Source organism: Phoenix dactylifera, chromosome 8 (genome assembly GCF_009389715.1).
Source record: "Phoenix dactylifera cultivar Barhee BC4 chromosome 8, palm_55x_up_171113_PBpolish2nd_filt_p, whole genome shotgun sequence".
Classification (NCBI taxonomy): Eukaryota; Viridiplantae; Streptophyta; class Magnoliopsida; order Arecales; family Arecaceae; genus Phoenix; species Phoenix dactylifera.
Window position 1 is genome coordinate 17,362,902 of NC_052399.1, and position 56,882 is coordinate 17,419,783.

Below are 56,882 nucleotides of genomic sequence, written 5' to 3' on the forward strand. Positions count from 1 at the left end.
CAATATGTCGTGCACCGCATGCGCACCACATGGCTATAGACCATGCTAATCATGTCATCTCATCCCTGCGAGCCTTATTCAACCTGCATCTATCTCGGTGATTAGCCTACAGAAATGAAATGATGTGATTTTACGTGGTGCATAGTTACATAGGATAAAATTTCTCATCTAAATGACTGATGAGAGAGGCAATTGTAGCACAGCTGCTCCGAATAATGAGAATATTATCCACATAAATTAACAAAATAGTGATATCATTAGCTGTATGAATGATGAAGAGTAAGGTGTCGGACTTGGACCCAATAAACCATGTGCATGCTTGCTACATAGCCTTTAAAACTAAAGCCGAGGAGCCAGGTTGACTCCTTAGAAGAATGAGATTTACAAACATAGTGAGGCCGCAATGGCTCACCAGAGCCCAGTGGTTCGGATGGGTTTGGGTTCTTTTCCAAAATAAAATGCCCATGAGGGGTTCTTTTCGTCGCTAATTAATGATGCAAATTAGTGTCGCTAATATTCAACCAACGACGCTTATTTACGTCATTTGTTTATCTTTTAACGACGCTTTAAAGTGTCGTTAACTTTAAAATATGGTGATGCTTTATAGCATCATAGGTATGAACTATTTTTTTTTAAAAAATTAAAAATCTATACACAAATATATACACCAAATATATACAACAAAAGTCATATAATAACACATGTATTATATATAAAAATAGTTAATATTTATATTGTCAAATATGATTATATATATATTGTCAAACATGACTGAATGTTTATTACAACTAAATGTATTTTAGAAAACATAAAAATATACACATAAAACTCCTAAAAAAATGTCTAAGGGCTATTAGTGGTCCATAGCAGCATCATCATCGTCTCTATGATTGTTGGAAGTATTAGAAATATATAAAGAAAAGATAAAAAATTTAAAAATTGAGAATATGAAAATTACAGTCTTATAAATCATTAAGGTCATACAAAAATATATATGATAATTATGTAAAATATTCGAATAAATATAGTTATTTACTTGAGGAGGGATAAAACTCTACAATAAGGATGCAATTTGGTTGAGCTGAGCCCTCAAAGATTGTATCTCTATCTAATGGCTTTGCCTCATCTCCTTCATCTCTGCCTCCAACCTACGAACGTCTATAGTGCTATTATTGTGTTTAGCATTCTGGGTATATCTGCTCACTGCAGACAACTGAGTGGGGGTAAATACTCTTACTAGAAATGGTGAAAAAATTCTCATTGTAGCTATGGAATATATAGCTAAGAATTCTCTTTTCATTAATCATTATGTATAATGCTCTTTGCGAAACTTTTAAAGATATTACCATGATTGGTTATCAAATCATTGAATTAATCATTAATAAATGATTTATTTTCAAACTAAAATAAAAGATCGATACCTCGGGAGGCACTAATACCATCTACTCGAGCAACAATGGCAAATCAAATACAACAAAATCGAGTGAAGAAGGAGGAGCTCGAGAGAGAGGCAGATGAGGAAAAGAAAACTTTTAAGAAACGGCAGTGGAGGAAGCTGGCGAAAAAGGAGAAGCTCGGCAGAGAGGTAGAGGAGAAGAAGTAATCTAGCACTGTGTTATTTGTGGCTTCCGACGATGTTTTCAAGCTTCATAACATAAAGATGCTTTGCAAAAAAGTGTAGGAAAAATGTCGTATCTCATTGCCGACCCTTTTAAGTGTCCTCATACTTCCAATAAAAAGCATTGGCAAATTTTGGCATGGTTACACTTCTAGGCAAATTTGCGTTGGAATTCTTACTTCCTCCTGTAGTGCCTACATCTCCCTCTACCTCCTCGTCTCGGGCGAGGTCACCAATCTCCGGTTCGGACCCAAAAGCCTCTGCTGCTCCTCCCCGGGCCGGCCTTCCCTTCCTCTTGTCCATCCTCGTCGCCACTGTCCAGGCATCCTCCAGGCCCCGATCTGCATCCAGAAGAACCATGACCTTCGGAGGTCCAATGATGCGAACTCGAGGGTAATTAATTACTGTTGTGGGGAGGGGAGGGGGCCTTGAATTTAGTCCCACATCGGCTTGTAGTGGAAAGGTTCCATGCCTTAAATGGGGGGTGGAAATCCTTTCCTCTCGAGGCGCCTTTTGAAGGGCAAACCCGTGAGGGCACCAGTCTCCCCCCGTCAGCGCTGGACGCGCGGGCCGGAGCGCCCAAAGCGGACAATACCTCGGGAGGAACGTGGTCCTCTTTCTCTGCTAGCTTAATGTGGGCTATGCTGTTGCGCGAGGCTCCGGCTAAAGCGCCGTCCCCGCAACAGATGGCGCGCCAGGTAGGGGCGTCTTCTCCCTCCATTGACTACCCTTCAGGACTGTGGGGGCCCCCGGCGTTAAAAATCGGCAAGGAACCTTCCCACTGGGGGGGCTATGTTGTGGAGAGGGGAGGGGGCCTTGAATTTAGTCCCACATCGGCTAGTAGCGGAAAGGTTTCATGCCTTAAATGGGGGGGTGGAAATCCTTTCCTCTCGAGGCGCCTTTTGAAGGGCAAACCCGTGAGGGCACCAGTCTCCTCCCGTCAGCACTGGACGCGCGGGCCGGAGCGCCCAAAGCGGATAATACCTCGGGAGGAACGTGGTCCTCTTTCTCTGCTAGCTTAATGTGGGCTATGCTGTTGCGCGAGGCTCCGGCTAAAGCGCCGTCCCCGCAACAATTACCTTCCTTGATGTGGCTGCAACTTCCTTGAGAAGATCTCGTCGATATCGATAGAGCACCAGTGGCATGAATTGTTCGCCCAAACAAAGAGGTTTGCTGTGGTTGTCCTGTGGATCCCTGTCGTCTTGGTCTATCTGATGGACATCCAAATATGGTACTCATTCATCTTCTCCTCACTTGTGGAAGCTCTGGTGGGGCTATTCTCTCGCCTAGGTGAGATTCAAAGTGTGCAGCAGCTGAGCCTAAGGCACCAGTTCTTTTGCAAGGGCAATGTAGTTCAATTTGATGATAGAGGATTAGTTGTTCAATGTTCCCACCCCCTGAGACGTTTGGGTCTTCAACAAGCTCGTGGAGATGCGACCACCCTCTAGAGGTGGTGCAGATGCAGGGCGTGGGGGACTTTGTTTTTCTACTTTAATAAGATAGATGGATCATACATGTCTGATACGAATACATTCAATAAAGTCTAAAAATAAAATATCACTCAATACGGTTTAGAATAGTTAAAGTGTTGGTCCACATAACCTCTCTAGAGTGCTCCGCCACAAATGAGAAAGCCCAGTTCACCATACTATTTGCTTCGCCGTAGACATGCCTGCCACACATCTCCTCACACTCCTCTTAGATGTCAAGCAAGAGCGGGTGGGCAACATCAAGCACTATCTGACTATAAATCTAGCCAATCACCATCGCCGAGTCCCTCTCAATCACCAGGTGGTCAGCCCTCAGAACTTGCCTCACGTAGGTGATCCCTACCCAGGCCTCTCTCAACTTGGTTCTCGGAACTAAGGTATTAAAGATCGCGATCCGCCCACCGTGATCAGTCTGGAATTCGGATCCCGGATCACAAAGCTCGAACCACCTCTGCTGCCATTATCTGTTGCAGTGATATGGAAGTTGACCTTGAAAAAACTTAGGAGTGGAGGCTCCTAGGTGACATAAACCATCCAAGTTGTAAGAAGAACCCAATTGCATAGGCTTTCAAATTAACCCAATCCAACTTGACAAATGAGAACTCTTAACCCAAGTCATACCAAAATAGGCACGCAACCCATCCAACGTGACCCAAGCTATGGATGGATTTGGGCTAATACAAATCACGATGCACCCTACTCGCACCCGGCAACCGTAAGCGCCCTCACTGTCGCGCTTCCATTAAAATCCCAGGTCGTTCACAGCTTTTTGACTGCTCGGATTTGGGACGCGAGAGGTATTCGTCGGCGATGGCTTCTAGGGTTTCGTCCAAGGGAAAGGGGAAGGCCGGGAGGGGCCCCGACGATGGATCGACGGCGCGATGCGTCAAGGATTGGAGCACCTGGGCGATGAAGAAGGCCAAGGTCGTTGCCCACTACGGCTTCATCCCCCTCATCATCGTTATTGGCATGAACTCTGAACCCAAACCCCATCTCTCTCAGCTCGTCAGCCCCGTCTGAGCCGCCAATTCCTCCGCTTCCAATTCCGAATTATCTCCCCGGTAGATAACATCCTATGGTCGGAGAATTTCCTCGTATCTGCTCCTAGTAATAATAGCTCTCATTCTTAACTCAATCCTTCCAGTTTTGTTGCAACGAATGTGTTCTTGAACTGTATTCTGTGACACTAGGTCAATATTTTTGGTTGTCTTTTGCCTAATTCTTCCTTAATAAAATTGATGTTTTTAAGGTACTACATTGTTAAAATTGATGTCTTTCGCTCTTAATTTCTTCTGATTTCTCTGTGGATGTGGTTCCATTTTTGGAGCGGAAAGATATTGATTGCTTCTGCTGAACTTTCTGTGATAAATTGTTGGTAGCTTGATCCAGTGTAATTAGATATCATGGTCTGTCTGGGTGCTCTTTGAGTAATATTATACAGGGATTGTATTTCACTGTTTTTATTGCAAGATTGCTTCTTTCATTGTCCTTGTTTTTAATTGTGCTAAGGGGATAATGGAGTTATTTCGGGTACCTTTGAATAATCAGTTGTATAGGGCAGTTGTACTATTCACTTTGTATTACTATGGAATGCATTGTGGACCTAATTTGTTAGCGCTTTTTTCCATCCATTTGTCAGTTATATTGATTCAGATTTACTTTTGGTTTCTATATGTAATAGTCCCAAAGGAAATCTTTTTTTCATTGCTTTTGTTCTGCTCTGCCTGATTCAACATATAATAGGAAGTCCTTCATTTAGGCCATCTTTTGGTCTAAATTGCATGTCTAGAAACATAACTGAGATCTTATCCTTATCTCATTTAGGGGCCACTTCTAATCTTCCTCTAATCTTCTTAGTTTGGTTTAGCAGATTTAATTTTTGGCACATCTTCAACATTCTCATCTTATGCTAATGGACTGTTGACATTGGCCAGCATTAAAGGTTGAAAAGCAGCTTATTTGCATTGATTGGTTCAATTACAACCTGAACACTTAAAAACACTAAAAATAAGATTATGATGTAATGGTCAGGAAAGATAATGATAGTTGTGGTGTCAACAAATGAATAATTGGTAATCAAACAACGGAGTTCCACTATTTAGCTCGATGTTAGCCTCTGTAGCAGAAGCTGGAGCATAAATTGAGTTTATGCAGGGTACCATTTCGTTAAACCTTGTAGTTAATCAGCAGTGAGTAGCACTAGGAGATGGAGTCAAGACTTGGGCCGAAGATTTAATTCAAACAGGACTGGTTAGATGTAGACCAAGATTCTCTTCAGCAGTATCCCCCATTATTTGAATTCTGCTTTAGGGCTGAAAGCGGGTCGGGTATAATCTGATTGTATCCATTTTCGTGTTCGATTCAGGTTGGATTTAGATACTAATTTTTTTGGTCCAATTGAATCTAGATACATGTCCGGATATTTAATACAGAAGTCTGTCGGATACGGATCTGGATTGGATATATTTGATTTTTTTGGATTCGGATCTGAATATCTATATAATAGGGTGCCTCCTGCATGGTAAAAAGTTATCTAAAATAAATTGTAAATCCTAAGAAACATCTCAACTAAAATACCAGCACCCAACCACCATACCACAACAATACTTCTAATTTATATGAGTCGTTCTTTGTACTTATTGAAACACATTTAGATCATTAAATAACTACGTCATGTATGTTATTATATTTTATATTATAATCATTATTTTCTATAAAAAATAGATATTTTTTGATAAAAATAAAAAATTAATGTTAAATATTTTCAAAACTTTATTGACTAAAATATTTATAAATATTAGTAACTGCTACATACTGCTACATTTATTTATAATTTTTCTTACAATCTCTCTAAAAAGTTAGATAATTCATGATTATTTTTTTTATTTATGCTATAATTCAAAAGTAATGATAATATATGATATAGAAAATTATTAATATTCTTTATATCATATCTTTACTTTAAATAATTTTAATTTTTAATATTTTAATGCAAATCTAGTCAAACTAGTAATTTGGACTCTTGACCAGGTTTATCTCCATGCCTCTTAAATCTTTAATTATGTGATCTGCATAGGAAATTATGTTACCGTCCTTTATGATTATATAATTAATATTAGTTTTTATTATTGGGTTGTACTCGAAATATGGGTGAAAGTAGATCGGATAATATCCGTTCGGATCTATTTTTGTATCCAAATTTATCCGGATATAGTATCCGACTAATATCCGTATCTGTATTCATATCCGTTATGAATAGACAATTATCCGATCTGTATCTGAATATGCGATTCCATTTGTAACTTTATTTAATTTTATATAGTTCTCATGAATTTTTAAGAAAAATAAATGACAACATTAATATGCTATTAACTTGATTTATCATCCTCTTAGTTATATCTTTTATTCTGTGGTCATAAAGTTTAATTATCCAATTTATATATGTATTTATATCCATACTCTCGGGATTCGATTTGTATCCATATCCATTTAAAACAAATGTGGATATGCTTTTTTGCATTCGACTAATATCCATATTTATATCTATATTCATCTAACAAAACAAATATTAATATGGATATGTTAGTATCCGATCCGTATCTGATCCGATTTCAGCCTTAACTAGAAATCCGATTTGTATCCAAATAATATCCGATTTATATCTATAACAAATATGGATATTAATTTTGATATCCGTTTGATAGCCGTATCCATATTGGTATTTGTTAAAAAAAAATATGGGTACAAAATGGATATACCAATATCCGATCCGTTTTCAGCTCTATCATTGTTTGTAATTCTAAATAGGCATGCAATCCCTTATCTTGATGTTTTCTTAATCAAGATTATAGAAACTGCCTTGGACCTTTGATAAGTGGAAGACTAATCTTAACACTAAGTTGAAATAATTTTAATAGCTAATCATGCTTCAGATGAACTCTTTCTCGAGCAGATACTTTGCTGTTTCTATTGATTGTTTATGGTTCTATCACCAAACATCTCAGACTTTTTTCAAGATTCTGCCCCCAACTTTACAGGAACCCTAACTGAAATGCAATATCAAAGAAATTGTGAGCTTGCGGAGTTGTTCTCAATATTGGGCATGCTATAGCAAAACAATACGCTTAGTGTTTATTTACTTTGCCACATCCATACCTACAATTCGAGCAAGCTTTTGCACCTTTCATTTGGCACAATCATCAATTTTGTACAAAAACTTGTATTCACGTGTAGCTGCTCTTTTGCTGGGTGTTCTGCTGATTGAGGTGCATAACGAGATCTGCATAGAATGGTAAAATTTCCGATACTTCATGCCAGATTTGTGTGCAATTAGACGCAGAGAGGATGTACTGGCTGTATCTATCTACCTGTCATTATTACTAAGTACCTCCATTTTGATTTCCAAAGTTCAAGCTACAAAAGATTGGAGATGGAACCTCAGAGAAGTATCTTTAGGGTTATTTCCTGTCTGGAGAATATATTAACCTTAAGCAATGTCATGTGGCCAAACTGGCATTCATGGTAATCTCTCAGTTCTAATTGGAAGGTCCAAATTGCTCTAAAATTTCTCCATGGACTAATTAGAGTCTGCTGAATGTTGTGTGAGGTTTAGCAGCCTCAATAGAAGGAAATTTTCAGTAATTCAGTTTGCTCATCGGCGGATCTAGATTTACAACTGAGTTTGAAGGTTGGAGCCAATTCAAATGAGGCCTCAACAAGCGTTGCACTCAAGATGAAAACACCACATATGGACATAGTTAAATGCAGATATTGCGCATCCACACTGTTTTGCAGAAACTGTCATCTGACATCAGAATATTATGGTCTTGTATAGGAGACTTTGGTCCAACTCAGTAAGCATCAAAAGAAAGAGCATTCGAGATTTTCTTCTTTATTTTCAATTTTTTGATCCTTGACTTTATGAGGTTGAACCAGTAAGTTCTCAAGACTGATTATGTTCTCTGCCTTAACCTTTAATATAGCCTGCATTTGTTAAACTCAATGTACTCTAGACTGCAGCATGGTTTGACTTGAACTGTCACCAAGTAGAACAACCATCGCACTTTACCAGATCTTGCACCCCCTGCGCGCCCCAACCTGATCATGGGTTTAATCAGTTGGTGTGATCTGCGCAATAGTTATAACAGTCAGTTGTGTTTTTCAAGCACCGAGCACCATTGAGGCAACTTCCCTGTTTTATCCTTCAGGAGGAAGACTCTTCTTTAATACTGAAGATGCAAGAAATTTTCAGCCCAAAAAGCTGCCTTCAAGGAGACAAATTACAATAACAATAACATCTGCATTCTAGTATTCCATCCACTACATGTTTCATGCACTGGCAATAACTTATGGCACACCCCATTACTTACTGTCTTTTAAATGGGATGTGCAACCTATAAAAACAAAGACATGATAAAATTGAAACACATCTCATTTTGCAGTCTGCTATATAAAGAGTTAAAATGTGAGCTTGCATTGCTATTTCAAAGTTTTTACAGCCAAGCTTTTTTCCCCTTCCTTTTTCCCTCTGTAGGTACAGCTGATATTTTTCAATGAGGTGGAATCCCCTTTTTTATGGGTTGAATGATAGTCTTCCAGGGTTGCTCGCCCAGAAGGCTTGCTTCTAAACTTACATAGGTTAGATAGTTTGACTAATGACGACCTCCTGTGTGTAATAATATCATACCAATTCTTCTGCTGTGTAAAACCAGGCATGGGATACAAAACAATCTTGTTGCAACATCTCCATTAGGAATCATGTACCTGGAAAGGTACCACTTGAAGTGGACAATATTATGAAGGCGCAGACAACTGAGAGTGAGAAAACAGAGAGCCAGGTGTTCTCTGCATACATCTCCATGGCATCCGTGAAAGAGAAGCGAGTGCGGCTTTGAGCCCAGTTGCGAAGTCTATCAGCCTCTGCAGCATAAAGTGCTCTTCCCTAGAGAGGAGAAAATTTAAAGTATGAGCTAGTGTGAATTCAATCTTAAATCACCAAGATAGTTGATTTAATGGGATTGGTGATATTATGCGTACTAGTTTAATCTCTTTGGAAATTAGTTTTGTTATATCAACAGAAAATAAAATGGAAGACTTACTTTAAGCATTTGTCCTTTAAGCATTTTATCCAAGAAAATGAAATGCATCCAATCAGAGCAAGGAAAAGAATAAGTCAATATGTGTCTGCATGGTGGGGTGTGTGTGTGTGTGTGAGAGAGAGAGAGAGAGAGAGAGCTGAGACTGTTGAGTGTAAGAAGTCAGGCAGGGTAGTCGTAATAAGAGCTACTGTTTTACTTAGCCAATGTCCTAGTATCTGGGTTATCCAGTGATGTTACATGTTTTAAAACTTGCCATGAATAAGCTCTCTAGTGTTATCAAACATCAGTCCTTACAACCACTCAAAAGGAAAGGAAAAAAGGACCAATTTGTAATATAAACTGCCATTCCTACAAAGTCAATCAAAATCAACAAAAATCCCTAATTTCGAATTTGCAGACACAAAGAATGGTCTGTCCAATTTTCAACTGGAAAACCCACTGATAGGAACAGTCTAATTATTATCACAAATATATGGCAGAGCAAAAGGCTATTCTAGGTAGTCTACTGAGTAAAAACTATGAAGGTTTTTAATCAAGCACGCTGTCTAGGTATGTTTCATGGAATATATTAATATAGCACATCCAAGACAACTTATAATTTGTTGCAGTAGTTTAATAGTTATGGAATTAACAAATCAACGGTTGGTGATAGGTTATCAACAGCATATTTTTATTTACTCAGTAACAATCTAAGTAAATAGGAAAGGCTGGACTTTGTCATGTTCCTTGTTCTATAACAGAGATATTATGAATATTTCAATATGGTTGCAGTAAGATCAAAATCTATTTTGAACATTAGGCATGTCTGGAGAGCAGTAGTTACTTGATCATCAAACCATCGACCTCGACGAAGCCATGCAGTGACCAATGCCAGCAAGATACGAGGTGGTGTCAGGTAATTGATTGCCTTTCCACTTCCCTTTACAACTCGCATCCTTGGAACCAATGTTCTTGCCACTGTTTCTGGAAGCTCGCAGATTATGTTAAACATTTGTTTGTTTCTCAAAGTTGAGCCACTGCATGATTGGGAACCATGAAAATAGAAGATAAGGTCAATAAAGTAACATTATGCTTTGAGCAATGCAATGAAGTCAAAGAGAATAATCTGCTAATGTATGCTCCACAAAATGCATAGTGGAAGTGCATGTAGAATTCAAAAGAGTTTATTTGTTTAGATTATCCAGATGCATAACAGATTTACCTGTCATAAAACTAATATCTGTTAAGCATCTGAAAATGCCAATGTCATTTTAACAGATATAACCCGTCTTAACAGACATACCTATAATACAACAACTATAATTATGCATTAACATGACAGGTATGAGAACATCATAATCCATGTGAAGGGCCATTTTGTCAAGGACACCCTGAGAGTGCTGGAATGGATATTCTCGGAGTTGGGAGTGTCTTGAGTTGCTCTTTCAGAAAAAGGACAAACCACATTTATTTTCAGGAGAAATATCATGCAGATGCAGATAGAACAAACTGAGCAAGGTGATACTTCCTATTGGGTGAAAGTAGGTGAGTTGTATCATCCTACAATGCTACAAAAAATATTATGATATTTGGACCTTTCAGCTTATTTGATCATAGAGACCCATCTTGTTAATGGGGCTTGCAAATGCCATAAATATGAAGAGTTAAAGACAAAATGAATTGATAGTCCGTTTGTGGTTACCTTAAAAGCAAATCTGTAAGAACCATGCCTGGAGATGCCGTGTGGACTCCAACCTTAGACCGCTTGCACTCATTTAGAAGTGATGATTGAAGCTGCCTAAGGCCGCACTTTGTTGAGCCATAGCTACAAATCAAACAAGAGATCATGGTAGGTTGGCTGACAAAAATGACATCATAAACAGAATAAAAGGTTTAGCCAGCGGATCCCAGGCGAACTTTAGCCTCTGGACATCTGGCTGGCATCAGCAATGTTACCTATTAATATAGCTATATGCATTTTAGCCTCTGGACATGACAAAGATCGGTGACTTTGTACCACTTACACAGCTGTCAATGGTGTGCTTGATCCACCAGAACCTGCCCCATCCAGGTTGAATATGTGACCCCCCTTTTCCTGGGATCCCATGACACGCATAGCTTCTCTTGTGCAGAGTATAGAACCAACCAAGTTTGTGGAGACAATCTAATCATGGAGCAACATCATGTTAAAACCCACAAATAAACTGTTAAAGCAAATTAATTAACTGCAACTAACATGCTACGTAATTTACTAACTGATAAAGTAAATACTGAAGCTATAAAGATAGTCCAACAGGCCAACAAAAATTTATCAAGGCATGAAAAGCATGTTTACATTGCCTTGAGAGCTAAAAGAAGCACATTACTTTTAGTTTTGTAAATTGAATAGTGAACAATTGATTCTAACAGTTAAGAGCACCTTGCAATATGTCATAGAGGATATAAGATATTCATGGGATTGTTCTGGTACTCTTAACAACATGGAGAAAGTTTCTTTCTTTGTTTGTTTGTTTATATATGTGTATGAATGTATATAAGTATCCCCCATGTATACGTATGTTGTGCATGCATGCCTCCCAGCCTACAATGCTAAGTTTCTGCTACTTTGTCTGACATACCAGCATAAGACGCGCATAAATAACTAGATGGGTCTTAACTGGTGAAGCATTACTATATCGGTTTTTCCTAAGGAAGACTCCTTATTCTACAAGACCCCCAGAACCCTTCATAGTAATGAGTCTAATGCCTAATGCCTTCTTTCTATTTTGATAAATATCTTTAGCTTATTAGGTTGCTATATTGGATAAATGAAAATAAAACATATTTAGAAGATTGCTAGGTGCTAAATGCTAGGAGCAAGGTTTGCCATACCGATCAGTACCATACCGATGCTCAGTACGAGATTGTGCATTCCGACACTATCATGGGATGATACCGATATAGGATTTGGTACCGAGAAAGGAAACCTTGGCTAGGAGTATTGTTCTTGGAAATAGATGGTCTTCATTTACAGAGTAGATGGATTTATAACCTGAATAACGCATTTTTTTTGTACAATACAACTTTTATGTGCTTCAATAATAGACCTAACAACATATGATCCATTCCTTGGTTATCATTTTTTTCTGTAAGAAGCATGTCAACCTTACATAATCAACTTTAACTTGGTATGTGCATATGCATGCATAGGGGTCTGTTTGTATCAAAAAGTCATTTTATCAAATATTGTAGCTCTAGTACTGAGGACTGGGACCCTGCATCACCATCCATTGGCATTCATAATTAGGGATTTAAATGATACAACCGATAGCACAACAACTGTCATCATTGAATCAGTCTGCATTGTGCATATCAGAACCAATTTAATCTAAATCAGGATTAAAATTTCACCAGAAACCAATCAGAAAATCAAATCTTCACCTCATAGCAATTACACATTTTTAATATAGTTATTAATATTTCATTCATTGTTGTTTTATTGTTACTCATTTGATTGGTTTGAAATATCTATAGTTTCCTACTTCTATTGGAGCAACATTTTTTTTTCCTATCCAAATTCCTTTTCAGAGAAGATATACCAGATCTTACTGCCATCCTCACGAGTCTTAACCCTCGATGCTGTTTCTTAATTTTATACTTTCCAATCTTTTGTTCAATATATTTCCAGATTTGAAAACATTCATGCAAAAAGACATCCTTAGATGCAGATGGTAAATACCAGGAAGATTAACCAGAAAGCGCCAAAGGTGCAAACCTGTACAATATCTTCATCTGTGAACTGTAGCAATGGCCTAAAACCTTTGTTTGTGCCAGCATTGTTTATCTGTCCATAGTGTCAAAGTATAAACTCACCAGATGAGCAAATTGCTGAATTTAAAAGATAACTGTGCACTGCATAAAGTAAACCCTTGAGAAAATAAAATTCTTTGGCCACAAACAAATGCATCAAAGGCAAACTATTTTTAAGTGATAAGGGATGACATTTAATACCCTTGACATAATTAGCCATGGTATTTAGAAATTTGACCAACAAGATTCACAAGACGAGGAACCGATAGCTTCATGAGTTTTTAAAACAAACTTTAATGCACATTTCCCACAACAGGTTCTACAGTTCCCTCAAAGTAAAGAAGTTTATCCCTTTCTAAGCACAGGCAGTGTTGTAGATATAGATTAGATATTCAAACATGATACATTTAGTGACTAGTGAAAGTACTTCACAGAAACATGACTTGAAGCAAAAACAATCGGTGAATTACGATGCACAAATAAGGTCTTCAATAGCCACAAGTTAAACAAACTATACTTCTTTTAAGTGTTGACAACATCGAAGAAATTTTTAAAAAATTGTATGAAAGAAAGATGCAAAAAGCATCAACCAACATTAAGATATACATTCACCATGGAACAAGAGTTTGACCATTCTTCATATTATGCTTCTATAAATGTCCATGTTCATTGATTATCTAGGTTGCCCAATAAGATGCATGGACAAGAATGTGGGAATCAGATCCAGAGACATGTTTGAATGTTTCGTTTGGTGAAAGGAAGAGAAAAGGACACATGGACATGTAGAAAATGGCTGCTCTTAAATTACTCTAATTAATTAGATAATAATATTTAGAAAATATCATGTCAAATTGTCATAAGCTGGATGCTAGCATATACTCCATAAGAGAATGATGCAGTAACTTCCAGAATTAATTTAGGAATCTGATACTGATAAAATGTATAATTTTATATGTGTGGCTAAACACTGTATTTTGGACAAATTTAACATCAAACATCCTATTGTCCAATATTATTATAGGTTCATCTTAAGTAACCCTTTTTAAGGAACTCCATGCTTGATAACCTCAAGTTTTTCAATTATGCCCTCGCCAAAAGAGTAGAAGGAAACAGGAAAAGTATGCAAGACAAGTCTACCTATCTTCCATGTCTCTTGCGTCATTGTCACCGGAATCACAATAGCTTTTATTGCAGTGACCTCCATGCTCATTTTTTTTTTTTTGAGAGGCAATGACAAATTAATCTCCACATCTTCTTCCTTGTTTTCTTTTAAATTTTTATGTTGGATCTGAAAACTTGATGAACCAGGATTTAGTCTGATCAGTCTATGCTATGCCAAAGGAGGGCAAAGTTGGAAACATTCAAAAGTATCCAAAGTGTTTGAGGCATGCTGAATCTGCTGTCAAGGGAGCACCTGCTATAATGGATTTTTCTAGGAATCTCACATGCCGAGGTAAGATTTTTCTAGGAATCTCACATGTCCAGGTAATCTTGTGCTTAACTATCCTAGCATTTTGGCCCAAATCAGGCCCAAGTCATTACTTTCTTTTCGGAACAGACAATGTTAAAAAAAAAGGGAGAAAAAGCAAAACTTTTAGTTCAAAACAGATAATAACAGGAATATAAGAATAGTCTGATAAACATCATACTTACCCAGATGTCTACTGAACCGAGTTCATCTACAGCAAAGTTTGCCAACTTCCTGACATCTTCAGGCTTGCAGACATCACAAGCAATTCCAACAACCGTAGCATGAGATAAATTTGTCCTCCCTCTACTTCTAGCAATTGACATACCCTCCTTTAGGTTTTCTTTCAATTCTTCCACAGTCTTATATACCGACTCAGGGCTGCCTTCAAAAAAACCAAGATGGCATGCTAAGGTCTGAGAGACTGACATAAATGGTAGAAACATAACAGAAGGGAAATGAATCTTGAGAGAGGTATCAAGGTGTTAAATACCACCTGCGGGAAGCAACAACAACTCGATCTCCAGAAAGAAGAAATTCACGAGCAAGTGCTTTGCCTAAACCCCTTGTGCTGTAAAAACAGTACAAAGGAACTGTTAGCAGAATGAGATAGCGTCACAAGCTCAGTCATTAGTGAAATAGTCAGTGTATGGTTAGCAGCATTGGTTGAACTATTTGAACAGAGAATTAATGGAACATGCTGCAATTGCTTCACAGTGTCCAGATACCCCGGAATATCAATTTCATTGATTTAAAATTGCCAAGTTCTGTAGACTATTTCTGATCCAATTAAATTAATAGAGAGAAACAAGAATCAAAGTGCATTTCCTATTACAAAGCATTCATACATGCATGGGCATTCCAAGTGACCACTGTAATCTTCAAATTAATATGCAAGGAGCCTGATTTATCATATGGCACCAAACTATTGACATTTTATATGTTTGCATCAAACTTTTCTTTTTCTGGAAGAATCCGATGCTAACAGTCAAAAATTCTCCAATAAAACCAGATAATGGGTACTACCTTCCAGTTATGACAATATTGCGTGGTCCAGCTTTGCAATGTTCTTCTAAAACCATGTTTGCCCCTATCATCGTTCCCGTAATGATTCCACCAAGCCAGCAATACCAAATCAATGTATTCATCTGACTGTCTCCCCCTTTAGATTGACAGAGTACAAAAGGAAAGACAGATTTTACAAACTTTCAAACATATACTTAAAAAGAAAGAAGAAAGACAAAGTACTAGAAAATTCTAACATAGGTACAATTACAAACCTGATAACTGAAACCCAATTGCAAGTATAACACCAGTACTCATCATTGTAACAAGATATCTTCCAATCTGTGTGACAAACTGAATGGGGAAAGGACGAGAGAGAGAGAGAGAGAGAGAGAGAGAGAGAGAGAGAGAGAGATCAGAAGTTTCCATGCATGATTACTTTAATGTAAAACTATGGCCAAGAAAAGTTGATATCTACTATGTAGGGTGATATTTGAAAGTATTGGTAACTTATGTCAGGAAAAAGCCTCCAATCTAGTGCAATATAGAAAACAGTCATTAACAATATATATCTGAGCGATCTTGATATGACCGAGAGCATTACCATGAGCACACCTAAGAGCCTTGTCCCATCTGCCTAGGCACCTTTGTGTGCCCTTCACTATACTTATGACGGAAAAAATCTGCAGTCAAACTTTTCCTATATAATTCACCACAACTTTGAACCATGTAATTTATAAGCATGAATACAATCATCAAAGTTTTTTCAAATATCTGTGGCTGGCTCAATGGATCCTTCTTCACAACCATTACTTAATGCTACATCTGATGTCACTACAAGCTTTTCTCAATCCTATCTCACACTTCTCTTCATGTTTCATTTGGTCTTTCCTTGTTTTTATAGCTGCTGCCTACAAACTCAAAAACCTCTCTTCAGCAAAGGCTCCTTAAATATTAACTGGAGTTATACATGTTGACATCATCTTAGTCAGTTTTGCACCATGTGTCTTAATTAGTGCAACTCCTATGCATCTTGTCTCTTGTTCCTCACAACCCTATTCTTATTAGTTATGCCATTTATACATCACAATCTTCTCACTTCTAACACCTTCATCTGCACTAATTATAATTGGTAATGCCACCTCTAATGTACTTATTCCTCACTTTATTTTTTTAATATTTTACTCCTGATTGCATGCCTCAACATTTTTCACTTCTTCCACTTCTATCAATGACATAATGCACCTAAAGCTCCACTCCGTTTTATTCACCCAGCTCTAATAATTCTTTGACATCCCGTTCCTATCTGATCTGTTTGCATTAACCTCTATACAACCTTACAAAATAGAGCTTGATAATGAACCTGATACACATCTTGGTATTCCTTGGCCACCAATTTTGGTTGGGCTCTGGTTTTCAATTCCATATCTAGTTAACTAAAGTTGTACTCGGATTTGTTTTAAATTCTTTAGGTCCTTGTCCAATATAGCTTTTACCTAAAACTTCAATTACGCAATATCCTTAAGATCGCCAGCTGAGTTAATCAATGAAACTGTAGAGGTGTATCTGTTTGGTGCTGACCTGTCTAAACACGACCAGTTCTAGTTCTTGTCATTTATCATGTTATATGTTCTTGAAAGTTTTATTGAATCTTCCCTTAATCAGTGAACGAGTAGTTTATCCTACAATAATTATGAGATCCAAGATCGTAATTTGAATCTTTAGCTCACCAAACACCTTAATATCCTCAAAAGATTACACTCAGTAACTATTCTTACCAAAATGCACATCAATTTCAAGCAAACCCGCTATTTTCCTTTCAAGAACCTTTTACGTTTTATCTTTAATAGCAAAGAACTCGGATAACAGCTCACCGAAAAAAAGATCGCTTCCGCCTTCTCTACAGCCTTCCTGTACTGCCCTCCGGGTCCCGCACGCCCCCCCGAAACCCTAACAAGCAAAGATTTCAGAGAGTAAAGAGCTCCCTCCCGCTTCGAACACAGGGATGCCCTCTCTTCCGGAACCACCTTCCCCTTTCCATCGCGCTCGGAGGAGGACTCCCCTCCGTTCTCCGACCGAAAAGATCTGCAGGAAAGCGGCGGAATCCCGCGCCGGCGGCACAGCAAAGGCCCCAAGAACGATACACCGTCGAACGTCGCCGGGTTCCGGTGCGAATCCGATCGGAGCCGCAGTCTATGGTCGGACCTGGAGAGATCTCTGGAGCCGAGATGGTTGAAGGGATGGGCAGAGAGCTGGAGCTTGGCGACGCCGGTGGCCATGACGTCAGGCGGCGCCGCGGGAGCTCGGAGGGGAGCGCTGCCGGGCCGACCAGTGGATTTCTTCAGCTTTATTTTTTTTATTCTTTTGCCGTCCTATAAAACGGGAGTTGGATTAAAATATCTCGCACGCAACGTGAAGACCACACGTTCAAGCAACCTCAAAACCACACGTTGCTCGACGCGTGCGTGTTTGTCCACGTCGGCTAATCAGTAATCCCGTTGCTTTCCATCCACGTTACGGAACTCTCTCAATTGTCAAAAGTCCTCCGTCGCCAACGCAAGCGCGGTAAAATTAACGGCCATCGCGATGGTTTTGCCGGGCTTGGACTGAGATTTTCGCCCGTGAATTCGGGCCGGACCTGGGCATGGTCTTTTACCTGGACCGGCCCGGTCCAACCCGAAACATATTGTCTATACTCTTTTTGCCGCATGCCAGTCTGCAAGCTGGTTCGTCTTCCTAAAAATATGCATAAAAATGAAGAGCGGTAAATCGTGGTTGACCAGAAGGATGTCTCGCGGGAGGTGTTTTAAGACCAGAATCAGCAACAGAGCAGGTGCTGATCAAGTGAATGACCATACATGAATCCCCCTCCAGCCAAATCTCTCATCAATCTAATTTATATAGTACAGAAACAATAGGAATTTCCAACCAAGAACAATTTTAGGACCCGATCCAATGGCCCCAAGTGGTTGATGAGATCAAGAAGCCAAGACCCGAACCGGGGGCAACGTTTAATTTTTAAACCAACCCCTGATGAGTCGCTTTTTCCAACAGATTTGGAACCCGTGGCCCGTGAACATTCTTCAAACAACTGGTGACATCCCCCGGGGCTTCAATATTTACCCAGTGGCACCAATACAAACGTCCGTCCGTCGGACGGCCACAAAGTCACCATCCGACGATCACATCCGTCCCTTCCTCCGATCTCACAAGCGATCGCCGGGGAAGAACGACGTCAACGAAGACAGAAACCCTTGCTACGCTTCCCCGAGAAATTGCCCCCGAATGTTTCTAACCCTGTTTTGGGCCTTGGTTGCCGATTTATCCTTGAAAACCGGCTTTAGATGGCGCGGCGGAGCAGAACGCTTCAAGAACCTTCCGAGGAAACAATACGACCTTTCCAACCAATGTCCTCCTCAAAAACCTTGGACACTGCAGCACCGAAAGCTCAAGGCCGCAACCCACCCTCAGTGGGCTTCTGTCAGGCTAGGCCATCCTCATCGTCATCGCCAGCAACCACAGCCAGCTCCCGTCCTGAGAGGAGAGGGAGGAGGAAGCCCGCAGAGCCAGGGAGGTTCCTTGGTGTGAGGAGGCGGTCTTGGGAGAGGTATGCTGCTGAGATGAGGGACCCCACGACGCTCGTACTCCTAGGAAGCCGGTCAATTTAGTCCCACATCGCTTGCCTACAAAATAATATGTTGGTTTAAGAGACGGAAGTCTCGCACGATTGTCCGCCGAGTTTCGTTGCGGGAGCTTATAACCCGAGCCAGTATGGGGGCATTAAAGTGGCTTCGGACGCTTGGTCACCTCGACGAGGTGGGGTTTACAGGGTGCGTATGGGTTGGCTCGCGGGTGGTTCTATATACTACACTCCCCCAATTGCTCAGGTGACCCTCCTAAAATTAAAACCCCCCCAATTTGCTAAGGACGCCCCTAAAAAATTAAAAATTTTTAAATTACCACCCACCCCCTCACCTAAATTGCTCTCTACATCCTCCAAACCCCCCTCCGGGCGGCGGCCAAACCTCCAAGCACCTCGCCAACGCCCAAAATCCCTTCGTTCCTCCTTCTTTTTCTCATCGCCGGCATTCTCCCGATCTCCGACCATCTCACCGGCTTCTTCCGGAACCATCTCTCGAGCAACGAGCACCTCACCGGCGCCTTCACGACCACCTTGAGGTAGCTCCTCTCCGCCTTCCCAAATCGTTCGGCACTGGTTCTTTGAATCAGTGCCTTCGGTTCGGCCCCATGGGGCCGACTGGGGCCGAGCCGCTGCAATTGGGTCATTTTTGTTACCTTCATCGATGTCATTCTTGATCTTGGAATGATTATCTCATATCAAATGCTCTATCAAATAATAAAACCACAACATTAGTTAACGAACAAAAACTAAGAACTGCGGCATAGTTTTAGGTAAAGTCTATTATTGAGTTATGTCTTGAGTTTACGAGTCGTATACTTTTGAATTATCATTTATGTATGCAATTGAAGTAACATTGAATTATTTATCACAAAACCCAATCATGTAGATTTCAAGAAGTAACTTGTTTCTTTTTTGGCTTGTTTTATCATTTATCATTTATGTATGCAATTGAATTATTTTCTTTGATATAGCCTAACATTGAATTTCTATATTTTCAGACATGGATCCCGGTCCCTCCAGAGTTAGACCTACGGCGTCAGCTAGGAGACGTCGTGCTAGGATTGCTTCTCCCGAGCCTACTCATATGCCATCGCCCTCTCCTGAGTCAGAGCATGATGATATGCCCGCTAGGGGCGAAGACGATGAGTCCGTTGGACCATGTCCAGGAGGTCCAGAGGATGAGTCCGTCCTGATCAGTTTCAGGACGCATATAGCAGCTTCCATCTGGAGGCAACAGGTATTGTTTATTTGTTATAGCATTATATTTTGTTTATTGATGTTTTATAAAGTAGTAGTAATTATACATTTATATTACAGGAACGGGCTCCACTAAAGTGCATGAACCATACTGCCAAGGTTGGTGAATGGAAGTGGTGGTCTTCAAACCAACCAAATACCAGGTTCAAAGCACTATTGAGGCAGTCGGGCCTCATAGAGTTAGTACAGTGCTCTTATCGATTCACCGATAAGATTCTGATTTCGGGCTTCGTAGAGAGATGGCAGCCCGAGACGAACACCTTCCATATACCATTTGGCGAGATCACTATCACGTTGGATGATATATCCGCCATTTTAGGGATTCCTGTCGCAGGTGCCTCAGTAGCAGTTTCTCCTGAGAGGATGAGTGATCGGGATGCTGAGGAGCTACTTGTGGAGTTGTTGGGGGTGTCAGCTGGAGACGCGCGTCAGGAGGTACTGTCATCGCGCGGTCAGTCTGTGAGGATGGAGTGGCTGAGGACTCAGTTTCACTCTGTATCTGATAGAGACAGCCAGCAGAGGATAGAGTGTGCAGCACGAGCCTATTTGTTATTTTTGTTAGGCTGCACACTCTTTGCTGATAAGAGTGGGACCAGGGTGCCTATAGCGTATCTGTGTTTACTGCGGGATCTGGATAGGGTGAGCACATATGCCTGGGGTACAGCTGCCTTAGCATATTTGTATCGGCAGTTGGGGATTGCGTCGAGGTCATCAGTGAGACAGATCAGTGGTTATATGACGCTTCTGCAGGCATGGATTTATGAGCATTTTCCAGCACTCAGTCCTCACCCGTCGCTTGAGTATACTGATGCCAGTCCCCGCGTGCACCGCTGGATGCCCGGTACTCCATCCCGTACCACGATGGACCATTTAGTGGTTCTACGTGAGTCATTGTACCTTTTGAGCATCGATGAGGTACGTATCATATTACCATTTGCTTGTGTTTGTCAGTACTTTTAATATGCGATATAGTATAAAACTGAAATGGACCTTTTGTTTTGCAGGTTATTTGGGATCCCCATCATCGGCTTCGGGGAGATCGCCCATAATTTATCACCAAGAATTAATGAATCAGAGGATCTGTTCGGCACAAAATTCAGCACGGCACGCGATTTGGCACCAGAAGCCTTCTGTTCGGCTGCACAGTGCCGAACAGAAGGCTTCTGTTCGGCTGCACAGAGCCGGACAGAACCCTTCTGTTCGGCTGCACAGTGCCGGACAGAAGCCTTCTGTTCGGCACTGTGCAACCGAACAGAAGGCTTCTGTTCGGTTGAGGGTTGCCGAACAGAAGGCTTCTGTTCGGCACCGTTCAGCCGAACAGAAGCCTTTTGTTCAGCGATCCAGTGCCGAACGGAGCACGAACCGTGAAAAAAAAAAAATTTCGAAACAAGGTGGAACACGTACCTTTGCGGCCGATTCTTCGTCCCAAATCACTAGTTGCTTGTCCATGCTTCGAATGGGGCTTAAATCTCCTTCAAAGATCGCCTAAACGATGTAAATGGATCGAGGGGTTTAAGGGATGTTTGAGGGGTGTTTTTTTTTTCTTTGAGAAAATTTCAAGGGCAATATGGTAATTACACTAAAGGTTAGTTTGGGTATTTTTTTTTTGGTTTTTGGGGGGTGTCCTTAGCAATAGGGGGGGGTGTATATAGAACCCCCCCTTGGCTCACCCGTTTCAAGTTGAGTAGCGAGATGTGCGCCTTGAGCTAAAGCTTGGGTCGCGCATCTCCTGAAGCGGAGGGAACTGCGCTAGGCTGGTTTCACATAGCAGCGAGCACCTCTTGCTCTCAACGGTGAAAGGACAACGGGCCACTGCCCCATTTTCCCTCTATGGCTCGCAGGCTGACAATTGCGGACAACCACTTTTTTTTTCTATTTTTTTTGTCTTTTCTCCGTGCCCTTATTTCGAAGCCCCTCGAGAAAAATGGAATTAGGCTTCATATACCTGGAAAGGGAGCAGAATTGCAACCTCCAAATTTCGGTGATAAATTGGATTTTCAAGATCTTCGAACAATGTAAAATCCTTAACTTCGATGTAGAATTTATCTGAACAAATTCTTAAGTTCATATTCTTTTAATACTGAATTATTCTTCAAATCATTGCGTGTATCTCTTAGATCCGTGTCATCTTGTTTCGAAACCTACGCATGCATGACGTTCTTAATCAGAAAGCATCAGTCTTTTTCGCTTTATGCCCTATTGTCGCTTGATATATTCAGCCTGCTCATATAGTGAACTGCAGCCAAGATTCGATTTTTCAAGCAATGGAGTTGGTTTGAAAGCTTGATGTTCGTTGCCCTCTTTACTTGATTGTAGCTGTCAAAAACACCACTTCATATGGCTGCTGGGTATAATAACACTTGTATCGTAAAGTTCCTGCTTGGGTGGCAGGGTCCGGAGAAGGTTGAGCTGGAGGCAAAGAACCTGGTAACTTAAAAGCAACGATATTTTGAAATTGCAATCAGTATTCACTCATTTGAATTAACTCTACCATAGAATTTATGATCTTTTGATCTATAGATACATGGGTATAAATTATTTTGCAGTATGGTGAAACACCTTTGCACATGGCAGGGAAAAATAAACGGCTGCAGTCACGTCTTCTTCTTGCTCATGGTGCTTTTCTGGAGGCCAAAGCCAATGTAAGCATTATCTCTGATCTGCGTTTGTTTTGCTGCTAAATTAGAGATCTTAAAACATTCATCCCTTTCATTTCGTGGATTATGTGATCCGTAATATGCTTTGATGTGCTGTTGGATTTTGGATTTCATGCAACTCTTTATTTTTTATTTGCTGCAGGATGGGATGACGCCACTACATTTAGTTGATTGGCATGCACTTCGAGCAGAAGATTGCATCACCTTGCTAGAGTTTTGAGAAGATCCGTGCGAGCGTGTGTTTAGTTCTACAACAATTATTCACTGAGAAGATTTTGGATACTTATACAGGATTAAGGAACCTAAAAAAATACCTTCCGACTAGCTTTCTTGGGTGAGGTCGTAGGTTGTGACGAATGATATCAGAGTGAACTCGGCCTATAGTCTATATGGACAACGGAACGCTGCAGCACGAGTTCATAGAGTCTGACCACGGGCTGATCGTAATGCTTGTTATTAGATTTGAATGGATTTAAACTCTTATCCTAATAAGGACTTGAACGGGCTTGAACGAGAGGAGTATATGAGGACTCGTGCATGCGTATATTTAGTCCTATATTGGTTATTCATCAAGAAGATCTTGGGTATTTATACAGGACTAAAGAATCCAAAAATACCTTCCGACTAGTCTTTTTGGGCGAGGTCTTGGGTTGTAACAAGTTTAATGCTAACTACAATGTCAAATATAATATATATTATGAACTTTCAAGTTGAACCCTACTTTTTTTTTTTTTTTCTTGTGAATTCTGGGGAAAAGGAAAAAGAAATTAAGCTACCTATATGTTGTTACACCACAGGAGGGCATGACCCCTCGTGGAAACTTCTTAATTGGCACATAGAAGAGCAAAGAAAGTGCAAAGCCCTTGAGTCAATGCTGTAAGGCAAAAGCCAAGATGGCAGATTTGGAAGCAGCTATATCAATCACCGTGGGATTGAATGAACTCAAGATGCAGTTGCAGAGGCAGGCCAAGGGAATGCTTTTGATGAAAAGCAAAGAGCCATGGGCTTAAGTATGTATCGCAGCTAGAAGGCCTCACCATATGGCTTTTCTTGGTAACCCTGGAACAGGTACTAGATGTCTTGCATGATTAGGCTTTTATGTTTGGATTTATTCTAGGTTAATGTCAGGAAACTTGCTTTGTAGCTTGCATGAGGTTCTTTCTGTTATTGATTTTACTGCTCGATGGCAAATCAAAATTTTGACATTATGCGTCAAGCATTCGAAGCACATTGCAAGATATTTAAGTCAGTAAAAGAATGCCAAGAAGTTTCTCTTTTGTAAAGAACATATAAGAACTTTTAACATTTTGATTGAATTGACTATATCAGTCCAACTTGCATGTACTGATACATGAGTAAAGTATTATATTGTCTTGGGTCAACAAACGCAAATCTTGGTTTTATTGCCAGATGTATCTTTCATTTAACTGGTGTCTTTGTTTCGATTAATGAATTTTGGACTGCCTTCATGATTGATAGGTAAAACCATGGTTGCTCGAGTCCTGGGCAAACTCCTTCATATGGTGGGCAGTTTGCCTCCTGATATCATAACTGAAGTGCAAAGGAGATCTTATGGGAGAATTCGTAGGGCACACTGGACCAAAGACAAGGCAAAAGGTACACTTACTGATACATATTAATTTTGTGCTGAATTAAACAAGAATCAGAAGACTTCTCCTATTCTCTCAATCTGAATAGCCTATCAAGTATTTGATTGAGCCTATCAAATATTTGAAAATCGTTAAATTGATGCTTTCTAGTTATAATACAGATGGTATTCTCAAATTATGTACTGCCTTAATAAGTTCTATATAAGCACTACGAATCCTCAAAGGTGCCACACAACTATCCCTGTTCTTAATATTTCTTTTCTTTCCATCCCCTTCTCTCACCCATTACCAATTACTGCTTTAATCAAATGGACTTTCTAATACATTGTGAAACATTGTAATTTGGCTTCTGCCGACCACAAAACTTCAAAGGTCATTCTTTTTGGATATATCAGATACCTTCATGGAGTTTTGGTATCTTCTGAGGTGGGCGAGATATCTTTGATTTGCGTTAACCTTAATGGTGCATTCAATATCCTAATCTTATATTAAACTCTTTTACAGATACAAGAAGCAGAGGGAGGAATTCTTTTTGTAGATGAAGCCTACAGGTTGATACCAATGCAGAAAGCAGATGACAAGGACTGAAGTTTAGAGGCCTTAAAAGATATTATGTCAGTAATGGACAGTGGGAAGGTGGTTGTTATATTCACTGGATATTGTGAGCCGATGAAGCATGTTATCGACATAAAATGATGGTTTCAGTAGGAGTCTTTCACTTCAATAACTTCAGTCCAACCGAACTCGCCTAAATTTTACATTATTAATAATGAATAATCAAGATCATAAGTAGTGTATCGTATGGATTCAAGCTGCACCCATCTCGTACCGTGGAGGCTTTTGGCAGAATTAATCAACAGAGAGACCACAGAGAAACAGACGAAAGAGATGAATGGGTTTTAATAGATCCACTGAATGAATGCTCGAGATAATTTGGATCTTCATCTTGATTTTGTTTGCACGGATGCTGATAGGTTACAATTTCTATGAATGACTTGGAAGCAGGACTCAGGCTACTTCCACAGTGATGATATTTCCTGGCAGTTTAGAATGGTAGTTCTTTTTAGATCAGCTCTGCTGTTCTGTTGATCAATTTAATTGGAGCCAAATATCACAAAATATGCAAATTGGCATGTAACTCACATGAAGTGGCACTTCTCCAATTGACAATGCTTAAGCAGTTTACAAGTAAAAAAAACATTGCATTGTCTAAACTATATGTGGTTTCACATGTTTTGGACTCGAAGAAGCATGTTCTCTATCCTATAATATGACAACCAACTCGGAAAAAAAAAGAAGGAAGCAGCCAATGTCACCTAATGTCTATAAGAAGACAATACCACACCAGCTGCACAACACATTATGTTCCAGTATATGGTATCTTACAGCACAAGCCACTTCCAAAAAATCTAGCCAGAGATCACCATTCACCTGGTGCTCTGTGCCCCACATGCTTCTTCAGGTGTATTATGCTGATTTTGTATTTATAAAAGGAACTTATATTCTTTATGAAAGTATCGATCAGAGAGTAAATGTACAGCATGAGCAACATGAAGAGAAATAATGAAATGACCCAACACCCGGAGCGTAGGGCAAGGCTTTCAAACTCAACAATGGCCCTCTTGGTTTGAACGCTTCCATAATTATGCTGCCCCTAACCTCCTGGCTGTGAGAATTTCGAGTCTCACATCAATGACTCTGGTTTATACATCGTATGAAGGTTTGCAGATGCAAGGACTCCACCTTGGATTCTTTGAGGGCATGTTTGATGATGCGATCTTATAGGATTTGGTCCAAGCATCCATGACCCAATACTCTGGCTTCCTAGTTTCAGGTTTTGCATGCAGTAGAATCTGAATCCAATCTTGGCTAAGAGAGGCAAGAATATGGCATCATTAAGTTTTAATTATACTTGCCCATGGAACATCTTAAAACTTCGAGTGAAGCTTCACCTTTCGCTTCAGAAAAATCCAAATTATGCGGAGGGCCTCAGGAGGACGACCTTGCATGCTGTTTGGTCCAATGGTATTCTAATTCCAATGTTCAATCTAAACAGCGCAGTTTTATATTTGGATGCAGTTGAATATGAATATTGAGCAAACCTGTCTCCAGCAATCATACTTCAGAATCCCAGCCATATCAGAACTTGAACACCAAGTGCACCCTTTTTTGGGGGCAACACTTTGTTGAACATGCTTATATGTATGTGTTTCACAATTTTTCCTGTAAAGGTGTCCATTTCTTTAGACAAGTGATGAAGTCACAAGAAATTAACTGATAGCTAAGTGATGACAAAAGCATGATTGTCAAGAGACAAGTTTGTGGTGCTCAAGTAAAGAAAGCAAATGTACAGTAAGCAAACCTGAGCATGTAAAGAACGGAAGAAAAACAGGGGTAGAAAGTACAATAGTAATAACCACTTTTTTTGATTATGTAAAGGGGAGAATTAACTAAGATGGTATTGGCATGAGTAAAGTAATACGCAAAACCAGTAAGGAGAGCAACGGTTTCTGTCTAGAGGGTCTAAAAAGACGGAAGCTGTGAGAAAAATTTTACAAATACTAGGGGTAACAGACAACAAAGCTCTTAATAGGAATGAGTAAGCTACTAAAAACATAAAGAAGGCTCAGGCTCCAGATAGATGGAATAAGGCTTCTTGACTGCAGTTGGCTATGATATATAACTATAAATCAAGGTACGCCGTAACGGTACCGGTAGGCATACCGGTTGCCTACCGGACCGATACAGTTCCGATTCGGACTGGTTTGAACCGGTATGGATAGAGTTAAGCGCGCGCGCTGTCCCGCGCGGGCCAGTGCAAACCAGTCCGGTTCGCACCGGTACACAGCGGAAACCGTTTTTCACGACTGAACCGTACCGGTTGGCGATGGTAGGCCGGAACCGTTTTTCACGACTGAACCGTACCAGTTGGCGCCGGTACCGGTACGGCATGTGCTGAACGGGCCGGTACGGGCCGGTTCAGCAAACCATGCTATGAACACAGGAACCACTAAAGGATGACATGCTATACAATAATAGCAACATCAGATCATTTAACCATCAAAAGAAAGAGGAAAAAAATCTGGTTAATAATGATAGGACAAAATTTACAGTCCACCTCCTGTCATGGATATAAAACCCAAAGGAAATCTGGTAAAGTATATCCTGGTTTAGATTTTATCCATGCTCTTGTAGCAACTCTTCTCATGTTATACAATAATAAACTTTCAACAGAAAAAGTTAATATCTTGGGTTAAGATCTCAGAGGAGCCTATTTATATTTTTTAGATATTTAGGGACATGAGTTTGGGGTTTCTTCTATATTCTTTGAATTGCTCTCCTCATCTCCATGTTTTTCCATCCATTTTAAGTTGTAGAGTGGGCAGTCTAATTTGCTATGCTTGTACAGCAAATTGAAGCTTTCAAAGAACACATTTATGTATAAAGATAGTGATATAATATTATTGATTTATCAAGGCTCAAAATATAGGCACACCTTCTTGATTGTATATAGATGCAACATTATCACTAATGACATGTAACCAAATCTGACATTCTAGTTGACCTATCAATTCTTGAGTTCTGGGGCAGAGTACAAGAAAAGCTTAGTTGTTCAGACAAGAACAGCCATTTGATCGGTACCCTTCCTCTTCATATGTCAAATTTGTAAACTGTCATGGTCTGGTCTATTAAGATGTTTATGTTTCCTACCAAAAGAAAAAAAGATGTTTATGTTGGGTAACCGGTCCCTAGTTGAGAAAAGCATTCCCAACATTTCTCACACTATCTGTGATGTTCCTGAGAATTTAGTACTTCACTTTCCAAGTTTCATTCTAATAGCAAAATAACTTTGTACAGCATAGGGCTGGCAATATGATTGACCATGATGCCATAATATAGTGTTGCCAAAAGAAAATATTTACAAATTTTCCAGACTATTCGAAGTTCAAACACCTCTTATCCTTTTTTTCGAAAAAATGCTTATATTGTTGCTAATCTCTCCCCTTAGGCCCCTGCCTATCAACACATGTACTCACTGATATATGATCCATGTTGGTCCTTTTGAAAAATCCTAATCACTCTCTATCTTCCCTCATAAATACTTTTAATATTTTCTGGCATAAAACACCAAATCAGACATTATTGAAAAATTCTTCAGTGCCTATGCCATCTACTTCAGGGAGTGCCTTATATTTATGCAAACAAATATAATTATAAATATTTAATTTTTCAGTAAGTCTGATATTTAACTAATCAAGATATCAACTTGAAACTATCAGCCAAGAAGAGAGGGGAAGAGAGGGGGTGGGGTTAGTATTTTATGGGGAACCCAAAAGATTTGTCCCTCTTTTATTTCTTTCCTTCAGTCTTTCTCTATTTTGGAAACTCAATGGGACTAGCACCATCCCAAGTCAAATTCTGGACCTCTCTGAGGAGAGGGTGCCAACTGGCTGAGATAAGTCTGATTGGTGAAACTTGGAAGCTCTTCAATAATGGTTGCAACAATCCCTTCCATAATCCGAAGCTTCTCTAGAACGAATGCTTTTGCATTGATTATGATGTTTTTATAATTTATCTTCTTTTTCTTTCTTGGTTTTGGGGGAAGATTGCTAATTATCTAGATTGCATATGATTGCTTCTTAATTGTTTGTGACTTTTGACCTCATGAAAATATAAAACACATAATTCATCAATTACTTCATGAAACTTGCATCTATTTTTACTATGTTTGGCAATTACATTAAAACCCAAAAAGTATATGGGAGGATAGATGCAGGCATGCATTTAGTCCCAAATTGGTTGTATGCTAGGGAGGCCTTGGGATCTTATACAAGACCAAGGGACCTAAATAACACTTTTTTAGCTAGCTTTTTTGGGTGAGTTCCTGAGTCGCTACAAAAGGTATCAGAGCAAACTTGACCAATGGCCCATGTGTGACTAAGGGATGTTGTAGCATCGGTTGTTTTTGGGCTGACCACAACCCGATTGTAGTTCGCAAAATGTTTATGAGATGTAATAATGTTTACCCTTAATTTAGCAATGATGCTAGGGCTTAAACAGGGAGGGAACATGAGGATTCGTGCAAGCTTGTGTTTAGTCCACATTGATTGGGTGTTGGGGAGGTCTTAGATGCTTATACAAGGCCAAGGAACCCAAATAACACCTTGGACAGTCTTTTCGGGTGACATCTTGGACTGTTACCGCATATATGGGCAACAAATTGTCAAGGGGAAATAGGATATATCTATGAGATTGCATGTCAAATCTCCATAGTAATAAGAGTCCAACAACTTTTCACATATCTAATCAGATAATGCAACTTTCGAATAAAGGTTCAGTATGAATTTAAATGAAACCACAATGAAGCAAACCGACATAACATGGTAGAATTAGCTATATATTTATAAAAACAAAGTCTAGTGAAGAAAAATCTTACCATATTGTCTTTAACGAACTGAGTCCATGTGTTCATCATCAATTTTTCCAATGGCTTCAAGTATTGACGAGTATGTAATGAGATCATATTCAAATCCCTTTGACTTCATCTCTTTCATCAATTTAGCTGCCTCCTCAAACATACCAGCATGGCTTAGAGCACCAAGAATTGTGTTGTACGAGACAGCATCTGGTTTAATGTTAGATTTCTTCATGTTCGAAAGCATCTCCATTGCTCGGTGTGGGCCACCTGTTTTTCCCAGTCCATTCAAAATGATGTTGAGAGAATTTATATCTGGAACACAACCTTGTTCTTGCATTGTTCGGAGCAAGGTTTGAGCTTCGTCTATCATGCCAATCCTTACCATTCCAGACATGAGGGCATTGTAGGCATAGACATCAGGACTGCATCCCAATTTCTTCATTTCATCAAAAAGATCTATTGCATCATTAAGACGCCCACATTTACCAAAATGCTTTATCATCACAGCATATACTCGAGAAGTGGAAGAACCACAGTTTTCTTTTAATTCCTGAAATAGCTCATTGGCAGCTTCATACCGTTTTGCTTTTCCAAGAGCATCAATTAGGCTACAATAGGCTGCTGGACAGGGGGGGAAACCCTTCTCATCCATCTCCTCAAGAAGCAACATGGCTTTTTCCACTCTATTGCTTTTGCAGAATCCATCAATGAGAATGGAATAGGTGAAGGCACTAGGAGCAATTTCTTTTTCCTTTAGTTTTTCGAACCAGGAAGCAACCTCTGATGCACGAGATTTTGATTCAAAAAGTGCTTTGATGATGGTATTATATGTAACCACATTTGGCACACATTGCAAAGATTCCATCTCCTCGAAAAGCTTAATGACATCATCCAGACGCCCAGCCTTGCTCAAAATGTTCATCAAATTATTCATGAGGATTGTGTCTGGCTTACAGCCCTCCCGCCGCATTTCAAGAAAGAAGTCATATGCCTCTTCTACTCTCCCAGCCTTACCAAGACCTTTTATCAACTCAGTATAAGTAAAGACATTTGGGGAACAACATTGATCTCTCATTTCACGGAACAAACTCAGAGCCCTCTCAATATTTGCTGACTTGAAAAACATGCCCATCAAAGTGGTATAAATCTTTGCTGTGGGTTGCAATCCGTTCTCTTTCATCTCCTCAAATAGCCTAATAGCGGAGTCCTCACGACCCAGCTTGCAGAAAGTGGCAATAAGAGCATTGTAAGTAACAGTGTCGGGAAAGCAATTACCTTCATTGCACATTTCATTGTAGAGCTCATGCACCTTCTCGTAATGGCCCTCCTGCATCAGCATGATGATCATGCTATTGTAAGCATGTGCAGTTGGCCTGCATTTCCGAGTCTTTATCTGATAAAAAATCGAGCATGCCTTGTTCACCATCTTTGCCCTCCCCAAGATCTTAATAATCTCAGATAATTCGGTAGGGGTAATGATACAACTGCTTTTAACCATGTCTTGGATATTTTTCCACATCTCGCCTACCAGTCCGGCTCCATCCAAACAATGTATCAAGGCCATATACGTGGTGGAATCATGCTCAAAATTCCTCCTTTTTGCGGCCCATCTGAAGAACTGCATCTTCACCCCAATCTCAACATCTGTTTTCATTACTTCGCGAACCAATCGGTGATCAACCTTCAACCTCAGCACCTCCAAGGCCTTCTCAGCATCCGATCCCCACTTAAAAATCTTCAGTATTCTCACGAACCTCTCGTCGAGCGCACGAACGGACCGCTCGTACCTTGGTGTTGCTGGTGAGGCTGCGCTGTCATCTCTGAGACTTGGAAGTCTGAACATCTGAACTATTTCATTTTCTACACAGTTCCATAGTGTTTAATTAATCAAATATCCATCAAAATATTAGTAAAAGTTGAAAGTATTAACGAGACGTTAAGGAACAAACTAAAGCAAAGCAATCCATATATGAAATTGTGCTTGGTAAGTTTTAGTTTTAAAGATAACGATAAAGGATATCATAACAAGTATTCTGTTCTCGAATTTCGACTGCATCCTATTTAGCTTTCCCATGAACAAACACTCTGGAGAATTTTTTTTCTCATCGGTCTACCACCTGGTCTGAATTTTTTGCAGTATAACAAGATAGCTTCAGTGCAGCAAAGCCCAGAAATTAAAACCTTATTTTTTGTTGTAAAAAGGAGTTATCGTAAAGCCATGATTTTTTCGGAGGGGAGTATACTATGCCTCTCACCTGTTTGCTTTAATCTCCTGCTGAGCTGCGGTGAGGAAGATACGCCCCGCTTCGGAAGGAGAGCAGCGGCCCTTCTGGAGGGCCGCATTTCTCTTCCCAAACGCCAACTATTCATGCGAGATGGGATTTCAACCCAACTCCACTGGCGAGGAAGCGGAGCTGATGGTCGAGAGCGTCGTTGTCTCGAGCCCCGAAGCCACCGCACGGCTGCAAGCCGTGATTCGCACGAGACTTGGACGGTTTGGTCGCGGTGAATTTTAGCCTGGAGAGGAGAGCATGTTCAGCCTTTGCGTACTGTATTTTTTGTACCATGGGTTCGGTCACTTCGGTGTCAGCGTGGCTGCCGAAAAGCAGAGGATTTTGATGGAAGGCTGTGATCCGATCAGAAAAAGAAGATTTATTGAAGGAAGTAGTATTTATTGAAAAAGAGCTGTGCTGGGCCCGTGGGCTGTGTGACTTGTCCGGAGATGGAGGAGACCATTTTCTACGCCCTCATAGATTGCCCACGGGCCAGACAGATATGATGCTATGATTCGGGCCAGCCAGATCAGTGGCAGAGGTGGTTATCTATCGAAGAGTTTCTACAATTCCTAAAGGACTCGGCACAGAGATCTATGTTTGAGGAGAGGGGGACATGCGCTGCCTATCTAGCCTGCTAGTGTTGGCTGGATAGAAATGCCCGAGTCTTCGAGGGAGTCAGCCCTCACCCGAGGGTGATAGCGGCTAGAGTCCTTATGCAAGCGGCTGAGATCACCAGCGTTACAGAGGTATCACCTGAGTTGGCTAGGGACATCTAGGGCCCCCATTCTGCTCACACAGCGTCCAGGACAGTACTCGTCTCCTGGGTGCCTCCACCCCTTGGTTTCTCAAAGTGAACTTTGACGGCAGTGTGGATGATGAGGAGAAATGCAATGGCATGGGGTTCGTTATCCAAGATCATGACACCAGATTAGTTGCGGCAGGAGGCTCACGGACTTTTGACTCGTCAGGGGTGTATGCCGAGCTCAGAGCAGCCTGAAAGGGCATCTTCTATGCGAAGCGGATACTGGGTGTGGACCGTATTATTCTTGAGGGCGACTCGGCCACTGTGATTGAGTAGATCTGGGGATGAGGACTCACTGCTGAGGATCGACCGCTAATCTTTGAGATTCATAGGTTGATGGAGGAGTATGACTCCCTCCAGGCTTCACACGTGTTTAGGGAGGCCAACAGGATGGCCTCTTATGCGGCCCACCACTCCGGTGGTTTTGTTTGGGTTGGGAATGGAGCTGCTCCAGGGCCATTACGTAGTGTTTTATTTTCTAATTTTGTTGGCTGCATTCACACCCGCAGTGTGTGAGCCGTCGTTGCAACAAAAAAAAAAAAAAAAAAATGACTATAATTCTGCCGCATTTAATTATGATTATGATTTTATTATTAATTAGATATTGAGATGTATTCAATAGATGGCCGTGATTTCATCAACTGAGAATTGCTGCTTGATGGATCCATACAATTTTAAGAAATAAAGAACCGGCGTTCATAAATTATCATTTTTTTTTTAATAAAAGGAAGGGGGTCGTACATCCAAAATTTATTGCACCAGTAAGAAGCTCACAACATCAATGGCACCTAGCAAGCTTATAAAGTACTGAAAACAGTTGGCAGCTCTAGCGATGGAAGGTTAGCCCGATCAACAAATATGTATGAACAATGGTTTATCACATCTGAAATGGAAGTAAATTTGTTAAGAAAGATTTTTTTTGCCTCTCTTTTATTACCCAAAAAGTGGATAAGTTAATATCCATCCGGATCCATTTTTAATCCAAATTTATCCGAATATGCATAAAAATTTGAGCATCCAACTAAATATACATATCTATCAAAAAAAAAAAAAAGAAGATATGAATATAGATAGATAATTATCTGAACTGCATTTGAATATCCAATTCTATTTGTAACTCTATTTAATTTTGTATGACATTCATGAACTTTTTGTTACAAAATAAATGATCACATTAGCATGCTATTAACTTAATTTATCATTCACTTAGTAATATCTTTGATTATGTGGCTATAAAATTTAATTATTTGATTTCTATCTATATTTATATTTATATTTTTGGTATTTAATATGGATATAAATTTTTGTATCTGTCTAACATTCGTATCCGTATTCATCAAACAAAATAAATATGAATATGAATATGCAAGTATCTGATCAGTACTTCATATGATTTCAACCCTACAAGACAGTTCCAAGTTGGTCTCTATTGTTGGTGATACATCAAAATTTAGAGTCTGCAAATATAGCTCTATCATTTTTTTTCTTTTATTTTTGGAATTTTGAGTGGGGGTTATCTCTTGATCCATCACATCATCTCTTCGCCAAAGGAGTGCACTAGGACGTGAAAGTAGTGAAGCGGACGACGGATCACTATTATAAAGATTGAGGATTCAGATTATGCGTTACTTCAATGGTGCTTTAGCAAATATAAAAAATAAATATATGGTATACGCACGTAATAAGGCTGAGTTTGGAAAGGTAGATAACCTTTTCAGAGTTTGATAATTTAGTTTTCTAAATTATTTTTTCACGCAACCCAAATCTGAAACCGCACCTGATCATGAATAGATACACTTTGACTCATTCGATCCAAAGCCCTACAACTAATCATGGCACTGGGACTGGACCCGACTTATGGAACCAAAACCTAAATCCCACCCATCACATCACTTCACATATATTATTAATTTATTATATGTCTCCGTGAAATAAACTGATTTAAGAGAGCAGTTAATTTTTTTTTTCTTTTGCTACGCTAGATGGCTTGTACCAATCTAGTATGAATATATCTAAAAAAATCAAAATATAATAAGCCATAGAGCGCTTTAGGCAACTCCTCCACACGAGTCTAAAAATCCCCCCGAAGTGATTTGCCACAAAGATAGCCACCAAATCTGCTGATCTATTAGTCTTCCTATGGACATACTTTGTCCTGAAGATAGTAGTCATGCCCCAGATGTCCTGAAGTAGGGGGTGCTGTCCCCCACGTCACCAGTACACCTTCGAATTTAGCTGATCACAGTGGCTCAGTCACCTTTATGACATTGACCCACAGTACATACTGAATATGACCATTCACTCAGGAAGCAACCCCCCTTGAAAAGAATTTAGATAAAGATGCAAGATGAAGAGTTCTGGTTTAATAAATGGAATTCATCTCTAAGCCACATATATACATGCTACATAACTATATTATCTAAAACTAGTAAGAGAAATTTGACAGCCACCACTTGAAAGGGCAAGAGGCATATGCCTAAAGTTCTAAAACGCTTCCCTGGTCATACCCTTCTTCCAAGCCTCCCTGCCCCTTTGCCTTTCCACCACCAGGTTCAACATACTCAGAAATCTAACAAGAAAATGGCGACAATCATATGCATCATAACTCTTTCCAAAACAATAGTGTTAGAAAAGAAAGATCCCAGCATGGATTATCCATTTTATAAGGAGAATTACAACTGCTACCAAAGCATAGCAGGTGAGCAACAACTAGATAATTTGTGGCAAATAACCAGAGTATGATTACTTGGGATTCCAATAAATGACTGACTCAGAGTACAATAATAAATCACTGACTCATATAGGTTATGAAATTGTTTATAAGTTAAGCTTTTTTTTTTTTTTTAAAAAAAATCCCTTAATGGAAAAGTGGAGCGACATTGTTAGCTTAGAAAATAATAAATTAATTTTAGATATGAATTAATACAAAAATTGAATCCTGCATTACAAAAACAGTGTCGCAAGCTGTCTGGTCATTAAAGCAAGAGGTAAGGAAATCCAAAGTTTTAAGCGCACATGGCTTGAAAAGGAAATTAAATAACATCTTCTATGGAAGAAAATGTGGTGGTTTTTTTAATAGCTTTTCCAAATCTCGAAAATAGAAAATACTGACAGAACTCAAAGCAACACTTTACCTGCTTAATTGTGGTGCAAAATAGCACCAAAAGAATCAAAACTCAAAGCTGCATTATCAAGCTATTGGAGATGGTGATGCATAAATATTACCATAACAATTGCCATCAAACCCAGACACATATTTTAGCTCAGTTGATGAATCTTGCCACTAATGATCTCCTATCATGAACCATGTCTTAAAAAATGCTTCCTGAGTCCTTGTTAATGCCTCTTTTGATTATTCCTGAGTCTATTGGTTTGTTTGCTGCATTTCACCTGAAAAACAAATGAAATACAAATAAGGCTTTCTTATCGCCTTCCTTGCAGCTGACAAAGCCATGTTGATCAATTTTATCCTACAAATTTAGAAAATTGAATGGATCTACAAATTCCTGATAATCCAAATTCCCTGAAAAAGGATAGGAATAGTCAGATAGCCTTGACCTTACAGGAAAAAAGGGACCATTTGCCTTTGTTAAATCAAAGTTTGGCAAGGATGGGAAGAGATACATGAATGTAATTCCATACACAACTGGCCTTTAAAAAAAAAGTGTAGTGCCATTTCCTGCTGCGAGACTAATCCAACACTGAAGTTACTGTGTCACTATTACTCATTGTCTAAGCACAATATATCATAGAGGCATAAGCTACCCATTCAAAATTGTTAGTTTAATAACAATTATGGATAAGCTAAACTCCAAGTAACTTAGTGGACAGTGGAAAAAGTCTTGAAGAACCTCCTATTTATATTTCCTTATAACGTGTACAGCTAATGCAGTCTAATTGAGTCATCATCTATTTTGATCTGAATCACAAATCATCTACAGTATAAACATCTCATTAAACAGCCGACAAGATCATCCAACTTCAGCTATCGGAGACACCACATCACAAAATGCCTATCATATTCTACATGCGAACCAACCTTACTTCATGTCATCAAAGTTTCCCAAGCATGATTGGCTTCACTAATTATGTTAATATAGATGTCCTAAGTATTTAATCACACCATAGAGACCTTGCTGCTCTGATACCAAACCACATATAGTTTCTATAGTCCAATCACTGTCAGATAACCATGAGAAGATTACACGAGTGGGTTGAATCACAATGAAGGGAAAATCCATATGCAAATTAAAATGGAAGCAAGGAGATGTCGAGTCACTGTTCAAACAAGGGGAAAGGACAGACAAATATATGCACATGTATATGTAGCAAATACTCATATTTTACTTCTTTCCTTAAAAACTATAAAATATCATAAAGCAGTGGATCAAAATTAGTGCATTAGAGAAAAGCAATGGACTTGCAAAAAACAAGGACAGTGAATATTAAATAGAGGTGCTTGATTAGCATGCATAAAAAAACTGAGGAGACCTTAGTAGTGGTTCAAATTTATCGTAATGGACATGAGAACAGGGGAAACTCAATTAGGATTTGGAGGATCTCAAAAGGTGGTGGGAGTCTACAGGACTGCTCTTTTACCTTTTCTTAAGTTTCATATCCCACTGTTGTTGATTTGTGATTGAGATTTACATAATCTCTGCGCTACAAAGGAATACAAGTGTTAAGTTAAAAATTTATATAAGCTAATAAACAACCTATAGCAATCGATGCATAAAAATAAACAACGTAAAAATATATACAGGGTTATGAAAACCCTGCTTGAACAAGAATTGATTGATATAGTTTAACAAATATACCTTTTCCAAGAGACCTAGTAACATGTCTGTTTGGAAAGATCTTTCATGAGCTGTGTCTACCATTATGACATCAGTACAAAGACAACATAAATAGATATTGGTATCCCAAACTATTATGCCAAACAGAAGGTAATATGTTTTAAAGGTCAAATCATAAGATATTGGTAAAGGAAAAGATCTACAAACATTGATAGAGGTACAACATTATTAATGCATGGACTGCTAGCATGGTAAACTTCTTCAATTACTTAATTCATATGGGAAAAAAAAATAGCAGCATAGAAGAATCCCAAAATGTTATGTCACCACTATATGCTTTTGATATTGTGGGAAAAGAAAACTTTGTGTGCAGTAGAACGAGCCAAATAGTTGTATGAATCAGACAGATAGGGTATAAAAAAAAGAGACACACACAGAAGACAAGAACCAAAAAATAATAAAATGGTGAATATGATACCTAGCAACATAGTGATGTATGGAATTAGACAGTGTATTTGAAAAGCTGGAGTTACAACAACTCAGGAAAATCTGGAGCTAAACTGAGTAAAGATGCATCCAGATGAGTTAACAACAGATGAGGATATCATGGTGAGGAGAGTGAATGTTATGCATGTTTAACAGAAGTAAGTAAGAGTGAATCGGAATAGTACATTTCTTTCTTCAGCACCTAAATATATATGAGATAGGAAACCATCTATGTTAAAATTTGTAGCAGATCACTATACTTGATCAGGAGAGGATCATCCATCAATTCTTTGAGCAAAACCCACTCCTTAACTTGCTGCCTTTATTGAGTACCATGCAAGTCTTGTGGTACTTTAAAAAAAAATCATAATAGGGAATCTACAATGATTTGAAGCTCTCAGGTACTTTAAGCATCTGTTTTCATATGATAAATGTCAGTCATATGTCAAACAGCACAAGCAACACAGCAGGTTTACCACAGAGCATAGGCAGCGACTTGAACAAAGAAAACATGCCTTTTAACCCTCAATAACAATATATCAATACCAAACAATCCAATAAACATATAGTTACAGCATTGGACAACTGAAAAAATAAAATTGCAAATACTTGAAACAAGGAAGAATTGCGGCAATATATCGCTCACAGCAACCAAGACATTTTTCTCTTGGGCACTCATAGTTAAGTGAAGTTCTGGAAGCAATAATCACATGAACAGCCAATTGCTCAGGCTGGGTGCAAGCTACAACTCATTTCAGCCCAGCCTGCTTTTTTAAGATAATGAGGAAAAAGAAGTACATATAAAGTTCATCAGGATTAGTCTTTCAAGTTATAATTTCCTGCTCTGAAAACATCACAGCTATATCTCGAAGCTTCATTTGCTCGTGTAGTAAGAAATGCAAGTTCCAGTAGATCAGTTATATTCACAATATAGTAAATGATAGTATCACTTGTTGTTACACTTGAATGCAAAAAAAAATTGAACTAGCGGATGAATAACATTGTTTAAAATAATTAAAGTGTTAGAAAGACTCCTCCAGGCAATTGAAACCCTTAAGAATACATTTTAGGTAAGGTATTTAAACAGTAAACACCAACAACACAACTAGGAAAGCTGATAAGAATTAAATTAACTATCTCAATCAAAAAAGAGAAAAGAAACAAAGACATGAAAAATTTTCAATTCCAGTTGGTACAATTCTATCTTCTAGCATCAGTATACATCAATATCGGCCATCTAGAACAACTATTTCACCCTGTATAATACTCACATTGCATGAAAAGCTAAATATTTCATATTGATTCCCTTCGACAGTTAATATAAAAAGTCTTTCTAGGGTTAAATATTAATTGTTCATGCAACCACTCCCACTAACTACATAAATAATGCCCTGAAAATCAGCCAGCAAGTACAACACAAGGAATCTCAAGGAAGAATCATGAAAAAGATATTAAAAAAGTATCAGTTATCTAGCATTGCATATACGTGCATCAAACAGCAGCATGGAAAACAAAAAGAAGTTGAAATAACCTAGGTCTACTGCAAGAAAGATTTCAAGTGACTCCAAGAACCCAATTCTTGAAGAGAGTAGCAGCACCAGATAGAAAGATATATTGAAGTGCTTGTAACTCCAAGAACCCAATTCTTGAAGATAATAGCAGAAGCATTAAATAGGAAGAGAAATTGAAGTACCTATAGCTCCAAGAACCCCATTGTCGGTGCCTACTCCATTGCAAGAACGATTTCAAGACAACTCCACGAATTCAATTCTTAAAGAGGGTAGCGGGAAGTATTGAACACAAAAAGAAACCGAAAGGCCCTGATCTACTAGACGAAAGATATCAACAGAACTACAAAAGCCAAATTCTTGAAGAGCGTAGGAAAAGCATTGAATGCAAAAATAAAAATAAAAAACCCTGTTCTATTGCAAGAAAGGTTTCATGAAAAATTCAAGAACCGAATTCTTGAAGGGGATCTCTAGGATTGAGATGCAAACCTGCGGATCTTTGTGGTCTTTCCGCTTCCGTCTCTCTGACGATTATGGTTGTGGTGTGATCCTCTGCTACTAGATAAAGAATGGAACTCTGATGCTTGTACACCGGCATCCGAACGTAAAGAATCCTCATGCATTAGGGTTTTCAGGGTTTTTGATGGAAGGGGAAAGAAGCCACGAGGAGGAGAGAAGGGATTGAGAGACGAAACGATCGAAAGGATTAACGAAAAGCAAAGGAGAGTACCTGGAGGAGCAGGACGGAGGGGTGGAGACGAAGAGCCTGCTCCGCCTCCCATATCGTCGCCGAGGCACGTCCGAGCCAGGCTTCAAGAACTGAGACATGGCCAGCCGCTCTCCGCTCCATGGCGGTTCTTCCTGGAGCGGCCCAACGGAAATAATTTCGGCAGAGCAAATAGGGTATGGCATCCCTGGGTCGTCTATTTATAGGCGTATATCGGTCCGCCCACTGCCGACATGCTGAGACCGGGTACAAATATTTGTTCCGCTTTGAACTGATCCGAACCGGGATTTCGGTTTACGTGGGTTTGTAAATTACGAAAGCTAAACCGGTGAGATCGATATCAATAAAGTGGGTCTTTATTCCGGCTCGGATGGGTCCGGCTGGTCCGTCACTTGGAGCCGCTCGCTTTGCAGAGCGCGGGAAAGGAAGTGCTATTTGAGGGGGACGGAGGTAAGCGGAACGGGAGCAAATGGGAAAGAAAACGATAGAAGAAATGGGGGAGGCGCCGGAGAAGGCGAGGCGTGAATTTCCGGCTTTCCCCTTCGATCCCTACCCAATCCAAACGGACTTCATGGCTTTCCTCTACGACTCCCTGGAGAAGGGCGGTATCGCCATGCTCGAGAGCCCCACTGGTACTCCTTCCTTCCTTCCTCCCTCTCTCCCTCCTCCTTTCTCGCCTCTCTCTCTCTCTCTCTCTCTCTCTCTCTCTCTCCATCTCCCATCTGAAATCGAACCCTAAATCCTTATCTGAAATCCACATGGCCTCTTTCTCGGTTTGGGCGCAGGAACGGGGAAAACCCTAAGCATCATCTGCAGCACGATGCAGTGGGTCGTCGATCGGAGGAAGCAGCAGCGCGAGCAGCAGAAGGGGAAGCCCGGCGACACGAAAACCTCCAGCATTGATGAAGAGGAGGAGCCGGATTGGATGAGGGATTTTGCCATCCCAGGTACGAAGAAGGAGGAGGGGGGAAGGAGGAGATTAGGGTCTGGATTGGTAAAATCGAAGAAGGCCTCTTTCGTAAAGCCCAAGAATGTGGAGAAAACTGCCGAGGAGTCGCCAGGGAATGACGAAGAGATGGAGTTCCTGGTAGATGATTATGAGAGTGAGGCGGAGGATATGGAGTATGGCATTGGGAGATCGAAGAGGAAAGGTGGGAGGTGTTTGAGTTCGAGTAGCAGTGATGAAGAGGAGGGAGAGGGAGGAATGGAGGAAGAGGAGGTGACCCCCAAGGTTTATTTCACTAGCCGGACGCATGCGCAGCTGTCACAGTTTGTGAGGGAGTTCAAAAGGACGGGCTTCACTTCAGAGCTCAATCTCATTTGTTTGGGCTCAAGGAAGAACCTGTGCGTCAATTCTGGTAATGGATATTTGTCTCTTACTAGTCTTCTTATTGGTAATATTTATGTATTTGTTGGGAAATTGCTCAGATGTTCTGAAACTGGGGAACTCGAACCGGATCAATGAGCATTGCTTGGAGTTGCAGAAGAGCAAGAAGGATTCCCAAATCAAGGTTTGGGTGGATTTCATGGGTTGATATCATATGCTGCCTGAGTTCGGTGCCAACGTCTAATGCATAAAACATTTGCTTGAATTATAAATTTCAATATCTCTTCAGGTTTTCTTCCACAAGTTTGTTCATAAGCATAATGTCCTATTATTTCAATTGATGAATATTAGATTTTTCAGAAAATTTTGAAATGAACAATTTCAACAAATCTTTCAAATTATTATATTTCAATTTTATTTTTCTCTTTAATTTAGGTGAAAATGTGCTTAGTATTTAACTTGAGATCATAAGAGAAGTAGCTGATCATCCATAAGGAAATTGGAGAAGTGTGCATCTAGGTTGAATGCTGTCTGAAGCTTTGTAATATCATCACCAACACTTATGTCTTTGACATGCTGTCTTAAAACAGTACCTTAGTACCTTCCTGGATAAATTTTAACATGGAAGCTCTAATGTTATCCAAGTACAATTTGAGGTTTATTAAAAACATCTTCTATGCAATGTTTCATGATTTTTGGTTTTGGAAAAAAAAAATACATAAAACGGTCAGTTTGTGCCCACAATTTGACGTGACCAGAACCGATACCATATGCTTACCTCAGTTGAAAGAGCCAATGACGCAATCTTTCTGCAGGTCCAGACTGATAATGGGAGGGTACAGCATGTAAAGGCTTCTTCAGGATGCCCAATGTTGAGGAAGCAGAATCTACGTAAACAGTTCAGGACTGAAGTATGGGAGCATGGTGCATCGGACATTGAAGATCTTGCGCAGCTAGGAAGGAAAATTGGGACCTGTTCATATTATGGTGCTCGTGAAATGGTTCGGGCAGGTGACCTTGTGGTCCTTCCCTACCAATCTCTACTATTGAGATCTGCTCGTGAATCACTTGGTCTGAACCTGAAGAACAGTGTTGTAGTTATAGATGAAGCCCACAATGTGGCAGACTCCCTCACTAGCATGTACAACTCAAAAATCACTGTGTCACAGGTAATGGTGCAGTACCTGATTCCTTTTAGCTATTGACTTTTATAATGGGCTTTTGTTGTTCTGAAGACTGGTTGCCTTCTAGACTACGGATATTTATAATGGGCTTTTGTTGTTGTTGAGGCTTCGCTTTTAGTCTTTCTTAGGCTTGAAATTATAATTAAAATACATGCATAGGAAGTTAATTCAGAGATTTTATGCTTGACTTTTTTTTAGTATTTTTATGAATTTTATGGAAATTTCAGCAGCCTTCAACAAGCTGAGTAGGATCCTGATATGGCTCGGCTTTTGGGTCCAATGGTATTCTATGTAATCAAGAGGAGTCTTGCCCCTTGAGAGGGGGCTTTTTGTTGTGTTAGTTATGATTGATTTTCTGTTGCTTTTAGGCCTTTTTGGCCCACTCACAAACCTGTTGGGGGGAATAAATAGTATAAACATTAATTTGTTGTGACTTAGGTGGGGAAATATGTAGTATAAACTTAACTTTCTTGTGACTTGAGCTTTCAATCGCCAGTTGAAGCAGGTGCTGTCCCACCTTGAGTTGTATCTTGGCAGGTTTCGGAATCGTTTGGGAGCTGGAAATCGACGATACATCCAGACTCTGATTGTTTTAATCCAGTCCTTCCTCCGGTTGTTGGTTGGCTGCCAGGAAGATTCTTCTGGTATTAGTAACATTCATGCAGACCAAGCAACTGAAGAGAAAAATTTTGGTGATACGTCAATGACCATAAATGAGTTCTTATTTTCTCTCAATATTGACAACATCAACTTAGTAAAATTGCATCGATATGTGAAGGAAAGCAACATCATTCACAAGGTACTCTATGCAGATGCATAGCCATCCATGCATTTTATTACCCAGTTGATGATATCGTGTCAGTTCCTCAGGTCACTGGATATGGAGCTAAATTTGCAAGTTCGCGAATTGGTTCCTTGCATTCCGATCACCAGGGCCATGGTGCAGAAGGAAGTGTAATATCTGGTTTTCAGGCTCTAGTTGGTATCTTTCTCTCTCTTATAAATAATGATAGTGATGGAAGAATGATAGTCTCAAGGCAGAAGCTTTCTGGGAAAACAGAAGAAGGATACCTTAAATTTGTAATGCTTTGTGGAGAGAAAATTTTTTCTGAGGTCTCATAGCCCTATTGCTTAATCAAATTTTTCTGTGGAAGCATAAAGACAGGTTTGCATATCAGTATAACCTATTTTAATTATAAATTTCTGCAGATTGCAGGTCAGGCACATGCTGTTGTCCTGGCAGGGGGGACTCTTCAGCCTATTGAAGAGACAAGGGTGCGCCTCTTCCCTGGCTTAGCATTGGATCACGTGCATTTTTTTACATGCAACCATATTGTTCCTCCAGAGAGTTTGTTGCCCATTGCAGTTTCTCGTGGACCCTCTGGCATGACTTTTGATTTCAGTTACAATTCAAGAAGCACTCCAAGCATGGTTTGTACTAAGTCTTATCCTTTCAGACTCACTGGTCATGATGTTGGTAGTTACTTGTTGGATTATGAAGACTTCTCTTGCTTCTAAAAGCAGATTTTTGGTGGGTTTTAAATTTAAAAGACCTTTATTAATCATAATACCTACTCTTCAGATGTAAGGGAAGTGGAATACAAGTTTATGTTAATTCGAAATGTGGGAGTAGTTATTCTAGGTATGTTTATTGTGGGAATCTATCTATATTGAACATAGTGTTTCTTTACATAATTCACATTTTAATGTGGCACAAAACAGGGGTATGAGTACAAATTGGGTCATCTTGTGTAAAAAAAACGCTCTGTGATTGACAGAGTGATTTTTATCCTTTGGTCAAAATGGGGTAGTGGATATCATTTGGGCAAAGTAAAATGAATATCTGCACTAAAATGACTGCAGATATCATTTGGCCAAAAATTATTCTTTCAATTTAGTGAGAAAAAGGGAGCAGTTGGTGCCCTGACTGAAGATAGCATTGTCTCCATCATTTGGATAGGATTTTTTATTCTATCTTCTGCCCTATGGAACTCTTAGTTCAGAGATTAATTATGTCCTGTCGCCTGCTTGGACAAAAACTCTGTCAAGCATTTTTGCATTGGCATTTTTGTGCAAAATATCTTTTTGGGTTCCTTCTCTGCGTTTATGACTATATAAATAGAATCGGAAATCACACTCCATCCTCATCTGATTTGGGAGCGTCAAATCTCATTGACAAGAGCTACATCAATTAGGATATGTTGATTCGCTCCACACATATTGTAGCCCTAAGGCATGATCTTTGATGGGGTAGAGCCAATGCTGTTTCAATTATATGGAAGGCCTGCCATGCTCTTGACAGCAATGTTTCCAGGTATACAATTTTAAAATATCATGTTGGTATGATACCTATATCCCACATAAATTGCTGAGTTAACACCTGTTGTTGTATACATACATAAGTCCATATGTAACTTATAGATCTTGTGTTCTTCTTAAACTTTATTATTTTGGATTGCATGTTTTATTCATCATCTGTCCTTTGGTTCTTCATTAGAATTTGAATGTGCTTCTTTTTTTTTCAAAAATTCGTTTTCTGTTTCTATATTCTCTCAAGCACCTAGATGTTCTTCTAGTCCCATGTTACATTTTTGTGCTGAATTTTATATGATATTTCTTTTTCGAAATATTATTGCAAGCTATTTTATTTTATTTTATAAACGTTCACTCCATGAACTAATTATTGATAGCCTTCTTTTAGCCTTCTTTTAATCCATTCTTGCTTATTGTCATTAATATTCACTGATGCATTCTGCTAATTATGTTATTTTGGTTTTGTTGCATGCCAGATAGATGAGCTAGGACGTTTACTTTGCAATCTAGTGGCAGTTATCCCAGAAGGAGTTGTCATGTTTTTCTCTTCATTTGACTATGAAGAACAGGTCTATAATACATGGAGGGCTTCAGGGGTTCTTTCCAAAATTCTGAAGAAGAAACATGTATACAGGGAGCCTAGAAACAGCATTGATGTCGATCTTGTACTGAAGGAATACAAGAAAGCCATTGAGTCTCCTAGTGGAATTCCAAATGATTCAAGAACTAATGGCGCACTTCTTCTAGCTGTTGTCGGTGGAAAGATTTCTGAAGGTATAAACTTCAGTGATGGGATGGGACGTTGCATTATAATGGTTGGACTTCCTTATCCAAGTCCCGCTGATGTTGAGTTGATGGAAAGAATCAAATATATAGAAGGTTTAGGAGAACCGTCTTCACTGACACCAAATAAATCCTTGGGTAATAAATTATATGGCAACACTAGAGTTCAGTCTGGCTTTGACATCTTGAGGAAATGCAAACAAAGAGGAAGAGAATACTATGAGAACTTATGCATGAAAGCTGTAAATCAGTCAATTGGTATGCATGTTCTTTGACTATTTAGCATCAATTAGCATGTAAATGATTGTTTGCTCTGTTACCAACCCCCCAATTTCTTTAATTGCAGGCAGAGCAATTAGGCACATAAATGACTATGCTGCAATATTGTTGGTCGACTCACGGTACGCATGCGATCCATCATTTCAGAGTTTCTCACACCCAGCTAACAAGCTACCCCTGTGGATAAAAGATCGACTTGTTTCTGCTACTCAAAGCTATGGGGAAGTCCACAGACTGCTGCGTCAGTTCTTCCAAATAAGAAGCAGTGTAACCAAAATTATTAGCTCTTAAGTACAATGCTGCATATGTTCTTCCAATTTAATAGCAGAAGTGGTGTGACAAGAAGTATAAGCACGTGAAATCCATAACGGCATCAGTTCTCCCAATTCAATAAGTAGAGGCATACCACATACGTATGCAGATGATAAGGATTGGATGTGGCTTATTTTCTCACTTACCTTAGGAGCTGTTCTCACAAACATCACCAGATGAACCTACCAATTGGTTTAAAGAAGGCAAATATTCAGAATATAAAAAATCTTGTTTGTGCAATTGCTGTTCAGAGCAAAGTGCAATGGTAGAAGCACAGGTGCATTGCTCTTTGTGAATTTGCAGCAAATTGGATAGGAGGTAATGTATCTTTTCTAGCCTATTACCTTTTTCTTCTATTAAGAGTCAGTTTCTGTTTTTATGTTTAATGATGACAATGTTATTTGTTGATATATGATCTTTGTATCTATTTTTAAACTTGTACTTTGGCCAACTCTTCAAATAGAAAGTATAAGCTTCACAACTGTTGCATTGGTTTCCTGTCAATCTTTTTCTTTCCTTTGTTGCAACATTCAATTTTTCCTGCAACTTATTTCTCCTCTGCTTTTGATGAACTGATGGGTGGAATAAAGTGAAAAAGCTTTTCAGGCTTGAACTTATAATAGACCCTTAATATTCTGATGTAAAATCAAATTTATGGATGCCTGTTCTTTTTTTCCTTTGAATTCTTTTTTTAACATAAGTTGGGCTTCATTTCTTAGTGCAACAATAGCAAATATTGCTGTCAACTCATTAAGCTCCTGTAGCTAAACATATACCAGTATTTGCTATAACCAACTGCCAGTTTGACTCTTCTAGAGACAGTCAACCTTCATGAATTCTATAATATCCTTTTCCCTGGCGCTTATACTGGATATCTTAGTATGAAAAGAGAGAGAGAGAGAGATGCTTTTTGGTGCTTTGCATGCCTCATCTACATCCTTCTCTGTTTGAACCTTGTAATGTGTACTTTCTTAATTGTGTGGTCTATAGGAAAGATTCTAGTGCAAATCAAGGGGAAATAATACTGAAACCTTAGGAAAAACAAATGGAAAGATAAACAGAAACACTTTAAACTTAGCTTTCTCAAGCGGTTCCTGGCCATTTGTCTCAGCTCCCATTGTTATTATTTGATCGCCTCCCATTCTCCACCTTCCCTTTTTTCCCTTTTGTTAGATATTACAATCTCCACTTTGCTGTTTGATTCCTGTGATCTGCCTAGTAAATAGGTATTGTTTATTTTTTGGCCTTGCATTCCACTTAGTCTGGCAGTGTAGGTTTTGTGACGGACACCAGGGGCGGCTCAATACATTCTGGGCCTAAGGCGAATCCAATGAACGAGGCCTCTTTTTTTAATAATAATTTTTTTTAATAAATATAAAATACTTAAAAAAATATATAAAAATAGATAGCCATCAAGTACACTATTTCAACAAAGATACATGAATCTAACAAAGATAGACAAAAAGCCTTTTTAATTTAATATAATTCTTGAATGGAAGCACATAAAAGTAATTACTCTAAATGAAGGGCCATGAAACTGATTAAATAACTGAGATAATGCTTGGCAATACTGTTTAACATGTCAAGCAAGAGCCGAATAGGAAAGGTCATCCCATGGCACTTTATGGTCAAGGTAAAGAAAAGAATTTGTCCATAAAGGAACCTCTCCATAAGAGAAAGTAGGGTCATTATGGGAAATTCACTCCATCTAATTAATAAAAGTCCCATCCCACCATCTCCCCTTCAAGTGAGTACCCAAGCAGCAACTGCAACATCACAGCACAGCAGCCATTCAACCCCCTCCCTCCTTTTCTCTCTCTACCAACCAAGAGGGGAGAAGAAACCGATAGGAGAAAACTAAAAGAATCTCCACCCTCCAAGAAGTCCATCTCCAATCCCCCTATCTTTCTTCCGGATGGCCCAGCTGGATCAGGAGTAATGTGAGGGAAGGAAAACCAAGACCAAAACCAAAAAAGAGAAGGGATGAAAGATAAGAGAGGCTTCAGGCGTCTATCAAGCCAACCAAATCCCTCCTCTCTCTCTCTCTCTCCCTACCCAAAACAAAACTACGGTCCCCAACTTCCCAAATTGCCCCTCTGCAGGCCAGGAAACTCTCCACCTCCCTTCCATCAAGGGGGAAGACTCGTAGCCAGCTCCTGATCCCGTTTTATATGGGGCCTCTGCTTCCTTTTGGTCAGCCTCCCGGGGGCCTTCCATTGGCCCGGGGCCTTAGGCGACCGCCTCGGTCGCCTAGGGCTCGGGCCGGCCCTGACAGACACTATTCCTTATGTTTACCATTAAATATGCAAAAGGAAATACCCGTTCTCTATTTAGCTTCAAAACTTATACTGTAAGGTTGTATAATTCAAGCATATTGTGATTTCTCTTTGCCAGCCATACATCCCCAACAAGCGACTTTCTGCAGCATGATAATGATGACCTCTGAACAAGCTCATAATTGAGGATACATTAGATGTAATCCATGAGTTTGAATATATGCACTTACTGAATTAGGATCATGTAAGAATACACTATCACGGATGCATGCACACATGGATCTATACAATTCATCATGAGTGTGAATTTGTATGTATGCAGTTTTTGATCAACAGTTTCCGCTTTCATTTATATCTGACTCTGAATGCCTTGCTGAAGCTGTAGACTGGCCAGAGAATTTTCACTTGTTCCACAACATCAGATTAGTTTTGTGGGAGGATCTAGTAATCACTAAGGCTTTTTTTGTAATTTATTTCATTGGCATAATTAATATAGATATAATTTGAATTGTTCCATTTAGTTTCTTTCTCAACCTATTTAAACATCATTTTCAATATTATACCATAAGATATGGTCCTGGGATTGCTGTAATGTTAAACATTTTCTGATGAATCTTTGATTTCATTTGATGATGAAAGGAAAAGCGGATATCATCAGCTCCACTTGGTGTGCCAAATTTATTGGACATTATAGATTATAGAGTATTTATATGTTGCAGTATTTAAAACAAAGAAAAAGAAAAAGTGGTACTTTCTTTTTTTGAGAATCATGGTGGGGAACCATAATGATGATGACAAACTGATGCAAAAGAAACCCTAGTCAGATACTTGAGATAACACCTCCTGAAAACATCGGGACTGGCAATGTTTGAATAGGGCACCTCTTCCAAATTGAGGAGGGGTGCGAGTGCTGGGCTATAGCCTGGTTTGCTTCCCATGTTTTAATTTTTACTCGTATTTTTCTCTTGAATTAACTTGCAAGGTACACCATGTGAGTGTTTCTTGATGTACATTTCATTTTGTGGCCCTAGGATTTGGTTCTAGTTTTCCTCTGCAGGTCTCGTCTTTGTGCAGTTCTCCTTCAATAGCAGTGCTGCATAAACCATGATCAACATGCCTTAGGTCATCTGAATATTCTTTGACCATTCATCAAAGCCTGCACCTCCTGTGACAGCTAGTTTTCATCTCTCCCTGTTGTGTTACATGTATTAGTTATTCAGTTGCGGGGCTTTAACACTTTCTTTTTTACGCAAATGTAAGCTAATAACTGTTTTAGCATAAATGAGGTCTACTGGAGAGTGGAGACCCTTCGTTAACTACTCTATTAGCGAAATTTCTATAGATTGAGAAATGATGGACGCAAGAGAAAGAAAGTTCATGTTCCATGGTGCAAGTGTTACATGGTACCACCATATTATAGACTTTGTTAATGGTGGTGTTTGGAGTTATTAATGATGATTATTGCATCTGTATATGCAATATTAAAAATTGTTAAGTAATATTGTAATAGTACATTCAGCTTAAGATATGGAAGATGTAATTTTATGGTTAGGGTCAAATGACCCTCATCTTTGAGCGCATAAAGCTGAATTGAAAGAGCCATGACAATTTCCCAGATTCTTTTGGGCTGTTAGAAACCACGTTCCAGATGGACTGCGATATGTAATTCGCGGGCTTGTTTGGAGCTCGTTAGTTTATTTTATTTTTTTGATGGAAAGGGGGAGGCGAGATGCCACCAAAATTTATGAAAAGGAGAATCCTTATTTTAAATTGCAAAACAAACATATCACTGCCCTTCTAGAAAATAAATTATAACTCTCCTGTTGATCTCGCATTGATAGTTGTGGTCCTGTTATCAAGATTATTCTGTTTCAGTTTGTATTCTTTTCTTTTTTTAATTATTATATTAGCCATATAATAGATAGTGAATGTTGGGCCGTGGTAGGTATATTTGTTAATAGAATAGTGCATTCATGATGAAAATCACAGGATTGTTCAATCAAGACGGGGCGCAAAATCAAAGGCCAGAGATCTTGAAATAACTGCCATAGACCTTAAAAACGAAGAGCTGAAACTGACGTGCAAATATAGAGCATCAGGGAGGTAATACGTGTGATGTTAGGAACTATGGAATTGACATAGAACAGAACATCACCTCATGATTAATACCATAGTTCCCATATCCTCTCTTCATAAGTTGGAGCAAATCTTTAAAAACTTTGTTTGGGGATATATGGGAGATATGAAGAGAGTTCATCTTGTTACATGGGAAAAGTTGTGTCAAACTGATTGAGGATTGGGATTGCATTCCTTGCTTACTTGGAGAGAGGTGTTAGTGGCAAAGGATGCAGCAAAACTTTTTCTTGAGCCCAATAATATGTGGAGTTCTTTGATGAGGGCAAAATATGGGACTCGATCAGCCTTTTCTCACTCTTCTCCTAGGCGGACTAGCTCAGTTTTTTTGGAAGGAGTTATATCATTATGCTACGGTTGTACTATCTAATATTCGATCCTATTAGAAATGACTAGAGCGTGGAGGTGTTTAATGATGCATGGTTGCCGAAAGTTTCTCTTACTGGCCGACCATGGTGAATCAGGAGGTGGTGGATGGTATGACGGTATGTGACATATTTAGGCTTGGTGAAAAATGTTGGAATGCCATTCTTGTTAATAATTTATTTTGGGACCGTTTGGCAAATGAAATATTATCCATTGCCATACCTTCTCATGACACCTGATATATTGATGTATGGCCAATATGTCATAACAAAGTGAAGGTTAGGGATCTCTATAAGTTGTTCAAGGAGTGCACAGCTGATAAAAGAGACTGTGCTTGCATATGGAAGATTGGGGTACACCCTAGAGTGGTATTATTTTTGTGGAAATTAGCTTAGAATCGGATTCCTTGTAAAGGAGTGTTGGCTAGAAGGGATTTGCATATTCTTGAAATTAGCTTGGAAGATTGGGGTAGCACATGTTCTATTCCATTGCTCGAAGGCAAGGCAAGTATGGACCCTTTCTAATGTTCCCTATCAGTGATTATGGATCCATCTCCAATTGAGGCTTTCTTGATTTTCATAAAGGCTAATTGACTTAGAACCAATGGTAGATATTTGAGCATTCGGGCTTCCTATGTTGCATATAAGATTTGGCTTGCTAGAAACAACAAAGTTTTTGATAATTTTGTCTCCTCCCCAAGATTCATTCTGGAGCAGGCCTTGATGCAGTCTGCGAAGACTATTAACTTGCCGAATGCAGAAGTAACTTTGAGAGCTTAGGATATCTAGGACTCCTCTTTAGTAGTTGCTGCTTCCCGATTGATTTTCATTACTTGGAGCGCATCAATCAAACTATCAGGTGCTACTTTATCATAAGTTGACGTTGGCATACCCTCTTAATGGGCATATGAGATGCCACCCCCTCTATCTAGCAAAGTGCCTAATAAAAAATAGGAAATAATAAAAAATATATAAATTTTTGTTAGTTGCCTCAAACGTATGCAAAGTATGGAATTCTTAAGATCTTGAGTGATTGAACCACGTGCCTCTTCTGCTCCTTGAACTCATTTTAGGCCAATTGTGCAATCACAATTGAAAAACATACAAAATTTATTTTGAAATGCTCTATGTGCAAGAACAAGATGAAGGAGAGTTTTCTCTTGGTGTTCCTTTACTTGGAGAGACTTAGAAGTGCTGGGAGAAGATTTTTGATGCGAATAGAATTAGAATAACTTAGATCTAAGAGAGAGAGAGAGAGGGAAGGAGAAACTATCTAGTAGTTTTTAACTTTTTTTTTGGTAAAAAATAGGAGAAGAGGGGGAGGGGCAGAGCGCCACCCGCGTAACAGCTCCCACTGGGCTCCCCTTCCACTAGGGAATGTTCGATGCGAGTCGCAAGTTTCCGTGTACCCTCCCCAACCCGTGCAAAACCTCACTGGGTCATCCACGTGTGAGTACGTCACCCCAGCGCCACCTCAGTATTGATGGAAGAAAAGCATATCCACACAGAGCCATCCGAACGTGGGGCATGCGGTCTCCTGTTTTAATCGACACATGCGCGTTTCGAACCCGGATAACTCGAATGGAATCCAAGCCCCCTTACCACCAGGCTATTACCTTGGTGGCTAGTTTTTAACTTTATCATGGTCACTCTCTCTCATATTGGAATCTTGGCTAATGAGGGTTGGGCTAGCCCATCATGGGTAACCCAACCGAATCCAAAACCCAACAATGCGGGTTTCACGCCAAGCCAATTTACAACCAACAACAAAGGAAGCTTCCCCTAACCCCCTCGCTTATTTCACTACTAAGCCTCGCAACATCAAATGTATCATGAATTAGTTTTTGATGGGGACATCAGAGCCCTTCATCCAGATGATCCTGAGCCCCCGGATTGAGCCAGACCCGTTTATTTGCATATTTATTTTATTATTTTATTTTCGGGCTTGTTTGCATTCTAGGGTTTATTTGTAGTTTATGTTATTTCTGGGCTTATTTGCATTTTAGGGCTTATTTGTGTTATTTGTGGGTTTATTAGGATTTATTTCTGTGTAAGGGGGGTTTATGCAAGTTGTGTATTTGGGCCCTATATATAGGGAACTATTTTCATGATTAGGGTTTAATGAATGATTAAGAATTTCTTTTTCCCCCAAATCTTATTCTTCCTCCTCCTCCTCCCCTTCTCTTCTTCCTGTGTCTCTAGAACCTCTTCTTCCTTCTTCCTCTCTTGTTCTTCCTTCTTCTCCTCTTTTCCCGCATTTGTGCGGTATCAACTTGGTATCAGAGCAAGGCTGGTTTTGCCCCTGCTGCCAAAGCCCCGATCCAACAACAGCCTTCCGGTGCTTCAAGGAGAACAGGGCCTTCCCTCTGTCAGCCTGTTCAAAAAAAAAAAAAAGGGATCACTGCCGAGTCTGTGAAGGCCCAGATCGACAGCCACCCGCATCCGACCCTTCCTCTCTCTCGGTCTGTGTTTTCATCAGAGCAAAAAAAAAAAAAAAAAAAAAAAAAAGGAATCTCTCTCTTTCTCTCTCGGTTCAAACCAGAGGAGAAAGGAAAACCCCTTTCCACCGTCAAGCCGCACCGCCTCCATCCTCCGCCTGCGCCACCGCCAGACCTCACCCGAGCTCCAGACGTCACCCGAGCTCTTGTGCAACCTGCTCGTGCCGCCGCTCTCTTTCACGACCGCCTTCGCCGACGTCCCAGTCGACGCCGCCGCCCGCCGCGCTCCGCCTCATCTTCTGCACCACCGCTGCCATCTGTCGCCAAAAGTCCGCCACCGCCACCAGCCGGAGCTCGTGACCGGTTGCCGTCCGCGCCTGTGACCGCCTACCCGAGGTCAGCCGCCTCGTCGCCGCAGAGCCGCGGCCGAGATCTCCGCTCCGCCCGCAAGCGCCGCCGCGAAGCGCGGCACGCCCTCCCGAATCCGTCGGGAGGTTGAAGAAGACCGGCGTTCACGGGTAAGAGCCAAACCCATTAGCCCATGACCCGCTAGCCCGAGTCCGGCTCCAACAAATCAAAAAAAAAAAAAAAGTTTCACGTGACCCACACGTGACGGGTCCGTAAAGGGTATCGGATCGGGTCAAACCCGTTAACCCGAATCCTAACGGGTCTGAGTTAAAAAAAAAGTAAAAAAAAAAAGAAAAAAAAAAGAAAAAAAAGGAAAAAAAAAGGAAAAAAAAAGAAAAAAAAAAGGGGGGGGTACCTGTTCATCTTCCTCACCGTGAGCACCCTCGCCACTGCCTTCGTCCGCCGTCGCCGCCCGCCTCGCCGCCTTGCCACCGCCTTCGTCCGCCTTCGTCACCGCGGCCGTCCGCAGCTCCGCCCGTCCTTGCCGCGACCGCCGTCGCCGTTCCACCGCTTTAGCGCCGCCTCCGCCGGGCCCTCCGCCGAGCTTTCCCTCCGAACGCCGCCTTCCCCAAGCAGACCGCCCGCAGCACTTCTTCGTGCCCTCCGAGCACGCCGCCATCGAACCACCGAGCCGCCCCACCTCTGTGCCTCTTTCTCGGCGCCGAGATCCATCTCCCTGCCTCTGCTCCGCTGCCTCGCCGCTTCTCGCTGCTTCCGCTCTCGCCCCAACCCGCGTCCGGCTCCCTTTGTCCCTCTCCTCCCCCACTTCCGCCGCCCCCGCCCCGCTCCCCTTTCCCCTCCCTTCTTCTCCGATCAAAACCCCTCTTCCCTTCAAACTCCCACGGGCCGACTCCACAGGGGTTTCATCAGGCCCCACACCCTCACACTCGCCCGCCCCTTCCTCAACCTTCGGGCCAACAAGTCTCAGGTCCGCGCCACCACCATAAGCATAATCCACCCCACCCCCCCGTCATCAGGCCATCACAAAACAGTATTCGGCCCATTCCTCCCCATCAGACCCAGCCTGAAAACCACCCTTTTCTTCGCAATCGGGCCACTGTCGCCAAGCACGCCACTCCTCTTTAGAGCCGCTGAGTATAGGCCTACTAATTCGAATTATTCAAGTCTGCAAATTGCTGAAGTCAAATTCGGTCCGCCAATTGAAGAGCCTACCAGCTGCATTCGTGCCCCTGATCGTCGCCCCAGTCCACAAGCACACGATTTTGGTCGACTACTTCACGACAGGTGATAGGTTTCTACTTTTTCTGGCTTGTTCATTTAATTATGTTCTAGTTCTCTTGCATGATAGCCATATTCTTGAAAATTTATATTGTTGTCAAAATTCAGAACATTAAACCTTTCACTTCCGAACCCATCCCATTACCCTTTAAATCTTAACATTAAATTAGCACACCCTAGTAACAGGACGTTTCTCAACATTATTCGATCAGATTACTTTAGGATCAGAACAACTGTACTACTTGATTGCAATCTAATTTCTTAAATTGAATAATCTTAATCCTTAATTCTGAATAACCGAAGTAAAAAATCAGCAACATTTAAACTTTAAGTTATTCTTGTGAAAACTTGCTGATCTCTGAAATCATAATAGATTGCATTAGTAGGTTGTCCCGCATCAAATTTGATCTTGCATCATATTTATTAGGGTTTCATTAGTGACACCGCATTTCACATCTTCACCCAGTGTCATCATTGCATGCCAACCTGTAGTGATATGGAGTACTATCTCAATCAACCTAAAACCCCTGTAGCTACCATGAATTCCGACATTTTGAGGTCTCTCTTAGAACAGATCGTTGCCATGCGGGCTGGATACAAGGAATTCCAACAAGAGATCCGTGAGCTCGTGCAAAATTCTAGGACCCCTAAATCGCCAACCCCTGTTACAGCCCAAACTAAAATCGGTTTGGTCGCACCACCTGTAGTCCTTCCCCACTCTCCTAGGCACCAAACCCAATACTCTAGGTGTCAACAATTCGGCCATATAGCGCCCCAATGTTCCACTAAGACCTACCCGATTACTGAACCAGAAGTTAGGAACCAAGAGGCCGAATATGTCGAAGAAGTCTATGAACCAAATATAGAAGACTATGAAGAAGACTTTGAAGACGAACCTACAGAATTAGACTTTGTCCAAAATGATTCCCAAAGGGAGACTATTGATCTAAGTACAACCAAGCCACTTCACATCACTATTGTGGAAGAGGTAGTGACAGATATTGAGAGCAAGTCACCTGAATTGGCACTTGTAGCTAAAGATACCCATGCAGAGTCCAACCTTGAACATTCCCCAGTAGTAGTTTCTCTTCTAGAGGAGTTTCATGATGCACTCCCTGATGATCTTCCGGATGCACTTTCTCCAATGCGTGATATCCAACGCGCAATCGATCTAGTTCCCGGAGCATCCCTGTCCAA

The 56,882-nt window shown here is 40.2% G+C and overlaps 5 protein-coding genes across 7 annotated transcripts; 3 read left to right on the forward strand and 2 right to left on the reverse strand.

The window, feature by feature from the left end:
- Positions 1 to 3,823: 3,823 nt before the first annotated feature.
- Positions 3,824 to 4,394, forward strand: LOC113462986 (mitochondrial import receptor subunit TOM7-1-like). The gene has a single exon (XM_026806165.2). It carries the CDS (start codon positions 3,919 to 3,921, stop codon positions 4,126 to 4,128), a length of 210 nt encoding a protein of 69 aa, XP_026661966.1. The 5' UTR covers positions 3,824 to 3,918; the 3' UTR covers positions 4,129 to 4,394.
- A 4,164-nt stretch (positions 4,395 to 8,558) lies between these two features.
- On the reverse strand, positions 8,559 to 17,810 carry LOC103710898 (probable chlorophyll(ide) b reductase NYC1, chloroplastic). Of its 2 annotated transcripts, XM_008796822.4 has the most exons (10): positions 17,322 to 17,810; positions 15,723 to 15,801; positions 15,469 to 15,604; positions 14,939 to 15,013; positions 14,628 to 14,823; positions 12,940 to 13,008; positions 11,210 to 11,349; positions 10,888 to 11,010; positions 10,030 to 10,222; positions 8,559 to 9,049 (listed from the first exon to the last, which is right to left on the reverse strand). In XM_008796822.4, the coding sequence occupies exons 1-10, from the start codon at positions 17,724 to 17,726 to the stop codon at positions 8,864 to 8,866; spliced, it is 1,602 nt and encodes a 533-aa protein (XP_008795044.2). In that variant the 5' UTR covers positions 17,727 to 17,810; the 3' UTR covers positions 8,559 to 8,863. The 2 variants fall into 2 exon arrangements, with proteins under 2 accessions (XP_008795044.2, XP_008795045.2); XM_008796823.4 differs by lacking the exon at positions 15,723 to 15,801 and having other exon boundaries at positions 17,322 to 17,756.
- Positions 17,811 to 22,611: 4,801 nt separating this feature from the next.
- On the forward strand, positions 22,612 to 26,698 carry LOC103710930 (protein CfxQ homolog). Its single transcript, XM_008796860.4, is given in 14 exon segments — positions 22,612 to 22,620; positions 22,664 to 22,774; positions 22,894 to 22,989; positions 23,147 to 23,242; positions 23,762 to 23,893; positions 23,895 to 23,979; positions 23,982 to 24,016; positions 24,018 to 24,072; positions 24,484 to 24,568; positions 24,570 to 24,621; positions 25,119 to 25,314; positions 25,317 to 25,459; positions 25,461 to 25,584; positions 25,587 to 26,698. Coding segments are annotated over 14 exon segments (1,275 nt in total). The 3' UTR covers positions 25,643 to 26,698.
- LOC103710896 (pentatricopeptide repeat-containing protein At3g16010) lies at positions 26,078 to 32,564 on the reverse strand. Its single transcript, XM_008796821.3, has 3 exons — positions 32,289 to 32,564; positions 30,052 to 31,893; positions 26,078 to 26,837 (listed from the first exon to the last, which is right to left on the reverse strand). The coding sequence occupies exons 1-2, from the start codon at positions 32,401 to 32,403 to the stop codon at positions 30,062 to 30,064; spliced, it is 1,947 nt and encodes a 648-aa protein (XP_008795043.2). The 5' UTR covers positions 32,404 to 32,564; the 3' UTR covers positions 26,078 to 26,837; positions 30,052 to 30,061.
- Positions 32,565 to 41,054: 8,490 nt separating this feature from the next.
- On the forward strand, positions 41,055 to 49,765 carry LOC103710895 (ATP-dependent DNA helicase DDX11). Of its 2 annotated transcripts, XR_003386421.2 has the most exons (10): positions 41,055 to 41,260; positions 41,414 to 41,986; positions 42,057 to 42,139; positions 42,771 to 43,124; positions 43,636 to 43,938; positions 44,010 to 44,252; positions 44,349 to 44,570; positions 45,929 to 46,493; positions 46,582 to 47,144; positions 49,221 to 49,765. XR_003386421.2 is itself a non-coding variant. In XM_017843742.3 (9 exons), the coding sequence occupies exons 1-9, from the start codon at positions 41,098 to 41,100 to the stop codon at positions 46,803 to 46,805; spliced, it is 2,730 nt and encodes a 909-aa protein (XP_017699231.3). In that variant the 5' UTR covers positions 41,055 to 41,097; the 3' UTR covers positions 46,806 to 47,330. The 2 variants fall into 2 exon arrangements, 1 of the variants encoding a protein (XP_017699231.3); XM_017843742.3 differs by lacking the exon at positions 49,221 to 49,765 and having other exon boundaries at positions 46,582 to 47,330.
- The last annotated feature ends 7,117 nt before the right edge of the window (positions 49,766 to 56,882 follow it).

Coding starts and splice junctions, on each gene's coding strand:
- LOC113462986 (XM_026806165.2), top strand. CDS start 3,919: ATGGCTTCTAGGGTTTCGTCCAAGGGAAAGGGGAAGGCCGGGAGGGGC.
- LOC103710898 (XM_008796822.4), bottom strand. CDS start 17,726: ATGGCCACCGGCGTCGCCAAGCTCCAGCTCTCTGCCCATCCCTTCAAC. Junction 14,824..14,938: donor GTTGTTGTTGCTTCCCGCAG/GTGGTATTTAAC, acceptor TTTTGAAGGCAG/CCCTGAGTCGGTATATAAGA. Junction 11,011..11,209: donor AGCACACCATTGACAGCTGT/GTAAGTGGTACA, acceptor TTTGATTTGTAG/CTATGGCTCAACAAAGTGCG.
- LOC103710896 (XM_008796821.3), bottom strand. CDS start 32,403: ATGAATAGTTGGCGTTTGGGAAGAGAAATGCGGCCCTCCAGAAGGGCC. Junction 31,894..32,288: donor CAGGAGATTAAAGCAAACAG/GTGAGAGGCATA, acceptor GGAACTGTGTAG/AAAATGAAATAGTTCAGATG.
- LOC103710895 (XM_017843742.3), top strand. CDS start 41,098: ATGGGAAAGAAAACGATAGAAGAAATGGGGGAGGCGCCGGAGAAGGCG. Junction 43,125..43,635: donor CAAAAATCACTGTGTCACAG/GTAATGGTGCAG, acceptor TTCAATCGCCAG/TTGAAGCAGGTGCTGTCCCA. Junction 44,253..44,348: donor GAGAGAAAATTTTTTCTGAG/GTCTCATAGCCC, acceptor AAATTTCTGCAG/ATTGCAGGTCAGGCACATGC.